Source organism: Onychostoma macrolepis, chromosome 13 (genome assembly GCF_012432095.1).
Source record: "Onychostoma macrolepis isolate SWU-2019 chromosome 13, ASM1243209v1, whole genome shotgun sequence".
Classification (NCBI taxonomy): Eukaryota; Metazoa; Chordata; class Actinopteri; order Cypriniformes; family Cyprinidae; genus Onychostoma; species Onychostoma macrolepis.
Window position 1 is genome coordinate 7,172,234 of NC_081167.1, and position 72,089 is coordinate 7,244,322.

Genomic DNA, 72,089 nt, shown 5'->3' on the forward strand with positions numbered 1-72,089 from the left:
CCCAGACAGAAAAGCCGTCTGGATGCCCTCACAAATGATGTGCTCCTCAAGGCTGATCATCCAGTGCTGGATTCTTCTTCCTGGTGTTTCACCTGAACCTTTAAAAAGAAAAACACATTTAATGTTTTAATTTAATTCACATTTAATTTCAGCATTGACATAACATTAATTTGACATTGCCAGATTACAATTGAATGCAAAGAAAACTAAAATCATTGTAAACAGTCACAGAGTTCAGCACTTCTAACATAAGAAAAGCATTTCAACATGGACTGGTCTGGACAGACCTTTAAGTCAAAATGTGTATACTGTAAATTGTGTATTGTAAAATTTATTTTCATTTATATTCAGACAACAAAGAAAGCCCATCCACTGAAAGTCCACACAAGTGCATGGTAAATAAAAACTCAATTTCAAACATGCTAGCTTTACACATGAAAACATTGGTTCTCATACTTAGCTTTCGTGTTTACATTTTAAGTGCTCCAAGCATATGATTTCGATTCAGAAATCCAGCTAATAAGTATTCTATCACTTTAAATACAAAACCAACATGGATTGATGCAAAAACATAACCAACATAAAAACAATATAAGCACAACAGTAAAATCCCCTTAGAATAAACATGTCATACAAGAATATGCTTACCCAAATTTGCAATCACAATGACACGAAATTTTGAGTTTGTTCGTTTGTTTTTTCAAACAGTGGAGGTTTAACGTTAGCAAATTCTGCAAACTGATAGCCTATTAGCCTATTAGCAAACAACACCGCCATTTCAGCATGTTACAGAGACATCGATGTGATTTCAATGCAACAGTGTTTGAAAACTTAACTTTGCATAGGAATTATCTCATAACGAATGAAACTCACCCTGTAATTGGGAATAATATAATCCGAGTCACAGAGTCAGAAATCCAGTTGCACTCGATGATGTCGTATTTGGCGCGTTTATCACTGAAAAGAGCAAATAAAAGATAGTGTCACTTCCGATATCCACTATACAGATTAGTTGCAGTAGCAAATGTAATGTATTTTGTCTATGAAATCGCGCAAAGCAAAGGGGAATTTACCTGTTAACAAGATGGATGAAAGTCCCGGCGTGCTCACTGCAGTTTACAAAAATACTGGATAGTAATGTTTTATTTCCTTCGAGTTACAAAATACAGTAGAATGCCGTTATATTGTGTCTACGTCATTTCACAAAAACGAAAAAAAAACAGTAATGTACTGCTTTTGAACATAACAGGATTATACTGTTGAAATTCTGCCGTAAATTAACAGCAATTTTTAACAGTGCACATACATATACATGCTTGTCACAGCCAAAACCAAAGACCAAAACATACATAAAAACCACAGACGTTTGAAATATTTTCAAACACAAGTAATTAACCAACATAATCAACTATGAAGAATTATAAAACAATTTTTCTCTCATTCAAAAACACAATACACAACAACGAACATGTAGCAATCCAGAGAAAGCAAAAGAGCTCTATACTACAGTTCATTTTTTTATTCTAATCTGGCATTCCAATTCTAAACAACAGGTAATTTAGTGAACAAAAGAAACCGCTACCTATTCAAACAAACCATAAACCAAGCATAAATTGCTACATAACTAACTAACTAGTCACTAGGTAAAATGGCAAAAGAGAAAACTGCAAAGGAAACTGGAGAGTATTAACTCATTGACTGTATATTATGAATAAGGTTCATATTATTCTTCATATTGGCTTAATCAGATCATGGCAGTCAAATGAAAGTTTGTATAACAGTTTGTATAACTGAAATATGGCCAAATTCTGCTCAATATAAGATTGTTCTTCTCGATGACTGCATTTACAAGGTCATATTCTAATTATGCATGCTTCATGAAAATATATTGATTGCTACACCCTGATTAAACCAATATTTTGGCATATTCCTGTGTTAATCAGAATCAGAGTCACAACAGTATAGTGGGAAATAAAGGGTAAGTTCACCCAAAAATAAAAATTCTGTCATTAATTATTCACCCTCATGTTGTTCCAAACCCATAAGACATAAGACCACAAAACTACCATGTTCAAGGCCCAAAATAGTCCATGTGACATCAGTGGTTCAACCTTAATGTTATGAAGCTATGAGAAAAAAACAAAATAATTACTTTATTCAAGGTCTTATGAATTTGGAACGTCGTGAGGATGAGTAATTCATGACAGAATTTTTATTTTTGGGTGAGCTATCCCTTTAAATGTCCATGTCTTTGTTTGTTCAGAATATGCTGCTCAGTAAAACATGTAAACTTTAGAATAAATTTCAGGGTAACACTTTAGAATACTGTTTCTTACTTACTGCATAACTACTAAGGAGTTATTGAAGAACTAGTAGGTAATTATTCATTAACACTTAACTCACTACTATTAACTACTAAGGAAGATGTGTAAACTAATCAGTATGTAATACAATTTTATGATTCTGTTAAGTAACAGTTAGCTAATCAATAACTAATGTATTCTGTCATACCTGAACTGCTATTAATTATCTACTAGTTAAGGTTCAAGAAAAATAACTATGAAATAACTACTACTGAACAGTTATACGCAAATACTCACTATAATAATCAGGCTGTGGCCCAAAAATCAAGTACTTAAGTAAAAGCACAGATACCCCAATAAAATATTACTCCAGTAAAATTATAAGTAGGCCTATTCATTTTCAAAATTACTTGAGTAAAAGGACAAGTACAAAGTACTACTACAGTAGCAACATTGTTACAGTCCACTACTACTATTATTAGCCTATATTGGAAATGAAATATGCATTTTGTTTGCTGCACACCCAAAATGACTCATTAATTGTACATAAGTTTTTGGCTGTATGGTAAATAATTGCTTTGTGTGCATGTTCTGTAGGAAATCTGCTTCGGAAAGGAACCCCAACTCCACTGTCTTGCCATAACTATCCAACTTACTACAGATAAACGCTGTAAAATGGTGGTTTATTTGTTTATTTATTTACCAAAACACTGGGATGAAGCTGTTCGGTCATATTTGTTTTTTGTTTTTTAGTCTTGGGTACTTTTTGTACCCACTCTCTCCCCACTCTCACTGAGCACGTGCATTATTTCATCCTCTGCAGGAGAGGAGAGTTGCAGCACCGCTGAATTGGTGCATTTCTTTGGCGAAATACAGGTTTGTGTACATTTTATTTAATCTATAAAATCATTACTGTGCTGTAAATCAATTTATGTTATGCAAAACAACAGGTACGCAATGTCAGTTGCACATGCCTAATACTGTTTCAGGTTCTAAGTAATTCCTGCGGAATTATTCTATAATTATTTATTAATTACTAAAGGGTTCACTATATTTTCACTTTAGAATAGGCCTACTGTTTCAGATTCTAAATAGGTCCAGCAGAATTATTTGATAATTCTTTATTAATTACTAATTGGTTACCTGTATTTTCACTTTCCCTCAGTCCTTGCCTTACATACAGAAATTGAATTAATGTGTTATATGCTGAGGAGGCACACATGCAGTACTGCATATAAAATATAAAAGCTAAGGTAAGTTATCGCAAGGCATTAGAGTGGGGTTCCTATCGGAAGCCGATTTCTTACAAAACACACTCACAAAACAATTCACTACACAGGCAAAACCTCTATAAAATTTATTGCATTTATTAATATTGCATTTTCATACTACTACTACTACTACTACTGCTGCTTATAATTAACATATATATGAAAGGGTCATAACTCAATGTAATTGTGTATGACTGTTCATTAGTAGTTACTTCATAGTTATTTTTTTGAACCTTAACTAGTAGATAATGAATTAATATTAATAATTAATTACTTAACACAATAATAAAATTGTATTACATACTGATTAGTTAACACATCTTCCTTAGTAGTTAACAGTAGTGAATTAAGTGTTAGTTAATAATTAGCATAGAAAGGAGGTTAGGTCTTCAATAATTCCTTATTAGTTATGCAGTAAGTAAGAAACAGTATTCTAAAGTGTTACCAATTTAAGAATAAAGACTTAACCAGAATATGGACCTTAATAAGAATATGATGTGCATGTAAACATGTTCTGTGTCTGTCTGTATAATGAAGGTTAAGCACATGTAATGATGCTATGTATAGTAACATGTATTGAACCCAGTGCTACCGAGGTTTTGATCTGACAGACGTGACCCCTGTCTGGGTCAGCGGTTATCCATCACAGCACTGAGGCACTGTACCCTGTCAGAGCATGTAATTTCACCCCTCTGGGTACTGGATGCAGGGGACGCTGTAATTGAGCCCCATACAGAGTCTAACAGAGCCACTAATCCTCCTATTCTAAAACACGTCTTCACCCTCCTCTCTCCAGCTGTGTCACATCCATCTACGTCCACTGCCGGACACACGCCACCTTCATGTGTCCACCATAGCAACTGTCAGAGAAATCAGTGTCCAATGATGTCCTGTCATTATACAGATCAAAAAGCGATAGTTCATCCAAAAATCAAAATGCTGTAATTTACTCACACTCATGCTGTACCATTGCTCTGTATTTAAACAGTAACACACCGTTGTGCCAAACATTCATTCATAGTGTTAACACTCACACTAAAATTACTTTTATATCTTGTGGTTTTATATGTTATAAAATATTAAACAAACATCATGGCGTTGTGAAACATTTAGACAATGAAATGACACATATTTCAAAATGTTTCACTTTATTTCATTCATGTAGTCAGGAATTATAGTTTGGGAAAAGTCTAACTAGTAAAATGTGTACAAGTTATGTCACAATAACAACAGATGCAAGTAATCTTAAGCTACTCATCAGAGTGATATTCTTCACTGGATCCAGCTGCGCTATTGTGTTGTGAGGTAAATTCTGGGTTATATCTCTCAGTGCATATTTCTTCCAGAAACAAAAAGTAATGTTAACCGGGATGAACTTGTTTGTTCACACGGAGGCGATGTGGGCATTTGGATGTTTGAATGTGAAAAGCGCGAATGTTGCATGGGCGCGACCGCATTAGATATAATGGGCCCTATTTTAATGATCTAAGCCAGGGGTCACCAAACTTGATCCTGGCGGGCCTGTGTCCTGCAGAGTTTAGCTCCAACTTGCTTCAACACACCTCCCTGGAAGTTTCAAGTATACCAAGGAAGACCTTGATTAGCTGCTTCAGGTGTGTTTGATTAGGGTTGGAGCTAAACTCTGCAGGACACCGGCCCTCCAGGACCGCATCTGGTGACCCCTGATCTAAGCGCATGGTCTAAAGCGCACGGCGCAAGTGCGCTCAGGGTGTGTCCAAATCCACTTTTGCTAGTTTAATGACGGGGAAACGGTCGGCGCGACCAGGCGCATGGTCTAAACGGGTTGTCCCTATTTTCTTAATAAGTAATGGGTGTTTTTTGGGCGTAACGTGCAATAAACCAACCAGAGTCTCATCTCCTATTCCCTTTAAGAGTGAGTTGTGCTCGTGCCACGGCGGATTCGCTATTTAAACGGCTGAATTTTAAGGCGCACAGACTGAATCTGCTCATGCGCCAGCAAATAATTAGGCTAATTCTGATACACGCAATGACTATCCATTATGACGTATTATAAATATGTACATTTTTATATTTATGCAGCCTACACAATAATATTCTTTTACACTGTAATCCTTTAATTTTTAACAATTTGGCATGTTTGTGTGCTGCTGCGCGTGTGTGTAATAAGCAAAGTGAACGCGGTTTTGTGGACCCGCCCAGAGGCGCTTTTTCTACTAACGCGTTCTTTAAATAACAAAAACAAATATTGCATCATTGACTTTAGACCAGGTTTGAGCTGATCTATGGCGCAGTCTATTTTCAGTTCCCATGGGCGCACAAATGGGCGCAAATGCATTTGCTATTTAAACAACGCGGTGCAGGATGGGAAAATGAGAACTGCGTCGGGCTGAAACTAGCAATAACACTTGCGCCGCATTGCGCCGTGTATATGATAGGGCCCAGTGAGTTGAGACGGGAAAACTGGACATCACGTTGGTTTCATACGGATTACTTTATCACAGAATATTTGTTTTGAATGTGACTTACTTCATTTAAAGTAGACATTTCAAGCTTTCTATACATAGATTTCTCATGTATTTGAGGTGAGTATTCACAGAGTTTACGTGTCTGTGAAGAGAGGTGACAGAGACAGAGAACGCAACGCACCCTGTTTATTTTCTTTATTTTAGAAAAGCACATTGTTTCGGTGTTATTATGGCTATACAGAAATAAAAGTAGACCCTTTGCAGTTCCAAACGATACCTTATTTTTATCTGTACGATCAAAATTCATGGAGTATTTTTAGTTCTTTTCGCGGTCATAAAGAAAATACGAGACAGCACCAGTGCGGGCTTCAACCCCAGGAGGTTAATACCAGCCTCTTTGGTAAACTTTAGCTCTTTATTAAATGTGTACAGTAAATGGGAATGGGAAATAGCAGGATAAAGTCTAAACCAGAGTTGTGAGTTTATAAAAAAGCTAATAATTAATTCAATCAGATGTAATATTAAAATAAAAACAACAGGGCTGAACAATATATTGAAATAAAACTGAAAACACAATATAATGTATAAATATCCTTTTAGACTTTAATTAGAGAAATGTACAAATCTCAATATTTGACAAAATTGCTACACACACACACACACAGGTTTCACTATCCTTGTGGGGACATTCATAGGCATAATGGTTTTTATACTGTACTTACTGTATGTGCTATTGCCCTACACCAATCCTACACCTAAACCTACCCCTTACAGGAGACTTTCTGCATTTTTAGATTTTGAAAAAACTTCATTCTGTGTGATTTATAAGCTTGTTTACCCATGGGGACCTCACCGTGACACGAGTCCCCATGAGTCTGTGTATTCAGGTTTAAGTCCCCACCTGAATAAAAAACAGGTACACACACACACACACACACACACACACACACACACACACACACACACACACACACACACACACACATTCCTTTATATATCCTAAATATATAAAATAATATAACTTTTAATATAATATAATATAATATTATATAATATAATATAATATAATATAATATAATATAATATAATATAATATAATAATTTTATACAGACATATAGTCCTTTATAAATCCTAAATATATATAATTTAATAACAAATATAATTATAGCTTATATAAATATGATTATTATAATAATGTATTCATAATATTATACATTTGCTTATTTATAATTTATAATAATTTAACTATAAATGTAATATAATTTTCACATGAAAACAATGAAAATGAATTGCCTTCTAAACAAAGATGTGCATATCTACCTATCTACCTATCTATCTATCTATCTATCTATCTATCTATCTATCTATACTATTATATGTATATATATGTATGTATATGTATATATATATAGTCATATGTATGTGTGTGTGTATATATATATATATATATATATATATATATATATATATATATTAGTGCTGTCAAACGATTAATCACGATTAATCACATCCAAAATAAAGTTTTTAATTTTTTTACATAATATATGTATGTGTACTGTGTATATTTATTATGTATATATAAATACACGAACATACAGTATATTTTGAAAATATTTACATGTATATACATTTATATATTTATATTCTTATATTTTATATTATATATATAAATATATTTAATATATAAACACAACATATTTTTCTTAAATATATACATGCATGTGTTTGTATTTATATATGCATAATAAATATACACAGTATACACTATTATGTAAACAAAAACTTTTATTTTGGCAGGACTACTATATATATATATATATATATATATATATATAATTACTTGCATACCATGTGACCATTAACCAACGTCAGAGAACCATGAACATGCAAATGTGTTGTTGAATATGAAATATTAACAAATTCTCATGGGGTATTTCAAGTAAGGGGGGTTTGGCTGACAAAAAAGTTTGGGAACCTCTGGCCTGAATTGGAGTGTGTGTTTATGGACATAATGGTGCATGTGTGGATTCTGATCATCTGTCTTTGCATGTGTTTATGTTAGCGTACACATGTGTGTCATAAGCACTGTCTGTGCATCTTGGACTCCGTAGTCCGTGGCGCCTTCCGATATGACAGCGGAGCCCCGCAGCAGGGAGCCCTCATCACATGCACTGAGAGAGAGAGAGAGAGAGAGAGCGGACTGTAGAGTAAACTGAGCTTAGCTCTGGCACCAGCCGTGTGGAGAGGCCAGAGCAGGATGATCACTCTGTGTTTAGCATGGCTTAGTGCTGGCTGTGATGGAGCTGAGGGGCTGGGCAGAGGAGTATAACAGTATATTGATTTAGTCTCATCTGTACTGTGTGTTGTAGCCAGATGTTCAGAGAACAGATTGTAGCATCAGATACAGATTCAGTTTAGTGAGGCCTGATGCGGCCTGATCTCTTTCATTAAGCAGGACTTGACTGCTTCAACAAACAATATTAAATAATTTTTTTTAACTAAGATATATTAATTAACAAAACCTCTGCACACCTGACGGCAATAAATCGGTGCGTTGGAAACAAAGACCAGCCAGGTCAAAAAAATAAAAAACCAAAACAAATCCTGCACACTAATATGCAAAAAATATCAAAATATTTATTAACGACGATGCGACCGAAACGTTGTTAATAAATATTTTGATATTTTTTTGCATATATAGTGTGTGGGATTTGTTTTGTTTTTTAACTAAGATATATTAACATGCTTGGCTCATATGCATCAGCGCTGTTACTAGAAGAAAACTTCGAGCTTACTAAAAATGCTATTAAGTTTAACTACATTTCAAGCTTGACACTGCAATTTATCATTATATTTATGCATTTGGCACTTTGATCAAAATTGTACTATTCTTCAAAAGTTTGGGTTTTAAGCAGATGTTTTAATGCTTTTTATGCTTACCAAAGCCTCATTTACTTGATCAAAAATACAGTAAAAACTAATATTGTAAAATATTATTAAAATATTTGTTTTCTATTTTTATACATTATAAAATGTAATTTATTCATGGGGTGCAAAGCTGAATTTTCAGCATCATTACTCCAGTCTTCAGTGTCACATGATCCTTCAGAAATCATTCTCATATGCTAATTTTACTGTGATCCATTGGTGAATATTAAGTGCAAAAGAGCATTTATTTTATTTTTTTAACAATGTCACTTTTGCATCAGTTCGTTGCATCCTTTGTTATTAAAAAAACTATCTCAAAATGATCCAGTCTTTTAAACTGTAGTGTTTATGCATTTAAATCCTTTTATATAAATTAGTCCATATCAAGCATAATTAGCATGTTTTAATAATTTCTCATCCATTGCTTTTTACATCTATATACTGTTACTGTTTTTTATTTTTTAATTGTATGTATTTTTATTTCTCCAAAGAAATTTGAGAAGGAACAATACATTTTTTTTTTTTTTTTTTTTTAGTAGCTTTCCCAACTATGGAAAGCTCTTTGATTATAAAAATTGGTAACACTTAGTATAGGGACCAATTCTCACTATTAACTAGTTGCTTATTAACATGCCTATTAATATTGGCTGTTTATTATATAAAACACATATTCTGCATGACCATATTCTATATCCCTAATCCTACCTAATAACTAAATTTAACAACTGCCTTACTAACTATGAGGCAAACCTTGTAGTTAATGTTTTGTTAATGGTGACAACTGGACCTTAAAATAAAAGTGTGTCCTAAAAATTTCTAAAAACAATGATAATGAGAGTTTTGTTATTCCAAAATGCCAAATGTTTGCATTGTGTCTTCAGCCAACACACCTGTCTCATCGGTAAGTATGACACACAAATGGACAGAATGCACTTTCTGTCGGGCCTCTGTAATGTCTGTTCCCCTCACAAATAGACAGATCCCATGAGAAACCACTGCCTCTCTTTCATTCTATCTATTTTTCACTCTTCTAACCTGTGTGATGACCTTCAGGTGCGCTGACTCCATACCTTCAACCTGGACATCTGTGCGCTGGCAACAATGCTCCTTTTCCTCCATCCCGCTCCCCCTCTCTGTGCTGCTCATTCTGTGTGTGTTGCTGTCTGGGTGCTGAGAGGCCCCATTGTGAACGCTTGCTCCCCAGGCGCCCATTCTACTGCTGCAGGCCGGCGCTCTTTGCAGTCATCCCCCCACCGATCAGGTTCCCCGTGCGGTGGGACACAGACCCCCCCAGTCCCCTGAGCATCCTGCCGTGGCGGTCACAGCCCAATAATCCTGCCATCTAAAGTGGCTACATGGCGGTCTGTCAGTGGCCAGGCCAGATGGCTGTGTGTGGTTTAAAGCGTCCAGGCTTCTTTGTTGACCGAAGGGAATGATAGAGTTTCAGCTGACCAGATGTTTGACAGTGACCTGAACGCTGTCCGGAGATTCCATACTTTATGTTTTACAGTTTTACTAGTTATTGAGTCTCACAAAACCATTTCTTTCTTTAAAGTCTTTTTACAGTAAGTCATTTTAAATTTAAATAAGAAATATTTTAGTAGGTAATATAATATATATATATATATATATATACATATTTAGATAATGTATAAAGACAACGAAGCCTACTTTATTGACTTTTTTATTGCATTGGGACATTATTTTATAGCGTAAAATATGAAAAATGACCATAATACATTAAAATTTTTATTGTTTTTTTTTTTCTTCCTAATTTATGTTATTTTTGTTTATTCTAATTAATGTAATACAGTCATTTAGCTGTTTTGCAAAAACAAAGAAAAAAAAAAAAAAGAAAAAAAAAGGGTAGTAGTATGAATTTGAAAACTTTTTTTTTAAAACCCTTTTTTAGGGGTAAAACTTTGTGAGCATCAGAAATGTTGTAATAATTTGTTATAATCATTTAATTATAGGTGAATAAACACATAAAAATAAATATTCCAATTATCATAATGGTTCTACAAGTGGGCTCTTTTAAACAAACAAACAAAAAAAGAAGTGCAACCTAAGTTCTGGCCAGCCCAAAAAGTTGCAATAATTTGTTAAAATTCTTTAATTAGAGGTGGATCATCTCTTTAAAATAAATATTCCAATTAGAAAGCTTAACGTTCCTAAAATTATACTTAATTTTCTTTGAAACACCATATATATTAGGGGTAAAATCTTGACAGCCAAATTGCTGCAATAATTTGTTAAAATCCTTAAATTAGAGGTGGAATTAGAGGTATTCCTGTAAATATTCCTGTTAGAAAAATGGGCTTTTTTAGCAAAATATTCTTTGATTTATTCATTTGTTTATTTAGACAACCAAAAAGTAGCTTCCTTATTTTCTCTAGTTTTTATTTGTTTGTTTGTTTTTTTAATAATTTATTTGCTGCCTCATAGAACCCAGAATCCAATATGCTGATCAGAAGAATACCTATCATTTTTTTTCAATCTCCAAAGAACAACTGAACTTACTGTGAACCTAATTTAAAGGTTCAAAGGTTTGCACACCAAACGGTTCTGAACTGTGATCAGTTTTCATTTACAGTACATGTTTTGTTGTAATTTTCTTTCTTTTTTTAATGTTTTTTTTTTTTTTTTTATGTTTTGTAAGATTAGTACCCAGTATTCTGCATTGTGTTTTGCCTCTCAGTATACAAAGAGAAAAGAAAAATTGCACAGATCCGCAGAGATTGTGGCTCCATCCCAGAATGTGACTGTAAAACCGCAGGGACTGGTAGGATGATGCCCGATTAACTGCAGCAGAGAGGGAGCATCATCCAATTTTCTGCCTCACTGCTAGAGTGAAGCAATACCGTGTGTTGATACTATGACCTGAGCTAACCTCTTTATTAGACAATCCTGATTGAAAACATCTGAATTCAGCTTTAAAGACATGCTCAGAGAGGGGCTCCTTCTCACTCTTCCTTACTTGGGCACAGCCAGTGTTGAGATCAACAAAATCCACTTAAACTATTATCCTGAAATATGATTGCTAAAATATGCATCAATAGAAGGCCTAATAGTTTAGGGTGTATGTCACGAAGCTGCTTTATTATTAACTGATGTGGTTTGAATAGAAATATAACTGACTGACCATGTTCATGGATTGCATGTGGGTCTGTCTCACTAAACCATGAGGTTAGCTCATCATTTAAAGTGCTGCCATATATATGGCATTAAAGCATAAAACATATATATATATATATATAATACTAACTTTTGCAGTTTCATCTTGTGTTGACGTCTGACTCATTTAATCTCTAAATCATCTCGGCAGACAGCAGATTAATCATCCAGGTTTGCAAAAAGTATACAAAAGTATTCATAATACATCTAAGTAGCGGTAATACTGTAACATATTATTACTATTCAATAAACCATTTTGTATTGGAATATATTTTAAAATGTAATTTATTCCTGTGATGCAAAGCTGAATTTTCAGCATCATTACTCCAGTCTTCAGTGTCACATGATCCTTCAGAAATCATTTTAATATCGACCTATAACTGTCATATCTGTAACACTGTATCAGCAGGTACTTTTCTCCACATGTTTTGGGAATGTCCAATTGTTGTCAATCTATGGACTCATGTGAATTCTGTTTTGCCCTTTTTACTACAAATTGATTACGTGTCTAATCCAGGTTTATGTCTTCTCAATGACGATTCTAACTTCTGTATAAATTCATTAAAGAAGAGACTGTTGTTTGCTGGTTTTACAGCTGCAAAGAGGGCAACAATACAAAACTGGTTTACTCCACACGTGTGCAAAAACATTTTGGATTCATAGCCTCCTTAAAATAGTGATTTGTGAATGTACAACAGCATGAATTAACAAGGCTAAACCTAATACCATTGATGTCTGGCAATGTTTTTCTTCCAACATTTTGGACTATATAAAGGAATGACCATATAAAGTTATTTTGGTCACACTTTATATTAGGTTATATTAGGCTTTAAGTACTATGTACTTACATCAAAAAATAAGTACAATGTACTTATTATGTTCATATTGTATTGGAAAACACTTTTGCTGCTATTGAGGTGGGGTACGGGTAAGGTTAGGAACAGGTTTGGTGGTCTGGGTAGGTTTAAGGGTGGGTTAAGGTGTAAGTGATGGGTCAACAGTGTAATTATAAATGTAATTACAGAAATTAATTACAGATGTAATTACATATAGGTATTTTTAAAAATATAAGTACAATGTAAAAACATGTATGTACACAATAAGTGCATTGTACCAAATTATTAATTTAAATGTAAGTACATATTAGTTAAGGCCACCTAATATAAAGTATACTTTTTTCTTTCAGATTGTGAAATTGTTGATGGTGTGTCTGTTGCTCCCCCTCCCTGTTGTTTGTTTGAATGGATGTTGTTTTGTTGATTTCAAGAAAATAAAAAGTTGACCACACAAAAAAAAAAAAAAAAAAGAAGAAATCATTCTAATATGCTGATTTGCTACTCAAGAAACATTTCTTAATATTATCTATGTTAAAAATAGTAATATCTTAAAACCATAATACACTTCCATTAAAATGTTTGGGGAAGGAAAGAAAGAAAGAAAGTGTCAGCCCTATATGGTTATTTTCCTGTCCTTGTTTAGTTTGATTAGTTAATATGATTTTGTTTAGCTGTGTGTCCGTTTCCGCCGCTTGTCTTTCCGCCATAGCCATAGATCAGCGTGGGAGTTCGGCCGGATCACCGTGAGCGCTGCGAGTCCTCTGGCCGCTCGTCAGTCAAGACTGCCGGCCGTTCGTCTGTCAAGTCCGTCGGCTATGGCTACCCTAAGCCCGCCAGCTGCTCATCAGTCAAGTTCACCGGCTGCTACGGAGATAAGCCCGCCAGCCGCGGCTCTCTCCAGCCCACCGGCTGATCATCTGTCCAGCCTGCCGGCCGTGGCTATCCCAAGCCCGCCGGCTGCTCATCAGTAAAGTTCGCCGGCCGCTGCTCACTCACACCCGCCGGCCGTCCAGAGCATCCAGTTCCGTAGTCATGGCCAGGAGTGCCGTTCCCAGTGTTCTGACTAGAGTCCAGTGCAGGCTCCAGCCCCTGACCAGAGTCAAGTCATTTTAAAATCTTGTGTCCACAGGAACAGTTTTAGTCTTGTCTTGTCGGTCTTGTCCATGGAGACTCACCTGAGGCAGGCGGCCATTCCCAAGCCACCTGCCTCTCCTGTTGCTGAAATGGAAGGGGTTCCTGAGTTAACCCTGTGAGGGCCCCTGACTCCACGTTCAGCCCAAGGAGGGATGTGGATCTTCTGTCATGCCCAGTGAAGGACCTCAGATTCCGAGCCTATAGCCCAGTGTGGGCTCCTGTTCCTGTGGATAGCCCCAGAGGGCTCCTGATACCCCGTAAGCTTCCCCATGGATTTTTTTTGGGGGGGGTAGTAGAGCTCCGGCTGTAGTGGCCGGGCCGAGGCCATGGCCACAAAGACCACCTGCCATGGCCTCCGGAGCTCCCTGCACCGCCATGGCCTCCTGAGATCCCTGACCTGTCATGGTGCCCTGGTCTGTCTGTTCCGCCCTGGAGGCCCCCGTCCTGTTATCCTCTCTGTGTCTGTCCTGAGGGACCTCCAAAGCACCCACCCTCCCTCACCGGTGGTACTGTTACGGCGCGGGACGTGCCTTCCGGGAGGGGGGAGTTATGTCAGCCCTTGTGTCGTGTGTTGTGCGTCTGCCCTGCCTTGTCTTGCCCTGTTGGTTTAAATTAAAGACTGTATTTTGAGTTCATCCTCGTCTCCTCGTTCCTCCCAGCTGTGTGCACCGTGACAGAAAGAAAGAGAAAGAGAAAAAAAAGAAAGAAAGAGAAAGAAATGTTTCTTGATCAGCAAATTAGCATATTTGAATGATTTCTAAAGACTGGACTAATGATGGTGGAAATATCACAGGAATAAATAATATTTTAGAAAATATTAAAATCATTTCATTTAAATTATAATAATATTTCACAATATTACTATTTTTCCTTTATTTTTAATCAAATGCAGTGTTAATTATTCCAAACATTATAGATATACTATTCACCCACACTTACCCATACTGGTTTAAAATGTTAGTCCTGTGCTAATAGCATTTTCTTATTCAGATCATGTGGAAAATGGCTGGAAAATCACTCTGGTTCTGGTTAATGTTATGAGTTGATTCTCTGTGACTATGATCAGGGCACCTGCCGAGTTCCATGCTTAGAGAAAACATACAACTGGAGAGTTGCAGAGATGAGTGCCTGACATCAGTGCCTCAAGGAGAACTTCAAACTGATAAGACACGGTCTAAACTGTCAAACCTGTATTAACCTAAAGATGGGAATGTATTTGCAGTTTGGGTGCTTTCTGTATGCTAAATGCTTTCTTACTCTCTTTCTCTCTAGCTGTCCATCTCTCCTCTTCAATTCTCTGCATCAGTGACTGTGCTGACAAAATCCAAACAAAACAAATGTACACCAGACAAATTGACCTTAAGTCACTGTGGTTTCAACAGCTATGAATCGTAAAAATTTTGGTCTTCACCCTTTTTTCCCCCACCCTGAGTGGAAAAATGAAAACTGTAGGCTATGCATGACCGTTTTCTATAAACATAAATGAAAGTTCATGCTGAGGAAAGCCAGACATGCGCTCTGGATATTCACAAGACGCACTTCAGATATTGCTGCTCAGCATATTTCATTATAAACACAGTATGACTCAAGAATGAGCTGGACTCCACATGCTTATTTTTCAAAATGCAACTAAATGCTTTGTTCACAAATGCTGAACTGATATCATGATTTGTGGCTTAAAAAGCTAACAAATGTCTTGATAAAGTACATTAACGATAATTAACATATAACATATAAAAAACATATAAACAACCCGATCTCACGAAAGTGCGTATAAATAGTAGGCCTACGCCAAATAAAAACGAAAACTCGTGGTATTGATACGCAAAAATGGACTTTGGCATATATATGCTACGCGATGGGTAGGATTAGGGTTGTGGGGTAGATAGATGCGTATCATATGCACGCCAAACACGTACGTATCATATGTACTCAAACAAAACAAAAAAAAAAAAAAAAATTACCACAGCACCACTAGTTTTCGTTTTTATTTGGCGTACTATTTATACGCATTTTCATGAGACCAGACTATTGTTACAGCGAAGATACATTTAGACATTGTGAATGATGCTTGATTGACACATGTCTCTCTCACCGCCTATTATTGCAAACACACAGATGCTCCACCCTTCCTCATGCTTTAGTAAAGGTGGCGTAAAATGCAATGGAAATGTGAATGCGAGGGGTCGATAAACTCCCCAATATTCTACTCAATTACAAAAACGTCAATCAAAGGGAAACACTCCGTGCCTGCAGTCACTCGAAATGAATTTATATGCTAACATGCGTTTAAAAACACAGTGGGTTTTGGGAACACTGTGTTTTCTCCATTGTCTAGGGGGAAAGCCCCAAGATATTTAGCTTTTCTTAAGGCGGATTAATGCGTATCCACCTGCCGAGCGAACCGCCCCGGGGTTAGCAATGCTAATTTTTAAATGTCTTAAATATTAAAGCAACATCTGCAAAGTTGAGGAAAATGCCATTTCCTCTCATGTGACGTAGTTTTTAAATTTTATTCTGTTCGACTGTCTAGAAATACACAGCATTGGTTTTATGGTTGCAAATCACACGGTTTATTTGCCCCTGGTATCTATAGGCTACATATTTTCTGAATCAGTCCATTCTCTTAAAAAAAAAAAAAAAATGCAACTGTGAGGCTACCCTTCTTGTGTTTTCGTGGGGGTGATAATGATAATGACCACCTCTCCTGATATTAATGAGCTATTATCATGCAGGCAGATAACATTGTGTGTCTCTCTGCACGAGTCCAAATGTCATGCATTACATTCATTAGCAAAACTAACATTGTCTAAACAGGATTATTTAAGCATGATAGTCATGCTGGACTTTTCTGAGAAGTGTATTGGATATGTTTACTGTATAAACTTAAACATTTGATTATTGATGCACTTATTTATTTAATGCAGTAGCACTAGGTATTTATTTATTTATTATTATTTTTTTTTTTTTCGTCTAAATGTTGAATAAATTAAGCATAGTTGTCCTGGTCACATAACCAGGCTTACAAGAAATGTTGCTCAGGTTGAATTTTAATATTTGTACAGTATTGCGCTAAGTCAATAGCCAAATAAAGTATTTTCAACTATGGTTATTTACATTCATAATTTTTATTATTATTCTTGTTGTTATTATTATTATTAGACTATTATTATTATTATTGTTAGGCTATTTTAACGTCCATAAGATGGAGCTAAGTGTCTCTTTTTCACGATGTATGCACCGTCTATAATATTGAGTTGAGAGTTGTCAACATTGGCAACATATGCTTTTATTATTAGCTTGTTGTTGTATTATATGCATTGATAAACCATAAATACACCATATTATTTTGTGTTAAACTTTCTGTTACAGTGTAAGGCCCACGTTTAAACCTGTTTGTTATGACTTCAACCCACGACTACCATCGCAAGCGCATTTTCTCCAGTCAAGTTTTTCACATTAGATTTAAACTAACATCACTTAATTATATTAGCTTAATTAGTGCTATAAATAAAAGTGGACGCATGGCAACACTGAAAGCGCCCCTGAAGCGGGGCTCCTGCTGATCTGCTCTTATTGCTCCAGTTTCCAGGTTGATTGTATTTGTTAATTAGTTGCTAACAGCATGGTAATGCGTGCTTGATGGATAGCTGTGTGTGTCCCTGGCATTCAGCCCTGTGCTATTCCTGGCCAGTAGTTTTCACAAACCCTTTCGCTACGAGGAAAGAAAAAAAAAATCATTGCATAATAATTATAATTGCAATGTATCATAAAGACTTATCTTATCCGAAACCTCTGTAGTTTATGACTGTAGTTTTTTGCTGAACTTTCGGTGCCCTTACGAAGTTGTTGATTGATTTTGCCGTTTATTTACTTCCAGACTAGTCTGCAAACACAACAGGCTTAATTTTGGTAGTCATGGAATTCCTTATCTCGCGCGAGTTTAACAAAGCTTACAAGTGCCATGTTTCCATCATTTCTCTCCCCCTTTGCCCGCCCGTGTCTGTTTTTCATTTAAACTTTTACTTCTCCGACCCTAGAGACATAATTATACACATTTTTCTTTCCGAAAGTCAGAGGGACTTGCAAACTGAGCCGAGTCTAATGCGGTGAAAAAACACAATTAAATGCTTGCTTAAAACATTTGGTAAACACATAGACATGCAACTGACTGTATCGTGTGGATGTTTAGTCATGTATAGGCCTATACTTAAAAGAAACAGACAGGGCAACTTCGAGAAGTTTTAACTGTAAAGCTTTACATATATTACACAAAATTAGGTGGTTAAAACCTGAAGGCCTTAATTATGAAACTAACAAATAAACAAATGTATACTATTCTCGAGAAGGTTATTTTGTTGCAGATCAGTAAACTGGGCTCGGAGTGTTATAGTAGCCCATATATAAAAACATATAGGCCTATGTATATATAACAGATTTCCTCGTCCTCCTTTTGGAAACATGTGCAACTTCCTTCCTTCGAACAAAAGGATACATTTGAAGAATGTGTTGGTAACTCTTTTGTATTGTATCATGTATTGTCAACGAATAGGGACTGAAAATGTCCAGATCATCATAAAATATAACAAAAGCAGTCAATGAACCGCATAAGCTTCAGTGGGTCTTAATTTTGGTCTGCTCCTCACATAATATGGCTTCCACGATTTGAAATAACCTAACACGTGATGTTTGCGTTCCCTTTTGAGGCTTTATGTCAAGTAGATCACCATTCATTGTCAAAGACATTCTTCGAAACCTATGCTTTTCTCAGAAGAACGAGCGCCATGCTGGTTTGGATCAACCTGAGGGCGAGTAAACGATGACAGAACTTTTATTCGCGGGTGATCTATTCCTTTAAAAGTCTGAACCACAGCTTTTCCATAGCAGCAGGGCTGAGCCAGCTGCCAATCAAAGTGACGTCAGTCTGGTTCGAGTCGCGCTGATCGAGGCACAGCGCCGGTGCGCGCTCCGAGACCCCCGTTAACTGGGCGCACACGCAAGTGTCACCATGATCAGCCTTATATGGGGTGGATCTTAAATCATAACTGCAAGATGAAGACGTGAACATACGGCACATCCTTCTGAGCGCAGCATCATAGACTTCCCTCGCGATCCTGAACGCTCCGCGCTGCACAATACTACACTACGGCGCGGCCAGACTGCCTACAGCTGCCAGGCGGCTAGGCGGAGGCTGGAAGGGGGAACACATCTATTTTCTGCTGATTATAATAAGCAACAAAATGAAGCGGAGAAAGATGGTGGTGGCGGCGGGATTCTGCCTCTCGTTCCTCATGGGCACGCTGATGAATTTATTGTTTATACCGGGATTTGAGCCCCACGGCGAGCGCGTCCATCGCCACCACCACCACGAGAACCGGCAGCAGCAGCCCGACGCGGACGCTCCTGCCCGGCTTCACGTCGACGAGCTGCCTCCTGTCGAAACGGCGACCGTCGGGCGACTCCCGGAGCTCCAGCGGCAAATACGCGAGAGACTGGACGAGGTTCTGCGGTACCGGCAGAGACGGGCGCACTGGGTCGGCACCGGACCGCTGGAGCGCAGGCGACTCATGGACCTGGAGCAACGCGGCGAGGGGGAAACATACAAAGGGATCGGGAAAAACAATAATTACGATCAGTCTCAACCGACAGTATCCATAGCAACAAAATCACACCGGGAGTTTACCCGCGAGCCGGTGCTCGGCTGCAGCAGTATTGATAACGTGACCAATGTCCAGTATCTGGGCTCAGGATACACAAAGGCGGTGTATAAGGCGACTCTTAACAGCAGCTTCTCCGTCGCATTAAAATCGGTGGATTTTGGGGGTCACGATATGGAGAATTGTGTGAAGAAATATGGGTCGTCTACAGACTGCTACAAACTCGCATCCTTCAAAATTGTCAAGGAAATGACGCTGATGGAGAGACTGCAGCACCCTAATATTCTCAAGGTAATAAAATTGACTTTATTTTAATAAAGCAAAATTATATCACATTAGCTAATTTATAACCACACTTTATATTAGTGTGCGCACTTTGAAACGTTTTCATCATTAGAACGCAGTTTCCATCTATTCAAACAGTCACAATCATTTCTATTAGTTCTACCAAATTTTACGAATTTTCAATTAATTTTACAAACATTTCTACACCAGTAATCGGTGTTATAGCCCATGAACTCATTAATTAGATTATACTACTTAAAGGACAAAACAATTTTTACATTTTAGTGTATTATTATTATTTTTATTTTTTTACAGTGTGTATTTACATGAGTAACATTAATATAAACAACATTTATGAAATAGCCTGTGGAATTAGGTTGAACTGCTTGCACTGTTATTACTGTATAGCGTAATATGTGTAGCATGAACACTCGCGGGCACATTATAATTTTATCAATTAATGGGCTCATTAAAGCAATTCTAAAGCAATATCCAAAGACTATAACGCAAGTAACCCAACAGGCATTTCTAGGCTAAACTCGCGTGTTTAATTACGGTGTGTGAATCTCAAGTGTGAATATTTACGCCCAGAGTATCAAAATCAACACTAGTTCGAGGTGTGTGTGCTTTAGTAATTAGCCTATCATTCAATCGACAATGACTAAAAATGGGTATTGGCTCGTTGTCCGCTTATTTAGTCCCCAATTTTAGGGCGCTCAGGAACGGCTCTGCTTTGCCTTTTGTGTCATTTATTTGACATGACCGGTTGTGTAGTTGTTGAAGTCGTAATCAGCTCTTGTAAACATAAGCGAACGAGACTCTGAAATTAACAGCCTTCGTTTATCTTCTGCCTCTGTCTTCAGACAGTCCTGCAGCTCCGCCAGCCTCAGAAATGAACCAGGCTATGTCCAAAGAAAAATAAATAAAATTATATTTACAGACTTACTTAAAAACCGAATGAATTTTGAAAATGAATTAAATTAAATTAATGAATTTAATCTGTTATCTGAATTTAACCTTAAGAAAATTATTTTGTAGGCCTTTCTAGTTGGGTTTAGTGCTTCTACAGACACGGTGCAGCTAATATGAAGTGGATTTTGTTTCATAAATCAATCAGATTAAGTTTACATGGAAAAAATGCCCCTAAACAAATTGGGTAAAAATGCCCCTGAACAATTCCAAAAGGTAAATTTCACCTTTTAATGAACATGCATTTTCACTCCAACCACTGCAGAATCCATAGACAGTGAATGTTAGAATTTAGTTGTGCACATTATGCATAATATCCCAGATAAATCAACAAAACTATCTCATGAGTGTGGTATGTATTTGGCCTACAGTGGAACACATCCCCCACAATTTAATATGGCCACAGAGGCATGGTTTATTTAATTTCAAAAGCTGTAACCGTTGAGGTCCTGTTATTGAAGGCTTTATCAGAAGCTGTATGTAGATTGGGGCCACCGACCTGATTTCATTCTGTGTGCTCACAGCAGGGGACCAACGGTGCAAGACCCCAGTTAATGAACTCACACAAAAGACAACGTTTATGGGCAAAAGAACATCATCATCGTTATATCTCACCACTTACACAAAGACATAATTCTCTGAAGAGATCATACACAGCTGCCACAAATTTATAATTGTTTAGTATCTAAAAATTTAAACATAAAACAGAATAAATTCACAAGCAGACATTCTTGGTTTGACTCAACATTCGTGTTATATGTATATATATATATATATATATGCATTAGGAAATAACATAATATTTATGTATTTTTTAAGTATTGCATGAAACCAAATTAAATGCGGCCACAGTTAGGTTTTGTTATTTTTATTGTAAGCCTACACCTTTTGCTTGACTTGAAACACACTATACGAATATGGAAAATATTTAATATTTAGACTTAATTACAAAGCGTATTTATTAAGCTTTTTTTTATTTTTAAGCTTTTTTTCTTATTTGTCAAAGAAAGCATAAACCTATAAAGTATAAACAAAATTATTTTGGTGTAAATGCTAAGCATTTTCCAGTGTAAAGTTCTTATATTTATTCATAATCTATTTATAATTATATATAATAACGCCTGATTTAGTCATCCATAACAGTGGCATTGTTCAAAGAGCCAGTTGACATGTTTTAAAAACTTTAGTTGTTATTGAACAAGCTCAGATAGATTTTTTTCCCATTACATTTCAAGTCTTTTACAAATATCAATATGTGTAATTGTTGACTTGAATATGGGCGTCAGCTCTAATGTGTGCCTCATTCTGTAGTCAAGTGCCACGTCTCACTTTAAATATATCACCGCTATGAGCTTCAGAGCAGGCGGTTGGTTGCGATCAGGCCCGAGTTTTTAAAACTTTAATAAATCAGCAACATTACTCCCATAATACCTCTCTCTATAAACCTATAATGATGAAACACATACACAGATATTCCTCACATGTAAGTATTAATAAACAACCCATGTAGTCGGCATCTTGCTTGGTTCTTCACACCCTTGCACCTAACCAATCAGGCCCAGAAGTGTTGCTTTTCATTTGCTTTGGCAGCCGCCACATCAGACAAAAATAAATGGCTCTTATTTTATAAGTTGTGAGGTCAGAGGTGAGAAGATATGATACGGCGGGCTGATTAGCACCAGGCCGGGTTCACCCAGAGTGCACACAGAAAGGATCTACACAGGTCTGCCTGCCGTTGGCCTAAAGGAGGGAGGTCACACTGCAGTGCCGTCTCTACTCGGCTTTCCGGGGCAGATTCTGAAGTCTTCAACTAACATGTCTGTCAAGCAGATCCCGTCTTCCTCTTACAAGCGAGGGCAACACCTGTTATATAAACAGTCCTGATTGGTGGTGGTGGTTCTGGACTGTGTGGACAGGGAGAGTATATATATATATATATATATATATATATATATATATATATATATGTATATATACATATATTTGCACTGTTTTGTTTGTCCACAAGGTGGCAACACTGCTGAAGCCCGTTGTTTTACAGTCGAAAAACAAATGAATGAGACTGAGCAAAAACAACAAACTACTGGAGACGCAACAACAATAGACACGCGTTTTGTGTGAGAGGCTTAAAAGATACTTTCAACTCTATTTTAAACGAGTACAAAGACATGTTTATCAGTCATAACTTCTGGAGAGAAACAGCGCAGACGCTGGACACTGATGAAACCTTCTAGTGCGCATATGACTTTTTAAGCTTTTACATCAAAACTGAAGTGTACCTTGGGCTTGGCACTGCCAAGCGCTGTCAGTCATAGAGTCATATGGACTAATTTTATAATGCTTTTCTAGAGCATGACAGTAAAAATTACCATCTACTTTCCTTTTGCGATTAAAAAAAGCAGCTCAGATATTCTGTCTAACATTTAATTTTCTGTTTCGTGGATGTAAAAGTAATAATATAGGTTGGAACAACATGAAAGAATAGAAGTGATGCCAAAATGTAAATTTTATGTGTGAAAGTTCTCTCGAGTGTTTGTATATGGAAAGGCATTTGAAATGGTGCGTTGGGTAATCTGCAACACAGCTTGGGGGCCTGATTAGGGTGGTCTTGCACTGGGATTATGTTTACATTAGCATGTCATTCTGTTAACTCTTCAGATTCTTAGTCGAGTCCCAAAATACACACACACACACACTGCAGGGTAATCAGTAACCTGCTAATGTGAGTGTGTAACATGTGAATGTGAAAGCTGGGTGTCCTAAACACAGAGGCCCCCAGGGTCATTTTTAAGATGGGAGTGAGACGGAGAGTTTTAGTGCTAGACGCAATTAAACACGGGTTAATACTTTAACCTCTTAGTTTGTCAGGAAGGAGAAGGCAACTGGGATCCTGATTTGAACTTGTTCTATTGAGCAAAAAATAACATGATTGGTTGGACATCTTTATCTCATTGTGTGTTTGTGGAATTTCTGAGGTTGGGATTGTTAAAGACTGTGTTAAAAGAACGGGAGGATTGTGGGAGGAAATGAGTGGAAGATGGGGATGAATTCTGCTGGAAGAACTCTGAACGCATTCTACATCGCTCTGCTCTCTGTTTATTTTACTAGCAGGAACAGGTTGATGAGGAAATCAGCTTGTCTCTTTCCATTGTGCAATCGTTTTAATAAAAAGATCCATGTGACTTTCAAAGGGCAGATTCACAGATTGAGGATTCAGAAAATAAATAAATCGTGTAAACAGTTCAAGATGAATAAATTTCATTGCGCTTCTGTCATAGTGTTAGTTTGTTGGAATTTAGATTAGAGGTGTTAGTCATTTCTACCTTGAAAGATGCCAAACTCATCAGTATTAACAACTGCTGAGTCACGTGAAGCACACACCAGGCGCAGAACCAGGCACTTGAGTGAAAACTTCTGAAGCCTTTGAACACTTTGGCAGCAAGATTTAACAATTTTGCATTTCTCTGTTAGGGCCTTAATAAGTCTCAAATCTGTTTAATGTTCACTGATCAATTTTAGAGGCAAGGGAAAATGACTCAGAACTTTTTCCAGCGGCATTCCTTCAGAAACTCTGATTAAAACAAGGTGGTAAAGCTCATTCTCTGAACTCACTTTTATTCACTTTTTTGTCTTTGCACACATTTTAGTCTGATCCCAGCTATAACTCAGCACACGGGCCGTCCGGTCAGTGTCAAGACCCTGTTACTGAGCAGCTCTTGTTCCTGTGGACAGTCCTGTCCTCACTGACCGTAGACGTTGGCTTTCACTGCCCACCACTATTTCATCTCTGGGCAAACATGGCCGTCTCTGTGGCCATTTTGATTTGTTGCCAGGGTGTCCTCATTAAACGATCGCGGTGGGGTTGCGAGTGAATGTGTTTTAGTATATTAATGGCATCTAACAGAAATGCTTTTGTGAAGGCTATTGAGCATCTGTATGTCAGCACACGTGGCACCAGTGAGGAGAATTTTTGAAGAGCAAGAGCTGATGAAGATGCTAGTTAAAGTTAGCGTGAAATATAGAATAGCTAACACTTCAGAATAGGGAACACATATTTACTATTAACTAAGAGTTTTCCCTCAATAAACTCCCAATTTGCTGCTTATTAATAGTTAGCAAGGTAGTTGTTAAGTTTAGGTATTAGGGATCTAGAATATGGTCATGCAGAATAAGGAACTAATGTTTGCCTAGTAAGCACTAATAAACAGCCAATATGCTAGTAATATGCATGCTAATAAGCAACTAGTTAATAGTGAGAATTGGACCTTAAAATAAAGTGTTACCCATGTTGTTAATCTTAATATGTACATATTGTGCATGTTTCATTTTTTAATCTCTTAATCAAAATATAATAACTCAATCTTTCAGTGACACAACAGATTCTCTGGTGACGTATGCTGGACATTTAGTCCACTTAAACTTTACAGCTTACTTACACATTTAGATCTGCCTTCATCCAATCAACAAACGAAAGATAGAATCAAGTCTTTACTCCACATTTTTCTTATTTTTCGATGATCCATTTTACTTGGATGTGCATCACAATTACGGAAGAAAAGATGTGTCACTAGACTCGTTATTTCTGTTTCATCATGACTTTAATATTTTATATACATGTATTAAAAGAGTACTGTTTTTTTTTTTTAAAGAGAAGATTTCTTTTTTTTTAACCAAAATTCATTATTTAAAATTCCTAAAAGATTATTATTATTAATTTTGTGTTTTAAATTTGTTTTGGAAAATTATTTAGATAATGATTAGAATAAAAGTGTAGCAGAATTAGTTTTTAATTTTTTTTTATAAAACTTAAAACTTACTAAATTCAGATTGGATGTTGTTGTAAAATGCCAATAAATACACACCTGTGATCATAAGTTATTAGTGATATACTTTTAAACAGCCTACAGTTATAATGAACTTACCACAGATATTTTTTTCTGATTATTAACAAATGTATTTTTTATTGAATTGGTATCTTTTATTATATTGCCATTGCTGTTGTTTTATAAAAGAAGTAAGCCATGTTGCATTACAGTGTTTTTATTCAGTGATATCAACACACAAACTATTGTAGCTCACTGCTTCAATCGCTGCACTTCAGACACCTCTATAAAAACGTACTGTGGCGGTACCATGCTAAAGTCATCGTATCAGATGGCATGATGGTAATATGATATAAACCATAGTACTGAATGGTGACCATATTGATATACCACAGTACTTTAAGGAACACTACAGTATGTGGCAAAAAAAAGGGGGAAATCATATCAGACTATAGGACACAGTCTGTTGGCCACTATCCTTCACTCCTCCCTTAATGATCCCGCTCGCAGACTGCAAAACAAACAAATAAATACTAACTTCACCCATCTCTTTTGTATTGCTTGCATGCACAAAAATGAAACAGATCTGGAATGCAGTCAGTGCAGCTGGATGAAAACTTTCAGACCAAAAACTTTCTGGTGCCCTTGGTGACATTAGCATCTGGTACAAAGCAGTTCTGGACAGATACAAAGTCTTCGTTGTAAATGAAGCGGACAGAGGAGTTGACCTTTGAGCTTGCGTCAGTCAAAACGGCACCGTGTGGCTAGACAGACAACAGCGTTCCTCCATGTGCAGATCTGTTTTATTCCCAGCAAGCAGCCGTGGAGTCTGCAGCACAAACACACACAGTCGCTCACATTTTAGATGAATCATGCTGATAATAGTCATTAGAGTGCATTTAATCTCAGATAGGGCCTTTGCTTTCTCGGAAAGGCTTGCTGTGCACACAGATCTTAGATCAGATTGGTCCGGTTCCTGCTTCATATCAGAGGCTAAACTTGTTCAAGATCCTCCCACAGGGACAATTATAAAGATCCAGAGTTGTTGTCCTAAAGTTGACATTGATGGAGATAACCAAATAAGATTGTATCGCGGGAGCTGTCAGAAATCACATTGCTGATTTATACGTTGCTCACTACAAGCCAAAACCATTTCTGAATTTGAGCGTACGGCAGCTTCTGCTGATCACTATTTAAATCTGCTGCCAGGACGAAATGGTTAAAGAGACAGCAGAACCAGGTTCCAATAGTTATTTTCTAGTTTTTTTTTGTGTGTGTGCCACCAACAGACATCTATAGCTTCGACTGAGGTGCCCATATTAATTAAACATGCAAAAATAATATCAGCATTACATAATATTAGCACTATAATATCAGCACTACAATAATATTAGCACTAAAAAAAAAAAAAATGTAAAAGTAATTTTCAAAAAAAAAAAAAAAACATCCTTAAATGTTCTGATTTTAAGATTCTGAATTTTTGGTATATTGGTATATTTTGATATATTTGGTATGTTGGCATTTTGATACTTGTTCTAAATAATAATCTATCAAAATTCAGTTTTTGCTAAAAATTTATTTAAAAATTCATAGAATAGAATTCGGATCAATTTTAACCCAGTTGGATTTTTTTTTCCTAAGCAAAAACTTAACTTTGTTAGATTATATTATTATATAATACTTATATAATACTCAATTTGGCATGATGGCATTTTGTTACTTGTTTTAAGTGTTAATCTATTAAAATTCAGTTTATACTACAGAAAAGAAAAAAAAAATGCAGTGGTGTAAAATCTTTCTCAATTCTAATTAATTCATTATTTTATTTTATTTTCAATATATAACTCAATTAAAATGTTTTTTGCTGTGTGTGTAAATCATTCATAAATACGTTTATAAATTATCGTATTGAAATGAATGCAGCACTTAAGATATGAATGTTTTTAGAAACAACAGAAATTCCTGCTGTTGGTGTTTCTTGAATAAGGCCCAGTGTACATGGGCTTCGCTAGGCAACATAACATCAAGTGTGTCATCATCGGACAATTTTAGCATTGCCAGTGTATCAGTCGGAGGTGTTATGCATTGTTAGCAAGTGTGAATGATGTGACTAAATTAAGGAGTAGATGTTTGCACATACCGACGCAGATTTTGAAGGTTATAATTATGACACTGATGAACATGGAAGCTAACTTGTTAACTCACACAACCGAAGCACCCATTTGGCTGTGCAGAAATATAATGGGCCGTTTCTCCATCCGACCTCCCGACATTACTGGCCGGTGTTTCTCCTTTGATGCTGGTGATGGCTCTCGCGGTACAGCCGGTTGCACAGCCATAGGTTGTTTTCTTTTTAGATGAAATTTCATGCTGTTTCATTTTAACTAGCTTCTTTGGCTTGAATTAGCTTAGGAAAATGTTTCTGTAAGCAAAGAGCCAAATTCTGCACCGCTAAGAGCCCGTCATGGCAGGCCCAAGGAAACAGCCTGATAGCAGCGGCCGTAACATATAGACCTCCCCCACAAAACAAACAAGCACATGCCATCGCAACGTTTCCTGATTACAAGCTGCAGTACGTCTGTCTGTCCGCTCCCATAACGCCTGCGACAATCCCATTTATTTGCTTTGATTTACTGAACATTTTCAATTCTAGTATTTTGTCTCGTGAAAGGTTTTAGTCAGCTTGGCTTCTCCAGTCGAATCCGGGGTCAAAACAGTGCGTGTCAACACAATGCTGTTATCTGACGGATGCTCTCGTGTCTGCGCTCTGTCCTGCAGCTGTACGGCTACTGCTACCAGGATAACAACGATATAAAGGACACGGTGACGGCCATCACGGAGCTGGGCAGCCCTCTGGAGATGATCCAGCTGCTGCAGACGCCCTGGGAGGAGAGGTTCAGGGTGAGTCACTGCTCATATCACACATTCCATCTCGTGCCTGTCTGGAGCTCCAGGGAGGAACACGGGGCTTCAATTAGCCTTATCAACATGAACAACTGCGAACAAATTGAGTCCGTGATTTTTCTAACATTACTGTAATGAAGGAATTAAAGGTTGTTGTCAATTAAAGATTATTCATGATATTGTAAAATATGATTTACAGTGGGGCCTAGAAGTCTGAAACCATATTAAAAATCGGATTATTTATTTAAACCTAGAAATAAATAGAAAGTTTTAGAATTTTGAAAAATGTAAACAAATACATTCATGTTAATTTGTTTCTAATTCAAATTTCTTATGCAATGTAATAAAAGAAAATACATGTTATTGTCAGTTAAAGATTCTTCATGACTTTGTAAAATATTGTATACAATAATGCCCAAAAGTTTGTATCCTAATGAACATCTGATTGATTGATTGATTGATTGGTTATTTATTTATTTATTAATGTATTTATGTATTTATTTATTAATTTATTTAAACCTAGAAATAAACAGAACTTTTAAGAAATTTTGGAGTAAAAAAGTAAACAAAACACCTTGATAATATTTTTTCAATTTAACTTTTTTTTTTCTACATTCAACTTATTAAATGAATTAAAGCTTATTGAGAATTTGAGATTATTTATGACATTGTAAATAATTATATACAAAGTGGCCCAAAAGTCTGAAACCATACTTTCATACAACCATACTTGGTTGATTTAAACTCAGAAATAAGTAGAAAGTTTCAAAAGTTTTAATTTAGAGTTTTTGAATTTTTAAGAAAAAAAAACAACAACTTTTTTTATTCAAGTTATTAAAAGAATTAAAGGTTATAGTGAATTAAAGTTTATTTATGACATTGTAAAATATACAGTGGGGCCCCAATGTCTGAAGCCACATTGAAAATCTTATTTATTTATTTTATTTATTTATTTAGAAATAAATAGAATGTTTTAGAATTTTGAAAAAAAAAAAAGATTTTTCTACGTTTCATGGACATTATGCTGATAATATAATTTGTGGCGGGTAAAAATTACATTTGGACCCCACTTATTATATATTATTTGAGAAAGATGAATGGATTGGGAGAGGCCTGAAGATACAGCTCATTTACCACAAATAAACAGAGGAACCAAATTACATTCATTTCATAAAATTACTACCATTTCATAATGCACTATATAAACATTTTTAATGACTTCAACCCAGTCAGCCAACCTCTAACTATGTTTTCCGTGAAGCCATGGGACAGCGGTTCATGCTTTTGCCACCTACCCAGTGCTCATGTGGGTAATAAATGTGACATATCCTCCTCTCTCTGCCCCTAATAATTCCTTCAGCAGTGTTTCTCTATAATGAAGCACTTACAAAAAAAGGGTCCATGCTGGTAGAGCACACAGAGTAAAGCCTGTCTGATGCAGCTCTTCTGGAGAGCTGGCTGTGTGGGACGACCCACGCTCTGCTCTCTCTGAGCTTGCCTGATAGACCCGTCTGATCGCTATCGCTGTGGCAGCCTCCCATAATGATTTGCTATGACTTCCTGTGTGCCGAGGATGAAATTGAATGAAGTCCCAATGAGCCCTTTCTCTGATAACAGACAGCTGTTGACATGAATGTATATTAAAAAAGACATATGATAATCTCTCAACATGGGCTTTAAATGAGAGATGTGTAATGTGTTAGTAATTTAAATGTATGTATATAGAATTAATATGTTCAGATTATGTGATTACAAGCCAACAGAGACTAAAGCTAAAGCTGTCCCTAGAAGTGTATTTTACTGGCCTGTCACACACTCAAACACTGATTCACAAACACAGATCAACTCACTCGCCGCACAAAAGCGAAGGCACTCAGTAAACATTCATGCTTTGATAGGGAACGCAGCACACTCGTCTACATGTCAACACAGCGCTGTTCAGTTCAGCAGAATAATTCATCACTCTGCTTTTAGTTTCAATAGACTTTCAGCATTACCAATTCCAGTCTGTGGCAGCCTTTTCATTTCCATAACTCATAGCTACCATAGTATTCTGCTAAATATATTTATTAGGCTCATATTTCAGAGTGATATTTCAGTCATACTGAATGAATTTCCAGTCTTGAACAATGAAACCCTTTTAATGAGAATAAGACAAGTGTCTTTCTTTCCCTGCTGTTGATTTTCTCATGGTTTTGATTGCCTGGCCTTCTCCTTTCTAGTCTTTCTATTTTTAGACATTTTATGAATTCCTTTATATAATTTACACAACTGTGAGAAAGTAGCCTACTAGATGTGTGTGTGTGTGTGTATGAATTGTTCCATCAGGTATAGTTCTGATTTATTTCAGTCAATCTTTTGAAAAAAAAAAAAGTGCAGTTTTTTGACACTATATGAGAATTTTCACACTGCACACAATTTTTATGAATTATAGAACTGACTGTAATTTTCATTTTTGGGTGAACTATCCCTTTAAATAATGTATTCAGTATCCATAATGTCTACACTGGAGGTCATATTAAAGATGTAGATGTGAACACAATACCAAGAGACTTTCTAATAATGACGAATGAGCCTATAATAAGTTCTCATTTGTCAGTGTGGAAAATGAGAAACTGGAAATTTTTCCTCTTCTCTTGCCTCTGCAACATCAATATGAGAGACATTAATGCATTTTAGACAGTCAATTATGTGCTGTATCCGAAATCACTCACTAATTCACTCATTCCCTGTTTACTATTTATTGAATGTGACACAGTTTGCTATATGGGTACGGGAGAGCAAAAATGTGTAAACACTACGGCACATTGTGTACATAAGTGTTGCATCCCAAATTAAAAGCTTTTGAATTCCAAAGTGACATTTCAGACTGAAGCATTTCCAAATATCAAAAATCTAATTTGCAAATTTTGAGATTTCCTCCATTTCTTTGCTGTTCAGACTCCAAACAACGGATTTGAGACAGATCCACCCCCAAATCTGATTTGCTGCCTGTCTGAGCAAAACCAAGTAGTTGCATTCATTCCATGTGTTTATAAATGCTAATGCGTCCTGTCTCTTTAAGACTGTCCTCTACAGACATACTCCCAGTGCGCTGCTGGGCTCTTTTTCTCTGTATGCATGTGGAACAAAGCAGAAACACCCCAGCAATGCTTTAGCAACATTTGAATTGCGTATGAGGCACTAATAGACTCTGGGGAGACCGTCGAATCCGTTGACTTCCAAACAGCTCATTTAGGTCCAAAGTCATTTCCTCTGCATGCTGACGAAGGCTTTTAAGCCCTCTACACAACACGGGCCTGGGAGCGACGACACACCCGTTCACACACCAGCTCAAGCAAATATGTGACAAACAAGCAAACGTTCACACGCTTGCATTGGTGTACCGATGGTAAAAAATGCTTGCCGCATTTTTGAGGAAACCAAATCTGTTGGGGTATTTTAGACGGCCTCGCCTCCCTTACAATGGCTTTCTCAATGGTTTTACCAAATCTGCCCCACGTTAAGCAAGACGGCAACCCGCACGCAGTCACACAGTATGAGGGGGCTGACCTTTCCCAGTAGTTGCTAATCCGGAGTGTATTAAAAGCAGCTTTTGTCTGTTGTGAAAGGCATGGGCAGTGTCTCCTCCACCCCCTCATCTCGTCTCTGTTTGCTTCTCTTTTATGTTCTCCTCTCCTTCTTTCGGTTGCGTTCACTCCTCTTTCGTCTCCGTCCTCCTCTTCTTTCCCCGCAGCCGTCTAATCCTCTGAACTCTGCCCTTAAGAACGTGGTAGATGTAGGTGTCGCTTGAATGTGAGGTGTCACCAGCTGCCAGAGCTTCAGCCTCGGTCCTCGTCCCCTAACACACAATAAGAGGGCTAATCCTCAAGGAACACACTTGTGGGCTCGCAGACATGCACTGCACAACGGGCCTCGCACACTCAAGTGGCTGCATGGGTCATGCAAGGGGGTGCTTCAAGTCCCTGAAGGCAGTCGCAGGTTTGCCCATTTTGACAGGGTAAACCTGGTGTTCTCAAACCAGGAACCAGTTAGAGGTGGGTAAAATGTCCCCACTAGGTACAGTTCTCAAAAAACAGCACCAGTTTATTAGCGTCCAATGCAGTGGCTTACATTCAGTTGATGGAAACCCTGTTTCTGTTTTTGTTACACAGCACCACAACTCTAGATGCAACATTTTCTTTGTTCATCTGAAATGAAAAATGTGGTAACACTTTAATGTAGGGACCAATTCTTATTAGCATGCCTATTATTAACATATTGGCTGTTTATTAGTACTTTTTGAAGCACATATTCTGCATGATCATATTCTACATCCCTAATTTGACCCAATACCTAAACTTAACAACTACCTTACTAACTTCTAATAAGCAGCAAATTTAGCAGTTTATGAAAGCATATGTTAATATTTTATATGCAATAAACTTGTAATAACAGTAAAATGTAAGGTAAAAAGTAACGTATGACCGTTACTTCGGGCAGTGATTGCAGAAGGTACAGTATTAATGAATTTCCCATGTTAACTTATTTTAAAGATTTTTCCATTTATCAGTTTTGGTCAATACTTTATTTATGATTTATTTTTGATTTTTTAAATTTAGGTTGCATTTCCTATCATCTAACAGTCACTTAGAATTTACATTAATAATTCAATAACATTGATAAATGGACTGTAATCTTTAGCAAATCTTAAAATTAATATACATTTTTTTATACTGTATATTATAATGTTGTGAAGCCTAAATTTACTTTTAGAATTTTAAAATGCTTTTAGATTTTAATGCTCAATTTTATATTTATTTAGATATAATAATATAGAACATTTTCATTGTCCTTATTGTGCATAACATGAAAATAATTATTGGCTTATCGATATCTGCAATAATTGTAATATTTGACTTTTTATACAGATCCATTTACATAACAAGTAAAAATAATAATTTTTTTTCCGCACAACTTCTGTACTTGTATTTAAATAGTGGCCACATTGTACTAATTTGTTGCCTCATTTTAATTAAATTGTGGCCGTGTTTTTTTCCTTGCATGTCATGTGTGGGTTAGGGTTATTATAAACTCTGCATAATATATTCCATAATATAAAAACAATAGATTGCTTTCCATATTGACATTATTGCATGTCTCTGCAGATCTGTCTGAGTCTGATGAGGCTGCTGCATTATTTGGCCCATTCCCCGCTTGGGTCCGTCACCCTGCTGGACTTCAGGCCGCGGCAGTTCGTCCTGGTCGGGGGAGTGTTGAAAGTGACCGACCTGGACGATGCCAGTATTGAGGAGACGCCTTGCTCCCCATCTTCTCCTTCAGACTGTCTCATGGAGTTCCCTGCCCGCAACTTCACCCTCCCCTGCTACAAGGGCCATTGCGAGGGTATCAACGAAAAGAGAAACCTCTACAATGCTTACAGGTGTGCGTTCATTAACCTGAAAACTGTGCCAACTTGTGCTTTATTTGTGAGATGTTGAAATATATATATATTTTTTTTCTACATTTTTCCAGATTTTTCTTCACCTACTTGTTACCTCACAGTGCCCCCTCAGCACTGAGACCCCTCCTGGACAAAATCGTCAACTCTACAGGTGAGTGTGATTTCATTTAGATCTGCTCTTATCTCTGCTGGAAAAACTGGGTCATATCAGCTTAAGCTGGCTTTAGTAACTGGTCTAAGGTGGTCTATCAGTCCTAACAGTAAAAATTAGATCCAGCAGATGGTAGTTCAACTGATCAGCCATCTAAGCCAGCTTGGACCAACTAATGACCATAAATGACTAACTTGGACAAGCTAGAAGCCATGCAAACCCGCATACAGTACCACCTGAAGCTCGTTTATCTTCAGGGCTCGACAGTGCTAGCCTTTAATTTGCATTTAAACTAAAAATACATTTGTGTGAACTGTAAAATGTATTTATAAGTATATAATATATAAGTATTCATAATATATATGTAGTAGTAAAGTCCCTGCAGGTCATTAAAAAGTAAAAAAAAAAAATATATAAAATAAATAAATATATATATATATATATATATATGGTAACACTTTAGAATAGGGAACACTTATTCACTATTAACTATGACTTTTCCTCTATAAATTTCCAATTTGCTGCTTATTAACAGTTAGTAAGGTAGTTGTTAAGTTTAGGTATTGGTAGGATTAGAGATGTAGAATAAGGCCATGCAGAATAAGGCATTAATATGTGCTTAATTACTACTAATAAATGGCTAATATTGTAGTAATATGCATGCTAATAAGCAGCTAGTTAAGAGACCATATATATATATATATATATATATATATATGTAATAATAAAAATTCCAGTTTTATCAAATTTAACATCATTAAAAAGTCTTAAATATCTTGAATGATATATAACAAACATTTAATTTTTTAATTTTTTTTTATTTATAATCCTCACAAAATAAACTTCTCATAAAAAAAACAAAAAAAAGCATAGTTACCGAAAAAGGTGTAGGCTGAAGCCTTGCTTATTATGCCTACCCTTTGTACATGTTTAACTGAATTGGCGACACTTTTCACTAAGTTAAATAATACAAAATAAACAATATTACAAAAACATTTCCCAAAATGTAAATACATAATTCCAAACGTAAATAACAAAAATACACATTCCAGCTATTACTTCAATATTTTAACAATCCATTCACAATTTATTGATACCGAGTCATATAATTATTTATCACCCTATGTTTATACATTTTCTTAAATTTGCAAAGTGAATTACATACTTTTAATTCCTTATCACATTTATTCCATAGATTTACCCCTTTGACAGATAAACACCTACTTTTTACATTAGTTCTTGCCCTTACTGTTTTTAAACATGTACATGTACAAAAGATTATACTGACTTTCTCTTATTTTGAACAGCCTCTGAATACAATTTGGAATTATTATAAACTTTGTACATTAACTGTGATGTATATAAATCAACTAAATCTACAAATGTAAATTTAGTTTGTTTTTACATGATTTATATGTGATTTCCAACATAATTTATGATCAAGTATAAGACCCAAAAATTTGTTTTCATACACTCGTTCTATTTCCTCATTGTTAATCATTAATTTCACTTTATTGTTATTTTGTTCCATTACTAAATATTATAAACTTTGTTTTACTTAAATTCAGCGAAAGTCTGTTATCATCAAACCATTTTTTTAAAACCATCAGTTTGATTTCCACTGTATTCAGAAGCTGTTCCACATTTTTCCTGGAACAATATAAATTTGTATCATCAGCAAACAGAACCATTTTTAATACTTTAGTCACTTTACAAATATCATTTATATACAGGACAAACAACTTAAGGCCTAGCACAGAACCTTGCGGAACACCACAAGTAACTTTCATTAAATCTGATTTAACATTATTTACTTGTACAAATTGATATCAAGGTAACTTTTTATCCAAGCAAAACCTTTTCCTCTTATACCATATCTCTCCAGTTTCATCATTAATAATCCATAATCAATAGTGTCAAAAGCTTTTTTTAAGTCTAGGAACACCCCCACAGTATATTCATTATTATCCATTGAAGAAGAAATCTCTTCTACCAGTTCCATCACAGCCATTGAGGTCGACCTGTTTGCTCTAAAACCATACTGATGATCACTCAATAATTTGTGTTTATCTATAAAATTATCAAGCCTGCGCACAAATATTTTCTCTAAAATTTTAGAGAACTGGGAAAGAAGAGAAATTGGTCTGTAGTTGGAAAAACAGTGCCAATCTCTATTTTTAAAAATAGGAATAACTTTAGCTGTTTTCATATTACTTGGAAATATCCCTGTTAAAAAGGACTGATTACAAATGTGTGTAAATGGTTTTACTATATGTTCTATAATATTTTTTTATTAACGACATGTCAATATCATTACAATCAGTGGAATATTTATTCTTACAGTTGTTAACGATGTCAAGTATTTCCTTTTCGTCAACTCCCCTTATAAACATTGAATAATCATTACTGGAAATATTCATTTCATCTATCCTATCCCCAGTTCTCTGCTCCATGATCACTTTTGCTAAATTGCTCCCAATGTTTACAAAATGCAATGGCATTCATTTTATTTATACTTAATTTATCATCATTAACAAAATAATTTGGGTAATCTACTTTTCCAGTATTCTTTTTAATTATACTATTAAGTAATTTCCATGTTGTTTGTATGTTATTCTTATGCTTGTCTAATAACTTATTATAATAGTCCTTTTTACTAAATCTTATAATACTTCATTTATTTTTAGATATCTTATATTTATTTTCTGCTTGTATAGTTCTAGTTGCTATAAATTTCCTGTATAATGCATTTTTTTGCTTCTTTACAGTCCTTTTAAACAAACAATGTTTACCGTATTTTTCGATTAATAAGGACAAAAAAGCATCATAAGCACTATTAGGATCTTTACTTACATAAACCTCGCTCCAATTTTGATTCTTTAAGTCCTCACTGAGAGCAGCAATAATTTCTGGTGTTCTATATCGAATTAATTTAAAACTATTTATCCTACTTCCTTTTGTTTTATCAAAACAATCTTAAAAGCTGCACATTTGTGCCGAACAATTTTTTTACAGTTAATTAATTCTGATCAATTTGACAGTATTTTGGGCTTGCTTATAATTAGTCCTGCATTATGCATGCGTTAAGATCCCCCAGTTATTATTAGTATTTTTGTTACACAATAAACTGTATCTGCTATTTAATTCCATGCAAACTGTAAAAAGAAAGACTAAGCACATTACTTAAAACGTATTATTCTCTCTCTCTCTCTAGTGTTTATGTATTTTAAAGTAGATCTATAACTATTTACATAATTATTAAAGACAGTTGAAGCATAAATATTTAAAAACCAGTGTACTTTGTTTGCATGGAAATGTCTCCTTTAATATCTGTTATTAAGGAATAACACATATTAATTGATGCATTTTAATTTCATCCCATTTTTCAACTTTCATGTGCTGCTTGGAAAAAAAGTAAGCGTCAAGCAATGCTTTTTTTTGTTTGCTCAAACATCCACTGCAAACGTTCCTCCTCTTCACATCCCAACATTTCTCCCAACATTCCCTCCCAGATGCCTTTGTCTCTGCCCTTAATTCCTTTCCTCCTGCGCTCTATCGTCATATTCATCAGTATAAAGGCATGTCAGATAGCGTTTGAAATCTGTTTTTCTGGGACATAATAGTCCGTGAAGCCGCGGGTAGCGTGGGTGGCCCAGCCTCGATCCTATCTTTCTCTCCCAGAGTCACGAAACGCCCACTTCAGCATCACTATGTAGGCATGTTTTCTTAATGACAAAATGTAAACCGCTATTAGTTGTTTACGCTGTATGAATGTGTTTCAGGGGAGCTGATATGGGGCACAGACGAAACTCTGGTTCACCTCGAAACAGTGCTGGATATCTACAGGAATGGACATTACCTCAAGAATAACACACAGACACACAAAACAGGTGAGTTACCTGGACAGATAGCAATATACCTTGACCTTTGACATTACATGAACACACTTAATGACAGCTCAGATGCTCATTCAGAAAGACAGTCTCATACACAGTTCTACTCTGGTCGGCAGGAAAATTATGCTGCCTTTTAAGATAACTAACTTGGCAGCATCACATGTGTTCTTCACAGATTAAGCAAACCCAGAATGCATTAAGCAAGAACCCTGAACACATTTTTTAATTCAAAATTGCAGACAGAGTTGAGAGAAATGTTTACTGTATAATTAATAGATTTCAGTTAATACTGAGCAATTTTCATTTCATTTGTAAAATTACTTTTTTTGTTTTAACATGATTGATTTTCTTTTTTCTTTTTTTTTCTAAGCATCATGTAGTAGCACCAAAATCCACTAAAAATACTATCTGTGAGAGTTATTTGGATTGGCCTGTTGTGTGTTTCTTACAAAGAGCTGTAAATTTACATGAAAAGTCAGCAAAAAGGTTTTTTTGAAAACTTGAATATGCTACAAAAGTTTTTTATTTATTTTTTTATTTTACTCAGTTATTGTTGTCCAGTACAAATATTTGGTATAATTTACTTGAGGAGAACAATTACATTTAGATCTTTTTCTATATATATATATATATATATATATATATATATATATATATATAAAAGGTTTTACTTTAAATGAGAAAAAGTGTCTTAAATGGGGTAAGAAACTTAATTCAAAATGAAAACAAGTTAATGTTTCTTACTTCATTGGCAAATTTATTTTTTATAAGCAAAAAAAAAAAAGTTTGGTACATTTTCAGAAAACCCTCTGTTTCCCACTTGTAATTGTGGTGGTGTTCATCTGCTCATCTCGTAAATACAGTACAATCATTCTGAAATGACTAGACGGCAGCAGAATATTGGCATTGAATGGGTTTCCTCAAATCTCCCCGGTATTAAACAGTTGTTCAGTCAGCGTGGAGAGAGAGGGGGATTTTGTGTGTGCATGTAAGGACAAATGAGAGGAGACTTAAAAGATTAGAGTTTATATAACTGGTGAGCAGAGGGGCTGCTCATAGGCCTGATGGACAAAACAGCCATCTCAGCACTGAGAAACACCTCAGCCTCTCTCCCACTCGCTCCACCCCTGTTTTTACCATCTTGTCCCTATTCTGTTTTTCTTTCTTTGCCATCTCTCCTGCTCTTCTCTATGCTTCATTGGCAGTCTATAGCAGACAAACTTGTTGACTGATGAGAGCTTTAAGCAAGTGAGGGCCATCTTCTCCAGAGCTATTTAACTCTTTCCTCTCTCATTGGCTCCCTGTCTTTGCCTTCTATAGTCTAGAAATTCCATTTAAAAGAGTATTGTACTGCATTAAGAAAAATCCTGCTTCATACCAAGTTTGAAAAATGCTGTAATTCCAACATTTCTTTGTTCAATTTTTTTTCATTAATGAAAAGCCATTCAGTACTATTTTATGAGAATGGTTAGCGTTCAGTATCAAACTTGGTATTAATAGTTCTGTAATGGAAAAAAAAAAAATGCAAATAACTAATAGCGATGTTACAATAAAAATTGTGCTGAAATTCACAATACAACACAATACAAAACCACCCTTATTTATAGCGCATATTTAAAAACAAGAGAAGTTGACCCAATGTGTTTTACAGTCAGATAAATAAAACAATAAATTGAAACATTTAATGCAGTATATTATGATATTTGGCTATTTAGATGTGCTCAGTTTTAAGTAAAAATAATTATACACTATTATTATAACTATTATGTTATAGAATGTTACACTCATAAGTAACATTCAAAAGTCTGTTTGATTTAAAAAAATAAATAAATTCATATATTTTTAACAAAGATGCACTAAATTGATATGACGGTAAATACAATATGTATATGTTACACAACATTTCTGTTTCAAATAAATTATGTTCTTTTTAACTTTCTATTTATAAAATAATACTGAAACAAGAAAGTGTATCATGGTCTCCAAAAAAATAAAAAAATAAATAAAATGATAAAATTAAAATAAATTAAGAAATGTTTTTGTGACACTAAAGACTGCAGTAAAAATAGTAAAAAAAAAAAAAAAAAAAGGAAACTAATTATTATAAATGGTAATAATATTTCACATTATCACTGTTTTTACTGTATTAGATCAAATAAATACAGTCTTGGTGAGCATTAGAGACGTTAAAAAAACAAAAAACAAAACAAAAAAAACATTAAATTCAATTCAATTCAAGTTTATTTGTATAGCACTTTTCACGATACAAATCATTTTTAAGCAGCTTTACAGAAAATTAAGGTTTCTACATTATATTTAGGAGTAGCTTATCAGTGGTGACTATGTCAAGTTGATGTGCATATCATGCAGTTAGTTAATGGCATGTATTCAAACGGACGGTAAAAACTATTTGTACGGATTTGTACACATCTTTTTTGCCATGATTAAATTTAATTGATATATTTTGGCATTATATCAGACATTCTTCTCTCTAGTTATTGGTTTTGGCATCAGCCATTAAATAACTCACATTGGTTGACCTCTAATATTCATGCATTTTCTCACACTGCATGTGAACAGGCCTTCATAATCTCTTGTCTAGTCCAGTGTGCAGTATATTGAACGGACACTTATGTGCAGCGCTTGGTGTTGTCTGGATACAGATGGGGCTTCCCTGCGGAATTCACTCCTGCCCAACACACATTAAAAGCCCAGCATGCCTCTGGCCCACTACTTCATCTTCTCTCATTTCTCCTGCGTCTTACAGGAACATTCAAAGAAAGCAAGAGCTCCATAAAGCAATAATTAGGGCAATAAAAAGTCTAATGGTTGCTCTCATTTACTGGCTTCTAGCTCCATTTAGTTGCCACGTGCGGCCCTTGCTCTCCTCGAGCCCACCACGCTCACTCATCTGAAAGACCTCATCGAGGGCAGCTTGCCCAGTGACCTTCATTCAGAGCCGAAGAGAAATAGTGAATCACGTCAGTAAAGCCCATCCAGCCATATCCCTGAAGAGCCAGAGAGGGAAAATTCAGAGACTCAAAGATTCCGACATTTATAGCCTAGTAGTCGAGACATTTGTAGTGCACAGTTAACTTGTGTCTTTTAAAGGCTGTTCTCTTTTTATCAGACCCATTGTCATAGTCCTGTGAATGAGGTCTTGAGTTTACGTAACCTCCTTCTCGCAGAGCGTAAAAACCAAGAAAAACTCTACAAACCATTTGAGATGCTTTCCAGAACCAGCAATGCAGTAATGCCATATTGACAGCTCTCCAATTGATATATCCTGTCCACAAAGTGAACTACCCTGGGATCGTTTTTCGCAAAAGCGTACGAATACATGACCACATTGTCAGCATTTTTGCCAAAGGCATGCGGTCCATGACAATGTATCCATCGCCATTCCACTTCCAAACTGCACACTGTAAAAGAGCCGCATATGGATTGTGAAAACGCGGACTGGCTGTATTTCAGCGCGGTTGACCGGCGGTTGGCATGTAATCAAAGCCGTCCTTCAACGGTCTATAACAATCATATTAATGGTGCGTTAGCATGAAAAGAGGAACGTCACACAAAGTACTGTCAACAACTCAGTTTGGTGATGAGTATGCGATGCAGGTTTGCTTGCTGGGTCTTGTCACGATGTGCTAGCGAAGGGCTGCGTTCATATATTTTAAAGACAAGTGAAGTCACTTTAAACACAATAATGCAGACCACGCTGACTGCTTAAAGGTGAATATCATGAAAATCTGACTTTTTCCAAGTTTAAGGGCTATAATCAGGTCCCCGGTGCATCTACCAACCCAGAAAACATGGAAAAAGAACTTTCTCTGCAAGCTTGTGAAAAAACGAGCCGCTCAGATTTTGAAAGGGGATTTAATTATTATATTACCACCCCTTAATCTGCATGTTTCCACCCACAGCGCTACGATTATGTTTTCGCAAGCGACAACAGTTCTAACGCCATGGCAAAAGTTCGAGCAAAACATGCTAACGGTTCTGTCTTTGGCACAGATGAACGCAGAACACTGTTTAGAGTCCCAGCTTCGGAGACAAGAAAGCAGTGGATTTATTGATTTATTTACTGTATATTACGCTGCTGCCACACATATCTAATATAAACATGCAATTTCTTTCCCAGCTGTTTACCTTCACAGACATACCGACTGTTTTTGTAACTCGTGTGTGATGTAAACCTAAACCTGTGTGCATGCTTCAGATGTGTGCGCTCAGAAAACCGCATATCAGAAGTTTAAACTAATATGGTTTGAGATGCATAATTTCAGCGCGATAGACGTGATAATCAAAACCAAACAGATGTTTTTTAGCAGAGTATATGGGGTAAGAGCAGTAAAGGCACAGCGATATTCTGGAAAAGGGGGCGGGGAGCAGCAGCTGATTTGCATTGCAAAGAGACATGCACGGAAACAGCGTGATTCTGCTTTCACTCAAAATAGACATTTTCAGAATGATATAATAAATTGTCTGTGGGGTATTTTGAGCTGGAACTTCACAGACACATTCTGGGGACAGCTGAGACTTATATTACATCTTGTATAAAGGGGCATAATAGGTCTCCTTTAAATGATATTAGCAAAAATCAAGTTGCTTTTATTTCTGTAGTGCTTTATACAATACAGTCTGTGTCAAAGCAGTTTCACAGCAGAATCAATTATGGAAAATCAAATTCAGATTCTGCTGTAAAAGACAATAGTGTCATTATTTCGCTCAAGTCAGTTCAGTTTTGGTTCAGTTCTCAGAAATGTAACCGTGTTTAGTGACTTCTTACCAAAGTCTGCCTGTCAGCAAATCAGTTAAGTGCGAACGGCATGTCCTGTTATGAATATTTGTTTTGCTGTATAATGTGCCCCTTCCACACACACTTTTCAGATTGTTCCTACTCGCCCGTTTTCATCAAATCGAGCTGCTCGCAGCTGTTGAATTCATACGGGCTGCAACATATATTCTTTCGTTCATCTGAGAGAGAACAGCTGCCCCTTTTCAGTAATGTAATGTCATACATTCTGTATTACAAACACAATGTTGTGTTAATGTGAATCACATCTTGTAATGTTGACTTGATACAACATGACCGAGATGAGAAACAGACAGCTGCGCTTTTTATGACAAAAAACACACATTAAAGGTCTGGCCATCATAGCTGCTGTGAGGAGAATGTTGGCAGCGTTACAGTGGTCTGTTCCTCACACATCTCTTCTCATTAGTTACTCTTGACGTGTACTGAACTCATGACTCTACTGTCCTCTTTAGTTTAATATCATACTGTTTCATTACCAGACGTGACATTATAATGGGCAATCGATTAGGATGTGTCTCTTTAAACCCCACCTATAGTGAAATCTCAAGTTCTGCTGTATATTATCTAATATGCGCATATTGGTTATGATTGTGACACAGTATTTTTATGTTTAGTGTGGACAGACAAATTACTGGACAGGACATGCTGGTAGGAACTATGGAGGCATTAATATATTGCAACAATATAATCATCAAATTTAAATATATCCTTATTACCATAACTTAAAAACTGGCATTGTCATTATTGTAATGCTATAATGATATTATGTAATTTTTAAAATAAAATATTTGTTTGACATAGTATTATTATTATTATTATATAACATTATTTCACAATATTTATTAAAATTCTTTTAATAACAATATTTAATTTTTATGTTATATAATATTGTCCATTCTTCAACCATGTATCCTCTGTAGGGTCACAAAGAACCTAGAACCTATGTAATATTATATTTATACAATTATATAATTATAATAATTATAATATATTAACAATATATAATAATACTATAGTTATTTAAATGAAAGAACTTTTACATCATGGTAGTATTTATTTATTTATTTTGCTGTATTTGTTTGTTCTTTGCTGTGTTTTATTGCATTTATGCTCATTTAAATAAAACAATTTAAGTAAAAAATATTGTATTTCAGTAAATATAATCAAATGAGAATCACCATTACAAATAACATGAATTACATAAATAAAAAAATCTAAATTAAATTAAATTAAATCAAATCAAATCAAATCAAATCAAATCAAATCAAATCAAATCAAATCAAATCAAATCAAATCAAATCTTACAAGTAAACTGTCCAGATGCATTATGGTAAGAAGAGAACACAATTTTACTGCATCACAGTAAGGAGAATTTTGTGATTTATTTATTTATTTCTCTGAAACGTTATCTGGGTTTCAAAGCAGGATTTGTTTATTTAGGTCAGTTATGTACTGTTGAAGACCTGACAGCGCTGTGATAAGTGACAGAACGAAAGAGACGGGGCAGATGAATGTGTGGGTGGGACAGATGGGAGGGACATTGTTAGTTTAGTTTTCTTTTGGTCGTCATTCCTCACATCGCCCTCTATTTATCTGCCTTTCTCTTTTTTATCTGCTTCCCTCTTTCTCTTGGCCTCCCTCTGACTGTGACAGAGGCATTTATTGCAGTCGGGGTCATGTTGAGTGGCTTTTAAAGTGTGTGTATGAGTGAGTTACTGAGGAAGCAAAAGATAAAGGCAGAATGAGAAGACACATGTCAAACTCTGACTAACAACAGCCTGAAGACTCCCCTCGTCAAAGAACAAGAAAGCCCCCTGTGTTAACACAATGACGGAGATTGTTTCACTGTGGGTTAACCTCCTACACACAAAGACACTATGCTTTTCTTGGACAGTTGTTATGCATTTGATTTATTGAGCAGTGTGTGTCAGTGCTGTCATGGGGGCTGTCAGTTTGGCTAGAAAGCATTGAACATGAAAGATTTACTTAGTCACATTCATAACAGTAGTAATGCAATGCAATAAAATAAAATAAATAACAACTATTTATAACTATATTAATTTCTTCAGTCTTCATTTGAATCTTCATTACTTCATTATTCATTAGATATCTTTTCCCAGATCGAATTCTTCTTTTTCTCTTTTGACAGAGTATAATTGTATGTCAGATGCCTCGATAGCAGCTGAAAACTACCGCTGCTGGCCATCCTATCAGCATGACGGATGCCTGCTCTCAGTCTTCAGCGTCGATGAAGCCATTGATGTGTGTGAGAGCCATGCCCAATGCCGGGCCTTCATTATGACCAATCAGAGCACATGGACAGGTAATGTTGCACAGTGTCACTCTGTTTCTATATATTACCCTAGACCACAAAACCAGTCATAAGGGTCAATTTTTTTTAAAACTGAGATTTATACATCAGCAATAAATCAGCTTTCCTTTGATGTATGGTTTGTTAGGATAGGACAATATTTGGCCGAGATACAATTATTTGAAAATCTGGAATCTGAGTTGCAAAAAAACCAAAATGTTGAGAAAATTGCCTTTAAAGCTGTCCAAATGAAGTTCTTAGCAATGCATACTCCTAATCAAAAATTAAGTTTTGACATATTTATGGTAGGAAATTTAATTTAATTTTTTATTTTTACATACTTTCTGAGTAGGTACTTCTTTTTAATAAGTAATTACTTTGTAACTACAAAAAAGTATGTTCTATATCCTGACCCTATTTACTATGGTAGCGCCATAGACTGTAAAAAAAGATGTACAATGCGTCTCCGTTTCCTTTCACTGTAGAATAGTAAAGCCAAAATATCCCAGTGTGGCTGCTGTCATAGTTTGCCGATGACCTCATTTGGAGCCCGAGGCTGTACAGAAATGATTCGTTTGGAGCGCAAGTCTGCGAAGAAGTGATTCATTTGGAGCCCGAGGCTGCGCAGAAATTATTTGTTTGGCGCGCAAGTCTGCGCAGAAGTGATTCATTTGGAGCCCGAGGCTGCGCAGAAATGATTTGTTTGGAGCGCAAGTCTGCGCAGAAGTGATTCATTTGGAGCCCGAGGCTGCGCAGGAGTGATTTATTTGGAGCCCGAGGCTGCACAGAAATGATTCGTTTGGAGCGCAAGTCTGCGCAGAAGTGATTCATTTGGAGCCCAAGGCTGCGCAAAAGCTATTCATTTGGAGTACAAGTCTGTGCAGAAGTGATTCATTTGGAGCGCAAGTCTGTGCAGAAGTGATTCATTTGGAGCCCGAGTCTTTTTTATTTAAAGTACAATTCGATTTTTTTTTTTTTTAGCTTGGCTCATGTCCCATTCATTTATATGGAGAGGGCAGGGTTTATGACCTATACTGCAGCCGGCCACCAGATGGCGATCAAAATGTTTTGGCTTCACATTTTTAGGACTTGTGAGGCACACTTGGTTAGCGCACAATACTAGTCTTCTGGTGATCAATTAAACAGGGGTGCATTTCCCAAACCCATTGTTACCTAATTATGGGCGCAAATTCTGTTGAACTCTGTTGACAATGCCAGAACTTGCGACCATAGTAACTTTTGGGAAACACACCCCTGGACAGTTATAACAGATGGTTAATCCAGAGAAAAAACTCTGAAATACTCAGAAATACATCACAATACTAAAGCAAAGTTGGTCGCAATTTCTGGTTTATGTTGACTTTAATGTTTAATATGCTACCATGTGTGGACGTGCTAACATCAAACTATAAAATGCAATTGTGAATAGGGTTGGCACTATTTATATGTTGCACAGAGTTTCTGCCTGTGTAGAGTGTTTCAAACTGGTCACTTGTGAAGATCCATTTCAGTTAGGATGCCTTAGAGACAGCTGCCTATGTAGACAATAGACAGCATGGCAGCTAAATTTTGGAACAGAGCCACTATAGTGTGTTGTAATGTTAATGTAAATGTGTTCATGGATTTGTGTGAATGCACGTCCTTTGGTAAATGATAAATGTCGTCCTGATGAGAGCTCTAACTGCCGTGACTGTCCACTCCTCACACCCCGCTCTCATTCCTCTCTTCTCTCAGCACCACACTCAACAAATGCATGTAGACCAGCGGTTCTCAACTGGTTGGTCACAAACCCCAATATGAGCCGGAGATCTGTTCTTACAGTCCAGTGGAACATTTAATGGCTCAGAAGTTGCTCTTTCAAAGCTCAAGAGATGTCAGCAAGATGTTTCAACTAAAGGTACTTAAGAGGAATAAAACTAGACACAGATGGGGCAATGGTTGACATATAGAAGAAGTATAGAGCTACAAGACTGATGTGGATAGCATTTCTCTGAACATTTCTCTTGAAAGAACTAGTTCATATTGAAATCACTGACTTTTGATTAAAGTCTTTGTCCTGGAATCTGAAGAGTGATCATATCTGACTATGTGAAACTGTAGAGGAGACACATGAGATTATTGGGTATTTTTGTCAGCAATTTTGTTTGCAATTCTTTTTGTTGTTGGTCTCAAAACCTGCAGTATTTTGGCTCAAATGTATCCAGCGTTTTATAGAAGCGTAACGTGTTAGATATTATTAAGTAGTGAAATTCCAAATTCATGCAGAAATCACTTTCAAACCAAGCAGCTTTCTGCTGGTCAATGCTACGAATCTGCATGACCAACTTGAACCCGTTACGAAATCTGCGTCCTGCTAATTTTTCGCCTTCACTCGAAATTCCCGATTGCGTGGATTCCTATTGAAATGACTTGATTTCTACTGTGAAAATTTGCCGAACATCAGAAAATGTGTCCGTACCTTTAGATTCAATGTTATAGAACCACAGCACTCTCATATTTCTATTTCTCCCATTTCCTGTTTCTCACATCCTGTCCGTCCCATTTGTCCTGTCTTCCGTCTGCTGTTTTGTAGCAGGAAATGGCCGTTCTTTCTCACAGCCTGTTTCACTCTGCTTGCTCTCTGCAGGTCATCAGCTTGTGCTCTTCAAAACCGGTGCAGCCAGCATGACCACGGCTCCAGGTAAACTCGCATACATACGACTGGGGGCAGCTGAGAGCTGAGAAGAGAGATTGCCGTACAGCGGTGGTTAAACATGATCAGTATCTTCAGATCGTCTCCCTATGAAGACACTCATGTGCTGTCGTTGTTGAGGGCATGTTGCTCAGTATTCTGGAGGACGGTCAAAAGAGAAAGCACCTTTCAGGAAGTTCGAGACTTGCTCAGGTGGAGGTCAGCTGTCAAGTATGTGCAATACTGCCTCTCTGAACCTGGGATTGGACTGTGAATGTGTTTGTGTACCTGGCAGAGATGCAGAGAGGCTGTTTTTTGCTTGTCGCGGCAATGTGTGTGTGTGTTTAATGAGATCTCCTGTCAATATCTCTTTCATTCATTCTTTCTCTCTCTCAATCTGTCATTGATTCTCTTTCTCTTTCTGCCCACACAGAATCCTCCTTTATTTGCTCTGATATTCAGCACTTTTTCACCACGTGAAACAGGGTCTATTTGTTGAGCTTTTAAAAGCATTTGCTTTGATTTTTGAGATCTTTTTAAATATTTGCTCACGTAAAACAAATTCGTCTGACAATTGATTCCAAATGCTCACTTAGACCGGTCTAAACAAGTAATTTATTGGTTCAACGAATGAAAATGCCTCTTCCAAATTATGAACTCATTTTTACAGAGTTTGCTGAAACACACAAACAGATCAGCAGCAAATCCGGAAATTTATATTAAAAATCAATCTTGTGATTAAAGCATTTCATGTTTGTTTAGATTTTTTGTTATTATTTACAATGGCAGAATGTAATGACACATTTGAGAGGTTAGTTGTGGTATGTCATTGTTAGATGGTGGTGGAGGGATAGTGGTTAGTCAGCCAATCCCCGTGTGGTGTGATAAAGTTTCCCAAGGAAATGTCATGTCAATCTATTACTTGACAGGTGAAGGAGTTCAAGAGTTTTCTGCTTTCAGCGAAAGCACTGAGATGTATGTACATGTTTTCTAATGAGTCTTATGGTTGTGTTGTATATGAGAGTGATATTTTTATATTGAAATATAAAGTCATGAGACTTAAAAATGTGTCCTGGTCATTTTTGTGTGTGATTAACATTTTCACAGTCAGAGAGGGTAATAAAAGACTGAAAATTTGTTACTAACATTATAAATAGACCTCTGGTGGGAAAATATTAAAGGGGTTTTATAATTTTTTTTGAATGTTTCAGTTTTGAGTTTTTTTATATACAGGTGCTGGTCATATAATTAGAATATCATCAAAAAGTTGATTTATTTCACTAATTCCATTCAAAAAGTTAAACTTGTATATTATATTAATTCATTACACACAGACTGATATATTTCAAATGTTTATTTCTTTTAATTTTGATGATTAGAGCTTACAGCTCATGAAAGTCAAAAATCAGTATCTCAAAATATTAGAATATTTACAATTGAGTTTGAATAAATGACCATCCCTACAGTATCAATTCTGGGTATCTCTTGTTCTTTGAAACCACAATAATGGGGAAGACTGCTGACTTGGCAATGATCCAGAAGACGAACATTGACACCCTCCACAAAGAGGGTAAGTCACAGAAGGTCATTACTGAAAGGTGTGGCTGTTTACAGAGTGCTGTATCAAAGCATATTAAATGCAAAGTTGACTGGAAGGAAGAATTTGGGTAGGAAAAGGTGCACAAGCAACAGGGATGACCGCAAGCTTAAGAATACAGTCAAGCAAAGCCGATTCAAACACTTGGGAGAGCTTCACCAGGAGAGAACTGAAGCTGGAGTCAGTGCATCAAGAGTCACCACGCTCAGACGTCTTCAGGAAAAGGGCTACCAAACCACTTCTGAACCAGAGACAACGCCAGAAGCATCTTAACTGGGCTGTGGAGAAAAAGAACTGGACTGTTGCTCAGCGGTCCAAAGTCCTCTTTTCAGATGAAAGTAAATTTTACATTTCATTTGGAAATCAAGGTCCCAGAGTCTGAAGGAAGAGTGGAGGCACAGAATCCATGTTGCTTGAAGTCCAGTGTGAAGTTTCCACAGTCAGTGATGATTTGGGCTGACATGTCATCTGCTGGTGTTGGTCCACTGTGTTTTCTGATGTCCACAGTCAACGCAGCCATCTACCAGGAAATTTTAGAGCACTTCATGCTTCCTTCTGTTGACAAGCTTTATGGAGATGCTGATTTCATTTTCCAGCAGGACTTGGCACCTGCCCACACTGCCAAAGGTACCAAAAGCTTGTTCAATGACCATAGTGTTACTGTGCTTGATTGGCCAGCAAACTCGCCTGACCTGAACCCCATAGAGAATCTATGGGGTATTGTCAAGAGTAAGATGAGAGACATCAGACCCAACAATGCAGAAGAGCTGAAGGCCACTATCAGAGCAACCTGGGCTCTCATAACACCTGAGCAGTGCCACAGACTGATCGACTCCATGCCACGCCACATTGCTGCAGTAATTCAGGCAAAAGGAGCCCCAACTAAGTATTGAGTGCTGTACATGCTCATACTTTTCATTTTCATACTTTTCAGTTGGCCAAGATTTCTAAAAATCCTTTCTTTGTATTGGTCTTAAGTAATATTCTAATATTTTGAGATACTGATTTTTGACTTTCATGAGCTGTAAGCTCTAATCATCAAAATTAAAAGAAGAGAGAAATATATCAGTCTGTGTGTAATGAATGAATATAATATACAAGTTTCACTTTTTGAATGGAATTAGTGAAATAAATCAACTTTTTGATGATATTCTAATTGTATGACCAGCACCTGTATATATATATATATATATATAAAATCATTATTATTATTATTATTTTCAGGTATGAAGTAGGACTCAAAATTCTTACACTACCCAAACGTTTAGGGTCAGTAAGATTTTATTTTTGAAAGGAATTTTACTTATTAAGCAAGAACATATAAAATTTATCAAAAGTAGGCTATCCATTTATCATGTTATAAAATATTTCTACTTCAAATACATGCTGTTCTTTTGAACTTTTTATTCATCAAACATCACAGAATATTAACCAGCAAAAAAACTGTTTTCCACATTGATAATAATAAGAAATGTTTCTTGAGCAGCAAATCAGTATATTAGAATCATTTGCGAAGGATCATGTGATACTAAATACTGGGGTAATAATGCTGAAAATTCAACTTTACATCACAGATATAAATTACTTTTTTATTGTAATAACATATCACGATTACCAATACCAATCTTTTGAACAGTTGCGCACGAATCCACCTTTTAAATTCAATATTTAGTTTTTTCAAATTTTTGAAAAGTAAACTACTTTCAGACATTAAAAAAGATAAAAATAAATGTATGTGAGAAATATATGTGTTTAAAAGTCATTTAAGCAAAACAAGCTGTGATTGGTCCCTTTAAATTTCTTTCAGATGGTCTCTTCCTGTCTAAGTGGCTGGTTCTTGAACAGAATAAGCAACAAAATGGACTAGACTTCATACCAAAAGTCAAAAACCTGTTTACAGAAAACTGACCCTCAGCACAGCCAGATGAGAGAGGCACAAGCCTTTAACCCTTGATAAATTTTGTGCATACAGTGGGTACGGAAAGTATTCAGACCCCCTTAAATTTTTCACTCTTTGTTATATTGCAGCCATTTGCTAAAATCATTTAAGTTCATTTTTTTTCCCTCATTAATGTACACACAGCACCCCATATTGACAGAAAAACACAGAATTGTTGACATTTTTGCAGATTTATTAAAAAAGAAAAACTGAAATATCACATCACCTAAGTATTCAGACCCTTTGCTGTGACACTCATATATTTAACTCAGGTGTTGTCCATTTCTTCTGATCATCCTTGAGATGGTTCTACACATTCATTTGAGTCCAGCTGTGTTTGATTATACTGATTGGACTTGATTAGGAAAGCCACGCACCTGTCTATATAAGACCTAACAGCTCACAGTGCATGTCAGAGCAAATGAGAATCATGAGGTCAAAGGAACTGCCTGAAGAGCTCAGAGACAGAATTGTGGCAAGGCACAGATCTGGCCAAGGTTACAAAAAAATTCTGCTGCATTTAAGGTTCCTAAGAGCACAGTGGCCTCCATAATCCTTAAATGGAAGGCGTTTGGGCGACCAGAACCCTTCCTAGAGCTGGCCGTCCGCCAAACTGAGCTATCGGGGGAGAAGAGCCTTGGTAAGAGAGGTAAAGAAGAACACAAAGATCACTGTGGCTGAGCTCCAGAGATGCAGTCGGGAGATGGGAGAAAGTTGTAGAAAGTCAACCATCACTGCAGCCCTCCACCAGTCGGGGCTTTATGGCAGAGACACATGAAAGCCCGCATGGAGGACTCCAAGATGGTGAGAAATAAGATTCTCTGGTCTGATGAGACCAAGATATAACTTTTTGACCTTAATTCTAAGCGGTATGTGTGGAGAAAACCAGGCACTGCTCATCACCTGTCCAATACAGTCCCAACAGTGAAGCATGGTGGTGGCAGCATCATGCTGTGGGGTGTTTTCAGCTGCAGGGACAGGACGACTGGTTGCAATCGAGGGAAAGATGAATGCGACCAAGTACAGGGATATCCTGGACGAAAACCTTCTCCAGAGTGCTCAGGACCTCAGACTGGGCGAAGGTTTACCTTCCAACAAGACAATGACCCTAAGCACACAGCTAAAATAACGAAGGAGTGGCTTCACAACAACTCCGTGACTGTTCTTGAATGGCCCAGCCAGAGCCCTGACTTAAACCCAATTGAGCATCTCTGGAGAGACCTAAAATGGCTGTCCACCAACGTTTACCATCCAACCTGACAGAACTGGAGAGGATCTGCAAGGAGGAATGGCAGAGGATCCCCAAATCCAGGTGTGAAAAACTTGTTGCATCTTTCCCAAAAGACTCATGGCTGTATTAGATCAAAGGGTGCTTCTACTAAATACTGAGCAAAGGGTCTGAATACTTAGGACCATGTGATATTTCAGTTTTCTTTTTAATAAATCTGCAAAAATGTCAACAATTCTGTGTTTTCTGTCAATATGGGGTGCTGTGTGTACATTAATGAGCAAAAAATGAACTTAAATGATTTTAGCAAATGGCTGCAATATAACAAAGAGTGAAAAATTTAAGGGGGTCTGAATACTTTCCGTACCCACTGTATGCACAAAATTTATCAAGGGTTAAAGGCTTGTGCCTCTCTCATCTGGCTGTGCTGAGGGTCAGTTTTCTGTAAACAGGTTTTTGACTTTTGGTATGAAGTCTAGTCCATTTTGTTGCTTATTCTGTTCAAGAACCAGCCACTTAGACAGGAAGAGACCATCTGAAAGAAATTTAAAGGGACCAATCACAGCTTGTTTTGCTTAAATGACTTTTAAACACATATATTTCTCACATACATTTATTTTTATCTTTTTAATGTCTGAAAGTAGTTTACTTTTCAAAAATTTGAAAAAACTAAATATTGAATTTAAAAGGTGGATTTGTGCGCAACTGTTCAAAAGTTTGGTATTGGTAATCGTGATATGTTATTACAATAAAAAAGTAATTTATATCTGTGATGTAAAGTTGAATTTTCAGCATTATTACCCCAGTATTTAGTATCACATGATCCTTCGCAAATAATTCTAATATACTGATTTGCTGCTCAAGAAACATTTCTTATTATTATCAATGTGGAAAACAGTTTTTTTGCTGGTTAATATTCTGTGATGTTTGATGAATAAAAAGTTCAAAAGAACAGCATTTATTTGATGGGGTGCTGTGTGTACATTAATGAGCAAAAAAAATGAACTTAAATGATTTTAGCAAATGGCTGCAATATAACAAAGAGTGAAAAATTTAAGGGGGTCTGAATACTTTCCGTACCCACTGTATGCAAGAAAAGCAGGTGCTTGCTGTTTTGTTGTTTGTTGATTTGGACAAACACCTGCACAGAGCTTGTGAACTTCCCGTTCCAGTTTCCTGTGAGGATCCCAAGACCAAAATGAAATAAACTTCAGTCAACAGAGTAATTTGTTAACCCGAATCACCTGCTCTGTCCAGCGGAGCGAGAACGTCAGCCTAACATTCCTCAGCAGGTACAGAATCAGTGCCAATTCACCTCCTGACACACAGCTGCTCTCCATATGCCACCGTCCAAATCCTCTTTCCACGGGGGCTCATTTCTACATCGTGACTGATAGAGAAAGATGGATCCAGAAAGACTTGAAAACCCAGGCCGGATTAGATCTTTAGAAAGGGGCGTGTGAGGACTCGATGCTCAAGTGTGTGTTAATGTGTATGTGTCAGACTAAGAGATAAGGAGAGAAAGTGAGACACAAAGACTGTGAGAGAGCGAGGGACGCATCTGTCTTCTATTGGCCTGAGGGATTATGGCTTTTCCTGAGGCTCGGCTCCAGGCTGTGAGAGAGACGGGGCGAAGGAAGGGCTTAAAGATGAAGAAAGGGTGAGAGGGATTGTGGGTTAGCTGCAGCCCCACTAATGAGAGACAGACCCCGTGTTAAAAAGTCACCTCAGTGCTGTAATGTGCAGTGGTTTTCTGAAATGAGGAGAAAACATTCACCTTTCTGCATTTGGGTTGTTAGTTCAACATGTTTGAGTGTTTCATTGGTCCTGAAGGTGAGGGTGACTAAATGATGACAGTTTTCAATTGTGAACTATTGCTTTAAGTCCACACGTCCCGGTGCTGCTATCATTCATTGCAGTATATCATGCCAACTAGAGTGACTCATTTAAGTGGAAGGAATTTCTACCAATATAAAGAAGCAATGGAAGAAATTATGTAGCGTGAACGCCAGCTGGCATATTAGCAAAACTTAGGCAGGGTTAGTTGTATTGAATTTTACATTGATTTTTCTTTTCTCTTCTTTTGTTGAACACAAAAGATATTTTGAAGAATGTGGGTAACCAAACAGTTGTTGGTAGCCATTGACTTCCATAGTATTATTTTATTTTTTTCAGTACTATGGAAGTCAATGGCTACACCAACTCTTTGGTTACCAACATTTTTCAAAATACATTCTTTTGTGTTCAGCGGAATAAAGATGGGTTTGGAACAACTTAAGGGTGAGTAAATGATTAGTTTTGGGTGAACTTTTCCTTTAAAGGAGTCATATCATCTTTTATTATTGTATTTTCCCAATTATTTTGTTGTTTTGCACCAGTTACAGTCATAATTGAGTTTTTATGACCATTTTCCACCCTTTCTCTGACCTTCAGAATTAAACAAGCTGTTTTGCTATTTTGCCATTTAGACCTTTATATAAATGCCTTCTTCATGTGTCCAAGAAATAAAAGCCCTTATGAGGCATGGGTAAATGAATATGAAAACCATAAAAGAATCATAAAAATATAATAAATGTAGTCCATACAAGTTTGTGCACTATATTATAGAACTATATTATATGTGCACAACGTCCTTTCAAAGACATTCAGTAGTTGTTTAACTAGCATTGGCATTGCTGTTCTTCATGTACTTTAAAGCAACTGAACACTAAGTTTTTTACCTTGAAATATCAGTTTCAAAATTCATTCTGATGGTATACTGACTTCTAATAAGGTGAATGGCTTCTGTTTCTTTTCTAATTAATTCCCTTACCTGTTAAACAAAAAGAAGAAACGTGGGCATTATTACTCACAGTTTTCTCTGTTATTAAATCTCCCAGCTTGTGTTTGCCTTACCAATGTTTATGCTCATGATTATGTTAATTTATGCAAACACTGCTGATTCAGGGATTGCTGAACTTTTTTGTCAGCCAATATTAACATTTGGGAAACCCTGGTGTAGTGTAATGTTTAATGCATTTCATGGACATAAAATGAGTGATCTAATATATTGAATTCCTAATTATTTTCATCATGTAATTTGTAATCAGTAATGGACCACAGTTTTCAAGTAATCTACCCAGCACTCTACATCCAGTATTATTTTAATATCATCGATATACTATTACAGTTTTTATAAATATACTGATTTAGATTTTATTTTAATATTTTCTGTTTATAATTTATGATATTTAATAATTTAATATTTTCTGTTTTTGCTGTGTATTTTTATTTATCTTATATATATATATATATATATATATATATATATATATAGTTTTATTGAGATTTTATGGAAGCCCGTTTCTTCCACTGAATAAAAAATAAAAGGTAATTGTGTGATATAAACTTGCAATTCTGAGAAATAAACTCATAATTGTGAGTTATAAAGTCAGAATTATGAGATATAAAGTCGCAATTCTAAGAACATATCAGTCTTTTTCCCCTCAAAATTGGACTTTATAACTCGCAACTGGGAGTTTATATCTCACAATTCCAAGAAAAAGTCAGTATTGTGACTTTACATCACACAATTGCAAGTTATAAAGTCAGAATTCTGAGATATAAAGTCGCAATTCTGACTTTATAACTCGCAACTGGGAGTTTATATCTCACAATTCCAAGAAAAAGTCAGTATTGTGACTTTACATCACACAATTGCAAGTTATAAAGTCAGAATTATGAGATATAAAGTCGCAATTCTGACTTTATAACTCGCAACTGGGAGTTTATATCTCACAATTCCAAGAAAAAGTCAGTATTGTGACTTTACATCACACAATTGCAAGTTATAAAGTCAGAATTCTGAGATATAAAGTCGCAATTCTAAGAACATATCAGTCTTTTTCCCCTCAAAATTGGACTTTATAACTCGCAACTGGGAGTTTATATCTCACAATTCCAAGAAAAAGTCAGTATTGTGACTTTACATCACACAATTGCAAGTTATAAAGTCAGAATTATGAGATATAAAGTCGCAATTCTGACTTTATAACTCGCAACTGGGAGTTTATATCTCACAATTCCAAGAAAAAGTCAGTATTGTGACTTTACATCACACAATTGCAAGTTATAAAGTCAGAATTCTGAGATATAAAGTCGCAATTCTGACTTTATAACTCGCAACTGGGAGTTTATATCTCACAATTCCAAGAAAAAGTCAGTATTGTGACTTTACATCACACAATTGCAAGTTATAAAGTCAGAATTCTGAGATATAAAGTCGCAATTCTAAGAACATATCAGTCTTTTTCCCCTCAAAATTGGACTTTATAACTCGCAACTGGGAGTTTATATCTCACAATTCCAAGAAAAAGTCAGTATTGTGACTTTACATCACACAATTGCAAGTTATAAAGTCAGAATTATGAGATATAAAGTCGCAATTCTGACTTTATAACTCGCAACTGGGAGTTTATATCTCACAATTCCAAGAAAAAGTCAGTATTGTGACTTTACATCACACAATTGCAAGTTATAAAGTCAGAATTCTGAGATATAAAGTCGCAATTCTGACTTTATAACTCGCAACTGGGAGTTTATATCTCACAATTCCAAGAAAAAGTCAGTATTGTGACTTTACATCACACAATTGCAAGTTTATATCTCGCAATTCTGAGAAATAAACTCATAATTGTGAGTTATAAAGTCAGAATTATGAGATATAAAGTCGCAATTCTGACTTTATAACTCGCAACTGGGAGTTTATATCTCACAATTCCAAGAAAAAGTCAGTATTGTGACTTTACATCACACAATTGCAAGTTATAAAGTCAGAATTCTGAGATATAAAGTCGCAATTCTGACTTTATAACTCGCAACTGGGAGTTTATATCTCACAATTCCAAGAAAAAGTCAGTATTGTGACTTTACATCACACAATTGCAAGTTATAAAGTCAGAATTATGAGATATAAAGTCGCAATTCTGACTTTATAACTCGCAACTGGGAGTTTATATCTCACAATTCCAAGAAAAAGTCAGTATTGTGACTTTACATCACACAATTGCAAGTTATAAAGTCAGAATTATGAGATATAAAGTCGCAATTCTAAGAACATATCAGTCTTTTTCCCCTCAAAATTGGACTTTATAACTCGCAACTGGGAGTTTATATCTCACAATTCCAAGAAAAAGTCAGTATTGTGACTTTACATCACACAATTGCAAGTTATAAAGTCAGAATTCTGAGATATAAAGTCGCAATTCTGACTTTATAACTCGCAACTGGGAGTTTATATCTCACAATTCCAAGAAAAAGTCAGTATTGTGACTTTACATCACACAATTGCAAGTTATAAAGTCAGAATTATGAGATATAAAGTCGCAATTCTGACTTTATAACTCGCAACTGGGAGTTTATATCTCACAATTCCAAGAAAAAGTCAGTATTGTGACTTTACATCACACAATTGCAAGTTATAAAGTCAGAATTCTGAGATATAAAGTCGCAATTCTGACTTTATAACTCGCAACTGGGAGTTTATATCTCACAATTCCAAGAAAAAGTCAGTATTGTGACTTTACATCACACAATTGCAAGTTATAAAGTCAGAATTCTGAGATATAAAGTCGCAATTCTGACTTTATAACTCGCAACTGGGAGTTTATATCTCACAATTCCAAGAAAAAGTCAGTATTGTGACTTTACATCACACAATTGCAAGTTATAAAGTCAGAATTCTGGTGAAGCTTTGAGTTTTTGTCTCAGTCATGTGGGTTCAGAAGTTTGGCTTAGCAGAGTTGGAGCAAAGCAGGTCAACGTGATGGAGCAGGAATGCGAGAGGAATGCAGACACAGTGGTCATCTCAGCATGAAAGAAACGCGGGGGGATGAGAGAGAGAAACAGAGAGGGAGGGAAAGTAATACAACGATAAAGGTCTTTTAGGAGGCACAGACAGTGAGCTTCTGTTGACTGGACATACACAAGAGACAGCCAGATGGGAAGAGCTCCAAATGGGAAAATGGACACACACACACACACACACACACACACAGCTTTGCCATTTTATCCAGTTGTACCCGTATCTAAAAGGTAACCAGCCGATATGGGCGGCAATACAAGTGAAAGTGAAGTGGAGGACAGTGTATTAAATCTGTCACTCACACACACACTGCTTGCTGAGGTTGTCCAGAGGTCATCTGGCTGCCTACCAGACCTCGTGACTCTCCTTCCATCACAGCAGAGAGAGAGAGAAGAAAGAGAGTTTGTCATTCCATATGTAAAAAGATTTCTTTAACATCTCAGTTACGGAGCAAATGGAGAAAATTGTTCAAAGGTGGAGTTCGTGCATAAGACGTACATAAGACAAAGTGGTGTAGAGAAAGGATGACTGTTGTCAAGCAGGTTTCTTGAACATTCCCAGCGTCTGCCACTGATCAGATTAACACATATTCCAAAGTCTCACACCACTGGTTGAATAAGTGTTGCTGTTGTGTTCATAATGAGTGTATGGTTTACTTAATATTGTTCCAACATTAGAGGTAGAGTTTATCCAAAAATACAGATTTTGTCATCCTCATGTCATTCCAAACCCATAAGACATTCATTTATCTTTGAAACACAAGTGAAGATATTTCAAGTAAACTTTTTTAACTTCCATTTACCATATTTGATGAGCCTAAATATAATCTGTTCATTTTATGAAGTGACCATGCCTCATGGATTAAACTAATCTTATGGACTACTTTTACTATGTTTTAATTGACCTTTTGAAACATCAAAATTTTGGTTGCCTGGGCTCAAAAGAGAGATAGAAATCTCTCAGGTTTTATAAAAATGATTTCCATCCATGTTTTGAAGATAAATGAAAGTCTTATGGGTTTGGAACAATGTGAGGCTGAGCAAATGAATACAAACTGTTGGGGGATGTACCAATTCGAGCCCATTCAGGCCCTAAGAATGTTTATGAACAAAAGGATCGTGCAGAACCTTTGCAAACACAGATTTAACAGGATGTTTCAGAATGGTATGTTTTTGTTGCAATTTTCTTATACATTTTAGATACAATGTTATACACCATTTAATAGTAACTGCAGTTACTGTATATAGGAAAAAAGTGAAGTATTATTTAATTACAACAGTATTACATAAACTGCAGTAAAACTGTTATAAAGCTGCAGAAGTGTAGCTGGCATTGCACTCTCTCAGGTTCTGCAAGCTAGCCTCCATAAAATGTGCAGCACACAGATAAAGGTTGGGGTTACAATGTTGAAGAACAGTTAATAATAAGTTTGCATGCCTTAGGAAGGCCAAACGAAGGGGTTTTGGAACCGGGGTGGAAAAAAACAGTTTCTTTGACAACATGCTACTAAAGCAGCTCTTCTTTTTCATTTTCTCTGTATTTCGTGAGTGGGTGTTATTTAAGCGAGTGACAGAAGAAGGGTTTTGTAATCCGAACAAGCCATTTGTTGTAGTTCTTGAAAAGTGTTTTCTGTGAAAGGGAATATCCCCTAGTGGACTTTGAGCTTTGTAATCTTGCGGATCTTTATTATGCTCAAACAGCAACATTACACACTAACTAATGTTGAAACCCCTTTAACATCAAACACATTATATTATTTATCTGTTTTAGTTCTCATACAAAAGACCCTCCATCTAATGCATCTTCTCAGAATTTCAGGTTAAGAACTTAACATTGTCTCAAACTATGCTCAGATTTCAAACAAAAGTATGCAGTCATAAGAAAAATGTCATTATAGTCTTTTATAATGAAACATATTGCATTAAAATCATCCAAGAACAAATTATCTGAGCTATGTAGCCACATTATGTTTTTGTATAGTTATATACTGTATTGACACATTTATAACATTTGTTGCTGTATTATAAGGAATTTTGGAAGAATCATCTGAGACAAAGTTGATACTTAAATGAAGCCATGGAGGAAATTTGCATTTATGTATTTGGAAGACGCTTTTATCCAAAGCATTTTACAGAGCATTCAAAGTATTTATCAGTATGCGTGTTCCCTGGAAACCAAACCCATGGCAGTGCTAGTGACCTCTGAGCAGTAAAATGCTCCTCTGAGAGAGAAAGAAAAAGATGAATGCATGTTGAGTGATTTAAAAAAAAAGTAAGAAATAGCATTTTAAACTGCTTATGTCATATTTAATGCTGTACTTAATCATTTTAATAGTTAGGTTAGGTTTCAAACGCTCTTAATGCTGTATCAAATGTCTCATAGCTGAACAGTAGCAGATTTCATTAAGCTAAATGAAACTATGAGTTAAACGAACCTGATACGCCTAAAATTGCATTGCCCATGAAAATGGGAAAAATTTCAGGAAAAACCTTTATGTTGGCACAAAACAAAAGGAAAGAGAAAGCAAGACCAACGCTGTCATAAGGAGGAATTCACTGAAGTCATGAGGAAACCATGTTGGAGATTACAAATAAAAGCTTGTTTGTGGAAAGCCAGCATGTGTACGTACTGAGCAATGCTTGAGTCTAGTGCGTTTTCTTTTGTTTCTCAGGTCTAAGTTTCATTTATTCGATGATATCTGGCTTCCTGTCAGATAGTGCAGAGGGCTCAGACTCTGATTCGGGTGAGTGCATCTACACAAGGAGCAATCAGGGCATTGTGAGGGTACAGCGGGCACAGCGTCACGCAGCAGGTGCCACCCAGGTGCAGGTTATCTGAGGCTAGTTGACCCTTCAAGGTGAGCGAATGCTAAACTGAATTGACTTCCGTGTGACTACATATGACAATTTTATTGTTGTTGGAATATTTTGTTATTGTGTGGAATATTTCGCTGGCAAAATCCAGCCATTTTAATAGGAATCCACACAATCAGGAATTTCGTGAAGAATCCCCCATGCAAATTTCATAACAGGGACATAGGTCACACAAATTCGTTAGGTCGTTACTCCAATGAAGCCCATTTTAAATGTGCGCGCGTTCAGTCTGGTTTAGGATGTTAAATAGAAATAATTAAGATTAAAAATATGAAATATGAAACACAATGCAACGCACACACACAAGGACACGGGACAAACTTTTGTATCTCCTGTCCAAACTCCTGTCCTCTCTTTTCATAAAAGAATCTGCCAACTCAGTGTTTCTTCTCTGTGTTCACTACAGAATTTAAGCCTTCCCATATCCAAGATAAGCTTCTCCAAATACAAATACATCATGTAGATGTTTTAATCTGTTCAAGACGTGAAATCCCTTAGAGAATGCTGTTGAGAGCTGCAGGAGACCAAAGGCTGTTTTCCATTTGTTTTCAGCACAGTAACACCCTGACCTGAAATATTAAGCATACACTGAAACACACACATATTTGCATGTTAGCCATCTAAATGGGGCAAACCATAGACTTTATTGTTTTTATATACAGTTAAACGTAACGCATTTTTCTGTTCTTTACTTTTATATTTCCAGACGTGCCCAGATGAAGGGTGTGTTAGCTTTAGCTCATTTCTGGTGACAAATTTATCTATATTGTACTTGTGATGACATCTGATTTGTACATAAATTTTAATGCACACTACCATTCAAACTTTTGCAGTCTGTAAGATTTTTAAAAATGTTTTGTCACCAAGGCTGTATTTATTTGATCAAAATACAGCAAAAACAGTGATATATTATTACAATTTAAAATAACGGTTTTCTTTTTTAAAATGTTTTAAAATGTAATTTTTTCCTGTGATGCAAAGCTGAATTTTCAGCATCATTACTCCAGTCTTCACTGTCACATGATCCTTCAGAAATCATTCTGTATTTCAGTATGCGGATTTGCTTCTCAGCAAATATTTCTGATTATTATTTTTAAGTTGTTTTGCTTGATATTTTTGTGGAAATATTTCTATATATTAAATATTGATATTCCCAATGTTATGGGGACCAAATGTCCACACAAGGATAGGAATACCAGTCAACTTTTTTGGGTCTTTGAGATGAAAACAGCTCATAAATCATACAGAAGGAAGTGTTTTGAATCTAAAAATGCAGTAAGGGGTAGTTTTAGAGTTAGGGCTAGTGTGTGTGTGTGTGTGTGTGTGTGTGTGTGTGTGTGTGTGTGCAATGTTCATTTGGTTTATGAGGACACACATTTGGATAATGACATGGGTATGACATAGGTATTACAACATGAAGGTGATATATGAGGACACTTTCGGTGTCCCCGTAATTCAAAAGGATTATAATTCATTCAGAATGTGTTTTTTTTTGTGTTTTTTTTTGAAAATCTAAAAATGCACAAAGTTCCCTGTGTGGGGTAGGTTTAGGGGTAAGGTTTATGTCTGTTTGTGTGTGTGTGTGTTTAACCGAGCGCTTATCACCTATAACCTCCTCTATCTGTGGGCACAAACATGTGTCACCCAGAGGTTCAGACACCCACAGCACTATGTTCTGTGAATCAGTTCCGACAGTCTTGATTTATCAATCTCTCCCAAAACAAGTTTAATTCAGTGATAACACACAGTCCAATCTCACCACCTCTTGACCTCCTTATCTCCTCTGCGTTATATGAGGAATGTCTGTTGGGAGGACAGAACTGCTAAAAGGCAAAGGTTGTGATTTGGTGTGGGTGACTCCGTCGGTCTAATTGACCCCTCTCAGACCTGTGTTTATCTACCTTTACTATCTCACCCTTAAGAGTGTGAGAGCATAGACTTACAACAAGGTCACTTCCTTTCCAAGTAGCCACTGCTGAGACAGAAAGCATTTGTCTGAAATATGTGCAATCACCCCATGCCATTAGTTTATACATTCACCTATTTTATTAAATTAATCAATTATTATATAAGCATCTTCATTATAGATGTCACACTAAAGTTGCAGTCTTTTATCATTATGTACAGTTTGTTGTCCACTGGATTCACCAAACCACACATCACATGAATCCTTCAAGGACAACACAATCTTAGAATGCATTGCGATACGATCAGTAATGAAACGCTTTCTGCATGTGCATCTGCAAATAAAATCTCAAAAATAAAAATGTTGTCTAAAAGTTGTAATTGTTGTAATTAATAATCAGCAAATTAGGAGTTTATTAAGGCAAAAGTTGCATTTGGTGGTCAATTTGTGTGTAAATGTACATTTTCAACCAACTTCTTCCACTTTTGATGTCATTTATAGTAAGAAATGAGTATTATAGTAAATAAATATTCACTTAGTTATCACCAAAGCACTCTATTTTGCTGTATATCTTTATGTTGTTTTAGAAGTCTGTCTGAAATTAGTGTGGTAAGGTAGGTTTGTGCATAAATGCAGCAATATATTTATATGTAATTCAGGTAACACTTTAGTTTAGGGACCAATTCTCACTATTAACTAGTTGCTTATTAGCATGAATATTACTAGCATATTGGCTGTTTATTAGTACTAATAAAACACATATTAATGTCTTATTCTGCATGACCATATTTTAGATCCGTTAACCCTACCCTATGCCATCTTAAAGTGCGGTTGCATTTACCATTATTTGGCAATTTTTTGCATGTGAAATCAATTCATTTAAATAGGGATCCATGCAATCGTAAATAAAATTTTCTCCACACAGATTTTGCAATGGGTTCAAGTTGGTCATTCGTCATGTTGACCAACAGAAAGCTGCTTGGTTTGAAAATGACTTCATTGCTATACTCAGGGCCAGATTTTATTGTGACATAGGCAATATTAATATATAAGATTGCCACCACAAAACAACAAACAAAAATACATTGTAATCCATGTAAACCATTTTCTTCATCACAAGAAGTGCCTCCCGTTGGTAATTACAAAACATAATTTTAGAGCTCTAACGGAGGCTTGATTTTTTGATATGCAGACTAATGAAGTTATTAGAAAGAATGGAGCTGTAAATTTAACTGCTTCAAGAACAGCAACATTACAAGATAAAACATAACTTCATGGGAAAAAAACATGGAAATAGTTTGTCATTTTATCTTATTGTTTGTTCTTTTCTTCTTCTCGTAATTAAGGCCCTGGCTACACTGTGTCACGGTGCACACAGCAGGGAGGAACGAGGAACACGCAGACGAGGATAAACTTCAAAATAATAGTCTTTAATGATGACATCAGGACAGGGCAAGACAAGTCAAAGTTGAGATAGACAGGAACACCAGGGAATAACGAGTAGACCAGACGAAAACTAACTAAATAGGCAGGAACTAAATACACATGACAATCACTGATAATTACTAAAACACAGCTGGACAAGACTTAACTAATAATCACACTAAACAAGGACAGACCAAATATGGACACGAGAGACGGGAACACATGACACGACAGAGGACTGACATTACTCCCCCCTCCCGGAAGGCGCGACCTGCGCCGTAACAGTTCCACCAGGGAGGGGGGGTGGGCACTCTGGAGGCCCCTCAGGACAGACATGGACAGGAACACAGGACGGGGACCTCCAGAGTGGAACAGACAGACGGAGGCCATGGCAGGGCTGGGAGCTTAGGCGGCCATGGCACAGCTGGGAGCCCAGGCAGCCATGACAGATGGTCTTCGTGGCCATGGCCACATTCTTCAGCCTGCCCACCCCACGCAGAGCTCTATTCCCCCAATTTCCTTTGGGAATCTAGGGGGTATCAGGAGCCCTCCGGGGCTAAACAAACAGGACAGGATCCTGGCCAGACACACAGACAGGACAGGATAGCCCTCCAGGGCTAAACCGACAGGAACAGGACAGGGACAGGACAGGCCAGACACACAGACAGGACAGCCCACAGGAACAGGAAGCCCTCCTGGGCTAGGCTTGGAAGCTGAGGCTTCTTCTGGGCATGACAAGGAGTCAGGGGCCCTCCCAAGGTCCCTCAGCAACCACCTCCACTTCTGCGACAGGGAGGCAGGCGGCTGGAATGGCCTCCATGGCCACAACAAGAGAAGCCGCCTGCCCCAGATGAGTCTCCGTGGACAAGACAAGACAGGTATTTAAAACTGCTCCTGTGGGCACAACAAGACGGCACTCCTGGCCGTAACATGTGGACTCGGTCCACTGGGACCCGGTACTGGACTGGAGTCAGCGGCGGCCGGTGGGCTTGCACTCCAGGCAGGCTTGCCATATGCGCTCCAGGTGGGCTTGCCATACGCACTCCAGACGGGCTTGCCACACCCCAGGCGGGCTTGCCCCATGCACTCCAGGCAGGCTAAGGTGAGCCGAAAATGGTGGCATGCACGAGCGGCAGCCCATGATCAGGACTTGAGAAGCCGTGGACGGCGGCGATGAACTCCCCGCGAACAGCACTAAACAAGGACAGGAACATGACCAAATATGGACACAAGAGGCGGGAACACATGACACATGACAGAGGACTGACACACAGTTGACAATATGTAATGGACCTTTTTAACCACACAATTTTGCCAAATTATAATAATGTGACTGCACATTTATAGGCCCTATGTTTCAATGTAGACAGTAAACAACAAAGCATCTCACTAGATATGAAAAAGAACCCTAATGGAAAAAAATTATAATAATTGGTATACTTTCTTGGAGATTTATTTTAGTCTTATTTATTTTTCATTGCTATATTTCTCCAGACCTTTGGCTAAGGAGCAGCCAGTATTACATCATTGCACTGGCTGCAGTTCCAGACATAGGAGTCCCTCACACGTTCAGACACTGCCATGCTGATATACACATCCATCAGTACGCCAATTCAGCCAGGTGCTCCGTCCACAAAGTCCCACTCATCTTTTGTGTCAGAGACAGGGCTGACTTGGCTGCAGCCTCCAGAACCTCTCAGATGTCAAGCAGACCAGTGTATAATGCACATGTACATGCATGCATATTTTCATATTGTGGAGAAAAAAGAATAAAGAAAAGCAAAACAAAATCCCACTCCTCACATACTGTACATGTGTAGGCTTGCTAACATTTACACAGATGTGGTATAACAACTGTGTTTAATAACTTTGTAAGACTGGTAGTTTCAGAAAGGCATATTCTTTTGATGAGCATTTTCAAAACAGTACAGTTTGTGCATGAGGTACACAAGAGTTTCAAACAAATAATTTGAAACTCTTCGCTTTTCCCAGAGGTTTGCAAGTGAACAGCTACCCTAGATAGGATTTCTCTTTCTCATGACTTAGCATGCAAGCTTTCCCCTCTATGGACTTTGAAAGGGTTTGAGGAGTCTGTGTTTGTATAAGCCGAAGGGACACAAGTGGCCTGAAAGCCGGCGCATTTCATTGTTTGATCATCTTGTTCCGCATCCTTTCAGACGCTAGAACCAGTATAGACTGACCTTGATTTTGGTTCACTGCATGCAGCCATTTTAAAGAAGGAACTGTGAACAATTTAAAAATTAATCTGAAAAAACAATCTCTGTTTTGCTTATATGGCCTGTAGTCAAGCACCATGTCTGCTACATCTTGCCAGTTGCCAGTTATATATTGCCAGTTATCTATCTATCTATCTATCTATTTTTGTAAATTGTGAAAAAGTACAATAATAAGTGTTAACTTGATGTATTTGTTTCAAACATTTACTTCCATGTTGTTTGAAAGTAAATGAAAATGTATTATAGTTTAAAATTATATTAAATGCAATTTAATATACAGTAAGTATAATGAAAGTACATATTTATATGTTATTTCATAATTATTTCTGCTGTCTTTAAAATATGGTTAAAGTGTTACTGCTCCCTGAAAAAAAATAAATAAATAAAATCAACAGAGTTAAAGTGAATGTGCTGAAAAACATTTATAGTAAACTAAAATATACTTCCATTACACTGCCAAGCTTGTCAGTTAAATATATTTGTAATTACACATTTGTAATAATGAATGATGAAGTTTAGTACACACACAGACACAGACACACACACACACACACACACACACACACACGTATATATATATATATATATATATATATATATATATATATATATATACCCTAGTTCAAATCATCATTAAGTACTTTACATGTGCTGTAGTATTTTAGTCAATACAGGCAAAAGCTCAAAAGTTATTAAATTAGTTATTTAAAATGTGCATTACAGTAAAGCTTTTAATATGGCATTTTTAAAAGTGCATTTTTAAGTGTACTTAAGTGTGTTAATAAACAAAGAAACAGTCATGAAAGTGTAGAATTAACACTCGGCCTTTTATTTAATTAATGTTATACAATCTGAAAGTGCAGTTAAAAATACGATTTTGAGGTACATTCAATTCAGTTATGCACACTTTTTTTTCACTAATCAGTTCATATTTAGTCTGAGTTTTGATTCTATATCCATTTTTTAAAAAAAATGTTGCCATAAGTCTTGAGTAATGCATGCTGTGAAATAAACATCATTAAGGACACCTACATTTGATTCGTTATATTAGGCAATAGCTTCAGTTAGGATTCATTGCTGCAGACATAAACTGTGACTAGTGTTTCTGTTTGTTTACATTGTACTTGATGGTCACATGCCTCCAACGGTTTACTTAAATTACAATGTGAGTATGTGGTATTAAGAAAATGAGTGTGTCCCTTATTGTTCTCTGCTGATGTTGGCAACCTTAGTTTCAACAATGTGCATTGAAATAATTTTGTGACCATTTAAAACATTTCGAGTTGCAAACAAGAAACAAGTGGAGTCTTTGATGCTAATGCTAACCATGCACTAGTCAATAGGCCTCCGACATTTGTAAACACTATTTGATGTTCTGAGCAAAGAGAAAAGTAGGGTTATTCCAATGTTTTTGAGGCCTCGGTCCTACGTTATTCCTGGTCTTTGTCAGTCAAGACGACACATTCCCCCCTCTCACAAAGCATACAGACACATTTAATGGCCTGCCATAACACAATTCATGTATCTAGAGTCCCACGGCCCAGTAAAAGTTAAACAAACCGAGGAATGTGTACACTTGATCGACAAACTGAAGCGAATTTGATGGATGAATGAAAAAGCATGCAGTTGCAGTGGCGTACTTCATCAAAACAGTGCTAACATGCTTTATCGCTAATGACCTGAAAATACTGATACAATCAGGCATCTGCGGCTTACATCGTCTAAGTGAAATCAAATCATGAGTCACTTAGCCATAAATCAAATCCAGCTTAGAAAGGGAGGCTTTCATCAGTGACAATCGGCCAGGCAGAAACACATGGCTGTAGAATGCAGACGGCATTGACAGCTGAACATCTCACTGCCTGCTTTTATAAAGCTGATGTAACCTATCATGTTGTTCTTGCTCAACAATAGCGGCCCCCCAAGTGGCGCGGGCCGTTCAACCAGCCCAGGCCTTTCAGTGATGCAGGTCCCATAGCAGGCGTGAAATTCCCCATTACTGCGCCTCTTTCGCTGGCCTTAGTCAGGCCTGTCTCTGCTGCATGACTTCCAGCCCGCTCCTGTGGACAAGATCAACATTGTGCTCTGTGTGGTACTGTCTTTATGGAGTCTCTCAACTCAGACTCACACGCAGAGAAAGAGATTAAGATGGGCCCGCATGCAGAGCAAAGGCTGAAAGGAAATCAACATCACATGATAAGCTGACACCAGGGCCGTAGGAACTATCCTACTTGATTTACTGAAAGGCAGAGCTTGGTAAATATGCGCCAGGATTGACATTTACTGCTTGCACAATGCTGATGCAGTGGTTTCTGCTTGGTTTTTCTTTTTTCTTGTTCCCTAAAATCAGACTCCTAAAATTAGTGCTATCAATTCAATAATTTATAGCTTATTATAAAAAGCATACACATTTAAAACAACTTTCACTAATGTTTTAGAAGTTATATAAATGTTAGAACAAAACATTCTTAAAGTAATGTGTATGGAACCTTCCTATATGTGCCAGAGAAATAAGCATGCTGCCATCTTTAGAATTCTGTCTTTGAACTTCCATTTTTGTTTATAACAAACAAGTTTTTTTCAAACAAGTAACAAGGAGTAACGAGCTTTTAAAACATTCATTCATAAATTTGTGTGACCTTATGATCACGCTGTGGAAATACAAACTGAATATAGAAGACAACAAGCACAGCGTTGGAACGGGACTGAGCTAAATAAGGTCTATAACGTTTATTAATGTTTGATATATACGTTCTTGCTTCTGATGTTATTTGTACTTGAACGTTCTAAGGAACCCTTAGAACCTTTAAATACTGTTAGAATCACATTAAGAAAATGGGACATTTTAATATTCTTTTTAGAACTGTTCATTGAAAGGTTCTTTGAGAAACCAAAAATGATTCTCCTATGATATCACTTTTGGAACTCTTGATTTTAAGAGTGTCAATACTGAAATTAAGGGTTATTTAACTGGAAGTGTTTTTGAAAGGACAAGACTTGCTAGCATTTAATGTTCAGGTGTGTTGGAAATTTAGAAGATTTTCTGTTATGTTGTAGTTTTTATGGTTAGCATTGTGCTTAGGAGTAGCTCATATGTTTTCATGGGTGGCTAGACTATAACTACAGCTATAGCTGTGCTAATACTAGTGCAGTGACATCCCTCTTTCCATACATCGCATTTAGTAACAACAAAGCACAGAACATGTTGTGATGGAAGACTAATTCATTTCTGCAAACCAGTTCTTTTGGACCATTCATTCACTGAAACATTCTTTTGAATGTTTCTTTTATACCATTGTGCAGTGTATGTGTTCTGTATGTATTTCTAACACCTCAGTGTCATATTTCACACTGGGACAGTTAAATAAAGCCTAAGTGTGAACTCAAATTGCTGATAATTACCTATCATTCACTTAAGCTAACAGTGTTTGTTTTGTTGAATGGCCTGAGACTTTGGATTACAGGTAATAATGTTGTAAAAAAAAAAAAAAAAAAGTTTAGTTTCTTGCACAAACCAATCATTTAGCTTCATAAGGCCTAAATATATTTGGTGTTCTTTGATATGTTTTTTTTTTTTTTTTAATCTCAAAGTGCCTGTAGCCGCTAACTTGCATTTTAAAAATATCAAAGGACCACTGTTTCAGCTTAAAATCTTCTTTACTGTTCTAATCAAGAAAAAAAAAAAGTCACCTTCATCTTGGATGGCCTGGGGTGAGTATAATAACAGCAACTTTTAAATATTGGGTGATAATTGCTTTAACTGTAATTAATTTAATCAGTTTAATAAATAAATAAATTAAATTACAGTGGAGGGGACCTGTCCCTCGGCTAAAATTGCTGCAACAACCCTAATTGACATAGAAGGTTATAAATGTGTAACATACAGTGTTTGGGAAAGTTACTTTTAAAAGTAATGCATATTTTGTTACTCCATAAACAAGTAACTATCTGCATTACTTAGTTACTTTTTACATTACATTTACATTTAGTCATTTAGCAGACACTTTTACAAGCTGTCAAAATTAGCGCGTTAATGCAGGCGATTATTTATTTATTTTTTCGGTTTAACGCGTTAAAAATATTTCACGCAATTAAAGCAGGAGCGGGGCTAGAGTTGGCCACCCCACTCACAACTGCTGCTTCTGTCACTTTTCTTTTCTTGACAAGAAGCATTTATTCAGTCGCAGAACATCTTTACAAGCACATCAAACAGGAGACGTTTCAGACGCGCGCTCCAGCTTTACTTCAGCGCTAGATGTGAGTCAAACGAGCGAGGAAACGGTGCTATGGTCGCAGCGCATGCCGTGCCGGAGCATAGCCTGTATCATTTCATATCAAAGCGCGAAATAAACTACGTGCATGCAATGTTGTGGTCAGTTAAGTCATGAAGTTACTAAAAAGGCGATTAAAGCTGCCTTAAAACTGTGCATGCATGTAATATTTTTCACAAGTAAATATGACATTTATTATAATGGGTTTATGTGAAAATTGTTTTAAGTTCACTTAAATTAGAATTTTTGGTCACACTTTACATTAGGTGGCCTTAACTACTATGTACTTACATCAAAAAAATAAGTACAATGTACTTATTGTGTTCATTCTGTATTGCAAAACACTTTTGCTGCTATTGAGGTGGGATACGGGTAAGGTTAGGGACAGGTTTGGTGGTCTGGGTAGGTTTAAGGGTGGGTTAAGGTGTAAGGGATGGGTCAACAGTGTAATTATAAATGTAATTACAGAAATTAATTTCAGATGTAATTATATATAGGTATTTAAATATATATATATATATATATATATATATATATAAGTACAATGTAAAAACATGTATGTACACAATAAGTGCATTGTAACAAATTATTAATTTAAATGTAAGTACATAGTAGTTAAGGCCACCTAATATAAAATGGGACCAATTTGTTTTTTAAGTCTAATAAATGTTTATTATTTATTTATTATATATACAGTATGTTTATTATATATACATAGTGTATATAAATATTATTATATTTTATATAT

At 36.4% G+C, this 72,089-nt stretch overlaps 1 protein-coding gene across 5 annotated transcripts; it reads left to right on the plus strand.

Moving 5' to 3' along the window:
- The first annotated feature begins 18,625 nt into the window (after positions 1–18,625).
- Positions 18,626–49,069, plus strand: pkdcca (protein kinase domain containing, cytoplasmic a). Of its 5 annotated transcripts, XR_009273941.1 has the most exons (8): positions 18,675–20,042; positions 28,607–28,729; positions 33,880–34,154; positions 34,247–34,326; positions 38,109–38,216; positions 45,191–45,364; positions 47,087–47,249; positions 47,979–49,069. XR_009273941.1 is itself a non-coding variant. In XM_058796002.1 (7 exons), exons 1-7 carry the CDS (start codon positions 19,335–19,337, stop codon positions 47,188–47,190), a joined length of 1,572 nt encoding a protein of 523 aa, XP_058651985.1. In that variant the 5' UTR covers positions 18,675–19,334; the 3' UTR covers positions 47,191–47,970. The 5 variants fall into 5 exon arrangements, 4 of the variants coding, with proteins under 4 accessions (XP_058651988.1, XP_058651985.1, XP_058651987.1 ...); XM_058796002.1 differs by lacking the exon at positions 47,979–49,069 and having other exon boundaries at positions 47,087–47,970; XM_058796004.1 differs by lacking the exon at positions 47,979–49,069 and having other exon boundaries at positions 18,680–20,042; positions 45,838–47,970.
- Positions 49,070–72,089: the final 23,020 nt, after the last annotated feature.

Excerpts from the sequence above, each read along its gene's own strand:
- pkdcca (XM_058796002.1), top strand. The coding sequence starts at position 19,335 with ATGAAGCGGAGAAAGATGGTGGTGGCGGCGGGATTCTGCCTCTCGTTC. Across the intron at positions 20,043-28,606 it reads AGCACCCTAATATTCTCAAG|CTGTACGGCTACTGCTACCA; the intron begins GTAATAAAATTG and ends TCTGTCCTGCAG. Across the intron at positions 38,217-45,190 it reads CACACAGACACACAAAACAG|AGTATAATTGTATGTCAGAT; the intron begins GTGAGTTACCTG and ends CTCTTTTGACAG.